The sequence below is a fragment of the Camelus ferus genome, chromosome 1 (genome assembly GCF_009834535.1).
Source record: "Camelus ferus isolate YT-003-E chromosome 1, BCGSAC_Cfer_1.0, whole genome shotgun sequence".
NCBI classification, from domain to species: domain Eukaryota; kingdom Metazoa; phylum Chordata; class Mammalia; order Artiodactyla; family Camelidae; genus Camelus; species Camelus ferus.
Genome location: NC_045696.1, coordinates 94,630,638 through 94,702,726, shown reverse-complemented (window position 1 = coordinate 94,702,726; position 72,089 = coordinate 94,630,638). Strand labels below are relative to the sequence as shown.

The following is a 72,089-nucleotide window of genomic DNA, read 5'->3' as shown; positions in this document are numbered from 1 at the left end:
AAAAATAAAAATAAAAAACAAAAAACTCACACCAGGTGCTGAGAGAGGGATATTTTAATCAAGCCTGCCACGGAGCCCCGCGTGGAGATGTGCCTCAGGACTCAATGTCCCAGAGTTACTTCTGTGTCTTACAGGTACTCCTCTTCCTCTACTCCTGGACTGCTGAGGCCTTCGAAAGAGTAGGCTGACTGCTTATTCATTATTAAGTTCTATTTGAAACAACTAATGTTTATCAAGCCCTCACTTTGTACAAAGCACTGTGATGAAGATTTTATTTGTAGGTAAATAAGCTCTCAGGGAACTTATGGTTTAATAAGAGCTGCACTTTTACCTAATTCTTTCCTTATAGGAAACAAAATTCTACACCTGTCCTAGGTAACTCTGACTGTCTAACAGACTTAGATCAAAAAAAGAGCCAGCTGTGAGCTTAGGAAAGTCACCATCTTTGGGGAATTTATTTTCAAGCCTATAGAAGTTTCCAACCCAGGCATTAAAATTATAATAATATCATTCTTGTGTGACCCGTCTGTGTCTCTTCCTCATCCCTGCTGGTCTTTATATTACTTCTGCTCTCATAGACCTGATCAACAGTGTTACTCATCCCTGCCCCCCACCATTAGATGTGTTACTTCCTAACAAAATATGCCCTAACGTTGTAGTCCTGTCTCTGTCCTGTGTCAGTATCTGTGAGATCAAGCTCCTTTGAAATTTCAAGTTCAAATTTACTCTGGGTCAAAAATTGATAACTTAAGGTGGTCTCTTTTGTATTTGACCAGTACAGTATTAACTTAGGAAGAATAAGAATGAGGATAAAAACGAGAATGAGGAAGAGGAGGAGGACGAGAAGGGAAAGTAGACTGGATTTAGTAATTGTTGAGTTTACCCCACACAGAGGCCACGCTGCTGCACCTGATACCTGCTGGCTAGGCTGCCTGCAGGTGTTTGCATTTCCCATTCTCTGCACTAACCATACTCTGTACTAAAAGGGGGACTAGACCGTAAATTAATTTGTTTACCCACTTCTCTGGTAGTTGTTAGAAGAATTTCTGACAGTGTCTCACTCTGGTACCATTAAATAAATATATATCATGTCTGTCATCTTCCAGAATTTGATTTTGAAGTTTATTATAAATAAGTGTGTTAGGATTTTCCAAAGAAGCAGACTGAGATACAACAGGACGTGAACATATATGTAGAACTAAATTTTATTTCAAGGAATTGGCTTACACAGGTATGGAGGCTGCCAAGTCCAAGATCTGCAGGGTGGGCCATGAGGCTGGAGAACCAGGGAAGAGCCAATGCTGTAGTTCAGGTTTGGAGGCCATCTGCTGACCAAAAGAATCCCCTTTTGGTCAAGGGAGGTCGGTCTTTTGTTCTATACAGGCCTTCAGTTAATTGAATGAGGTCCATCCACAATGTGGAATGCAATCTACTTTACTCAAAATTCACCAGTTTAAATGTTCATCCCATCCAAAACACCCTCACAGAAACATCCAGGATCATATTTGACCACAGATCTGGGTACCATGGCTCAACAAAGCTGCCACAGAAAATTGACCATCACAGTAGGAACAGGTTTAAAAAATAATTATGTCCTATTTCAAAATACTATAGCAAGGTGCATGCATAAGAATTATCCTAACATTTCTTAGGACTGATCTGACCACAATATTTTGTCCAATTTGACTTCTACCTAGATTCCACTACCTGTGCCCCTGTAACCAGGAATTATTCAGCCTTAAGAGTCTGAGAGTGGGGAGGTGGGGAGTGGGAACAGAGGGAGAGCAGTAATATAGTTGCTTTTGGAGAAACTAATAGATATTTCTTCCTTCTATTATAACGAACGGATTTTACCCCAGTTCCTTTTTTAGAAGTCTTCACTCTAGAATTACTAGAAACATCTAAAATTCTGTATGCTCACCTTTCATGTGATGAAAACTATAAAACATAATCCTTTAACAAAAGCATTCATTTTCATTTTGCATATATTTATGTATTGAACTAATAACTTCTAAGCTCTTTCATGGGAAGAAATTTGTGAGCCATTTGTGCTGACTCTGGGTGGTCCCTTTGTTGTTCTGTATTCATTTTATTGGTGATTTTGCCAATTAAAAATTATTTCATCTTTAAACTTGCACAAAGTAGGAGAAATGACCAAGGTTCCATCAAAATGCAGATCAAAACTTCAGACTGCTTTACTTCTGTTTAAACTAAGAATGGGTATTGACATTAAGCTCAAAATAAAGTGATCACAGATTGTTTTTTTTGACATACTCTGCTGGGACTTTTCAGAATAAGATAATTTGCGTATAAAATGTCATTGCTTTTTCATGTATCAGTTTATATGAAATAGTTTATCACAAAGCTAACATTCAATTTTTATTAAGTATAAAAAAGATTATTAGACTGTGGACAATTAAAGTCTATGTTTATCATATTTTTCAGTCAGATAAAACTTTGATCCATGAAGTAATTAGAAAGTCTGTGTCTTATATTCGAGCTTAAGGAGAGATTATTACCCTATTAAAAATAGCCCCTCTTTTGTTGTGGTGATTTTATACCCTCTTTCTGAGTTTACCAAAAAAAAAAAAAAAGCCCTACCTGGGAATAACCTTGTCTTTCTATTCCCTCCCCTGACTCCAAGACACTCTTACTCTGTTTAATCCTTGTGTTAAACCTTGATTATTTGCCTGAACATTACGTTATAGAAATCAACGTCAGTATGTGTAAAAATGTCTGCGTTTTACAGAAGTTTTATAACAAATGGTGTCATGAAAACCTTTCAAATATTTATGAACAGGAAGACAAGGCTTGGCTCCTTTTACATTCTTCTCTATTAATCACATATCGAACAGTAATGGGACATTCGTATGTCTGCTTTCCTACTAGGCTGCAGACTTCTTGAGGGCAGGACCTAGACCGTGTTCATCCTGGTTGATGGAGGAGCGGGCACTAGCCCAGTACCTGGCACACAGAGCAGGTCTCAATGAGAGTAGAGGAATGAAGCATCGTTTAAGACTCCACCACTGCCATTAATGATAAATGGATGAATAATAAAAGAAGCAGTGCATCAACCTCAGGCCTGGCTTTTCTGGTTAGTTTCATTAGCAACACATAAACAAGAAACTGTCCTGTGTTTGTTTATTGGCAAAATAGCTTTGACTTTAAAGTCAAACCACTTATTATATATGGTTAATATCTCATCTCTCATTGCCTTCTACCTCCAAATTCTGTTTATTCTCATTAGGATAAAATTTGAAAACTTCAAATGACAATTTGAACAAAAGTAACTGACTGTGTTCACAGACATCATACATAGTATAAACTGCCTATCAGAGAGCATAGTGAGTAATTAAACCCGGTAAGTAGAGACATAGAAATTAGACCCATTTTAAAAATGATAATTATGTTATATCTTCAAAGCATCCTTTCTTCCCCATATCTTATAACTCTAATTTATATCAAGTCCATTAAGTAAAATTTTTCTTCCCATGATATAGATGGATAGGAAAAAACTTTCCTATTTTCTGATAGGCCAAGTGTGTGCTAACTGCTGTGTAAACACAGAAGTGGACGTATTAATATACTAATGTATCTGCAACAATATGTTTAACAGTAATGCTCTAACACGTTCCTTATAAAAGTTTTGATTATATTAAAGTTCTCTTTTCTCAGTATAACTACTACATCTTAAATTCCATAGTCTTTTACAGATTTTACAGAGAAAATGCAGTTTTTCCTGCTCAGCCATCTCCTTAAAAAAATAAAAAAGATTTCAAAATGCAATTAATAATTATAATAATACTAATTTACACTTACAAAGGGCTAACCAGATGCTAGCACTAATACAAGTGCTTTGCAGGTATCTACTCACTGATTTCTCAAGACATCCTATGGAGTAACTATTATTATTGGCCCTCTACTACTTATGAGGTCTCTGAGGTGTGGAGAGGTTAAATAACTTATCCAAAGTCACATGTAGTAAGTGGCAAAGCTGAGATTTGAACACAGGCAATTTATCTCCAAAGTCTATGCTCTTAATCACTAGGAAATATAAATTTTAAAGTAAACTATGTATTATAAATATCAGCCCTGTATTGACAGGGATTGTGTCTCTTTGGTTTACCTTTGAATACTGTCTTACACAGTTTCATAAATTGTTACAAAATGAATAACAAAATGATACAGATACATTGCAGAACATTCAGAAAATGCAAATAAGCAAAAAAATTAATCTGTAATCCCAACATGCTGTATTTTGATATGTGCCATTTCAGTCTTTAATAAACCTTTTCTTGCATACACGCACAAGATAATTCTTGATTATTTTGTAGAGCTTTTCCACTTAGAATTTTCCCATGTCAAAGAGTACTTGTCTGCAACAATAATTCTTCCCTTTTATAACATCATATACTCTTTCATGATCAATTTTAGTGTACATTTTATAAATAAAATCTATGCTGATGGCAAAGTCATGCTCTGTATAGATGTTTGAAACTGTATCATGTTAAAATGTGAAATGGTCTCATATTTCTATATCTGTAATCCAAAATTTATCATCTGAAATTCTAACATTTGCAGTATTTGAAAAACAATCTTGCTCTTAGCAGATATAAGAATGAGTAAATTAAGTAAATATTTATGTAAGAGTAAGTTTGTTAAGCAATGAGGATGTGATGTCTCCTCTCCTGTCTTTGTTTAGATGTTACTCAGAGGACTTGCCTTCTGTTTTGTTTTGATTCGTTGAATCAGTTTGTATTAATTATGTTGTTTTCAGTTTACAAATTGCACTGCTCCAGGTCTTTTGAGATCTGAATTTAAAAATGCATGTTTAAAATATCATAGCAAATTTATCCTCATCCTAACACCACATAATTTGAAAGCTTGGCATTTCTATTCTAGAGCCAGTGGACTATTTCTGTTAACAAGAGGGATAAGAGGAAGCCAAAATAGATACGCCTTTTTTTTTTTTATTAAATGTTCAAACTTTCAAGCTTCAATACACTGTGTTATACAGGGAAGATGGCTTTTCAGGTCTCCCTTTAATTAGTTGAAAATGGAAAAGTTAATTACATATAATTATAACTTTGCTTGAGTACAGGACTTCCATAACACTGACAGTAGATACAGAACCGTTCTTTTACTCATAGGTATGCTGATTTAGCCTGCGATATCCCTGGAGGGGTTTTGTGGTGATATTTTAGATGACATTAACCGAGTTCTATAGACCTGTCAACCAAACCATACAAACAGTAAAAAAATATTTTAAACTTAAAAAACAATTTTTTTCTTTATGATTCAGATCTGATTCTGTGAATGACTCCTGATAACCCCCAATGCCTTACATATCAGAGCTTCTACTTTTTATAAGCAGCAATTTCATAGAAACCTTCAAGGGGCAATGGTATTGTAGATAGACTTTCTCACTATGATGCAGATAATTAAGAACAAATAAGAATCATCAAAATGGAACTAGCAGTGGGCACATGGAATATTTGCTCCATAAATATACAGGATAATTACAAAAGTTGTCCCAAAAATTCATTAATTACAGGAGATGTTAGAAGTACAAAAGACATTTTCTACCCTGAAACAATGCGATGAATCAGCAGGGCCAACGGCTTTTCCCTTGATCTTCACATTTCCTAAACTATTACATTTCACTTGATTATTCATCTACTTTTTTTTTTTTAATTTCCACATCACAGATACTCAGTGACATTGCACTGCTGGATTCTCTTCCTCCTCCCCTCTTTCCTTCAGTGGCTCCTCCTCCAGGTCACGTAATTGTGGGCCACTTCCCAGGCGGGCCCCTTGTCTTCTCTCACATGTTTCCTCTTAGACAGTCGCCCACTCTCTGTCTGTGTGTATCTCTGTTACTGGTTTCCAATTTTTTCTTTCTTTGCTCAGATTCCTGTCACACAATTCAGTCTTGACTGCCTGGCTACTCAGGTATTATCTAAAACGTTAACCAGCCTGAAGTGACGTAGGAGCCCAGATCTCAGCATATCTGGAGGGAGACTTCCAGAGAGGGGCGCAAACGTGCTGTTCTGGAAGCCCAGTCTATAACTCGGTTTATCTGCAGTGGTTGGGGGGGCGGGCGCGGGTGGAGGATGGAAGACTGGAGCCACATGATTTAGGATCTGGTGGGCTATAGATTTTAGGAAGCCTTTGGATTTTATCCTAAATATGGTACCTTTGGAGGGTCAAGCCCTGCAAGTGACAAGTTCTGGTTATGCTTTTAAAGAATCACTCCGATTGCTGAGTGGAAAATAACAGGAAAGGCAAAGATAGAAGCAGAGAGAACAACCAGGTTGGATGCTCTTGAGCACTTCCAGGCAGAAGACTGGGAGAGAATGAACAGTCAGAGCAAAGGCGAGCCCACAAGTGTCTGCCTGACCCATAATATGACCGAGGTTAAGTTACAACGAAAAATAAAGAAGTAGGACTTCTGTAATAATAATGAAATAAACCAGAAAAGCAATATCACTTAATGTGATTTCTTATTGATCCTCTGTCTTGATGCTGGTATTTGAAGGAAAGCTGGTTTTATTAAAAGGAGTTTTGATGTTAGAGATTTGTGAAATGTCTGTTGGGAACTTCTGGCTACTTTCAGGAGCTTTAGAAGTCAAAGGAAGTTGGTCTATGTTATAGTTAAACTTCCCCTAATCTCATAACTTTCCTTTTTACTGTAAAAGTGTGGGACTTCTTACCCATGATTAACATTACCTTTATCTTTCAGACTGACGAAAGGGGAAAACAGGAGAGCAAAAAGTGTGAGAGGTCTTTCCTGAAGTAAAAGAGAAAGAGTTAGAATAAAACCGGGGGAGGGATGAAATTAAAGGGGATATTGTGTACCTGACAGAACACCAGCTAAAGTGGAATTAACTGAGCTGTGAAAGGTGGAAGATAAGGAAATGGAGGACCACAACCTGGGCATGGCCCGCCTCAGTGAGAAGAAAGAATCAATGTGAAAAAGAAAAAAAAATTTCAGAATATGAAAAAGAATATGTGTATATATGTATAACTGAACCCCTGTATTGTATACCCAGGAACTAATAGAACATTTTAAATCAAAAGAAAAAAATTTAAATTAAAAAAAAAGAAAAAAATTTTTCAATGATTGGATGTTAAATGCTTCACAGATTTGGAGATTGGAGACAGAAAACCATGCAATAGAATTGGAAAATGGCAATTTTAAAAGTCAGAATTTATTGATTTAGACAAACCTTATGCTGTGAATTGATTGTCAAGAGATTGCCCTTACTATCTTACAGCTAAATAAAGAGTAGAAAAATCCTATTTAGGGAACAAAAATTATAGATGCATTCATTTAAACATATTTCAGTAGGGTTAAGGAATTTTCCACTCCAGAATATACTGAGATATTACCACATACGCTCTAGCAAAGGATAGTTTTCTGAGATCTATTGGCAAAACACTGTCGTGCTTTAATTTGTGAAGTGTTTACCCTTTTGAAATTAAAGGACATATAATTCTTGGTTTTTTTTTTATAGTAGTCCCCTTTATTATTTGGTAATATATTCCAAAGTTTACACCTGCTTATATGTGTGTGTGGGTGTGTGTTTTGGGACAGGCCATGTTCTTTTTGGATAGTTTTTAAGTAAGTCTCTATTTAACAACTTCCGTGGAATTGTACTTCAGGACTTTAAATGTAAGACTGATAATGAAAATTGAGCTCAAACACATTGAAATAAGGTTATCCTCTATGAAAATATCACCTATACTTTAAATGTCACTACTTCATACTTTATTCAGCATAATTCATTATAAAACAGACAGAAGGCTAAATACATGTTAAAGGTTAAATGCTTGCATCTGCATTTATAACAGTAAGAAAATTAGTAAGTTTTGAAATAATAAACCAAAAAAATCTATATTTTTATCTTTCCTGGCCAGAGAAATTGTGTTAATGTAACCCAGCAGGACCCTGTCAGGCCTTCCAGATACAGACCTTCCTCATAACCTCTGCTGCAGTTCCTCTCTGAGGTACCCAGATAATAGTATCTCATACACATTTCCTGAGTTTTTCAGATGCTAAAAACCACCACCCAATGGAAAAAACTCAACTACCTGATGATCATGAGCAAGTAGTTCCCAAGCCTTTTGGCACCTAAGTACTGATCATCATCGACCAACCAGAGAATTGTGCACAGCTGATCACATGCCTGGGGCCGCCCCTCCATCAACTGGCCTCTACAGAAGCTCAGCTGAAGCCCTTCTGGGAGCTTAGGGCTTCTTTGGGCGTGAGGTATTTGTTCTCCTAGCCTGGCCCTGCAATTAACCTTTCTCTGCCCCCAACTCTGATGTTTCAGTATTGTTTGGCCTCACTGTGTGTGGGGCACACGAACTTGCATTCAGTAACAATTCTGGCAAAGCTAGCCTAGCAGTCTGTCTGTACTCATGGCACTTCAACCCCGGCTGGGGCAGCCCCTCCCCTGGGTCTCCAGCAGCTGCCAGAGCCCACCTGGCTCCACGAAACTGGGAGGGTCTCTCCCTGACAGGCGCACAATGCTGTTTTGAGCCAAGAAGAGTCTGGAGACGCGGTTCCCATTTGGTGTTGCCTGGGGTGAGTGGCTTCTGCTTGCACAGGCCAGGAATTCTCTCCTCTTTATCTGGGCTCATTTTCTTGCTGGAACTGAGCCACTTGGGGCTCACTGCGAGCCACTCTGGGTCCGCTCTCTTTCCAGAGCTGGGCCAGTCTGTTTGGAGGCCTCTGTCTGGGAGTTGAAATGGTATTTTGAGACTACTCCTCTGATTGTGAGACTGTAGCTTATTTGTTGTTTGTGCTTTTGTGTATGTCGTTTTGGGGTGAGCCACTCTGGTTTGCACAGGTTGGGAAATTCTACCTGCTCAACTTGGGTTCTTTCCCCTCCAGGAAGTGAGCTCGTCTGGGCTCATTGGGAGCCACTCTGACTCCATTCTCTTTCAGAAGATCTTTTGTTTGTGGAACCATGTTTGTTGTTTGTACGTGTGGGTGTTAGTACCTACACTGGCCAGTTGAGACATCTTTGGTGAGAAACGTGGCTCGCAGGAGACAACACCAGGGTATCCTTCCCTATTGCACTGACATCACTGCGGGGAGCCTTGCTAGGGATTTTCCCTTTCTAGCCTTTTGGATTGATGGGGGACTGGTTGGGAATCTTCCCTTTTGAAGCTAGGGAACTGTGACTCAGAGATCATATTAAATTGTTGTTTGCTTGATATTTGATAACGTTGGCTATGAATAATTAAATATGGATGATCAGAGCTCTGTTCCATCTTATAGTCCCCTGGAGTATATTTTGCAGAACTGAGAGGTCTTCAGCTATGCTCCTATAAATAAAGGAAAATGGTATTTTTTATTGTCACACTGTGTGGGCTCAGTACTCCCGAGACCTGGAGAACAATGGCCCATGATGGCTCTGCTGTTATATCAAAGTGGGCCTTTTGCAATTTGGCTTTTATCTTGGATGTGTTTTTACCTGAGTCCAAATCCTGTTCTCTCTTCCTGGTTTTGCTGAAAGTGAGGCATGTGAATGTGAGCAGATGATAGGTATACTATTGTCTGGTGGGTATTTGGGAACTGGAAAAAAAAATCTATGAAAACAGCCAAGATGATTGGGTTTTATAAAAGCAGTCACAGGAGGAAGTTGCGTTTCTCTTCCTGTGCCTTTGAGATGTAGATGATATAACCTGGGCTCTCAATAAAAAAAAAAAGGAGGGGGGGGTGTAAACTCAAGTGGAAAAACAGACCTCTGGTTCTGTCTTTTATGTAAAAATTAACTTGTAATTGAGCCCTATTTAACTGACTTAAAAGTAAGTGCTTACAAATTAAGTACTTCTAAGTGTAAAAGAAGCTAGAAAATAAATTTCAGTTTCACAGGAGCTAGGAAATATTCAGTAATAAATTAATATCTGATATTAAAGCTAGCTTAAGTTTGTAGTAATCAATACAGACATGTCTTTTATTGCACCTAGGTTTACTGAAGGTCAGTAAGTTTCTGTTATTTCTGTTGCAGAGTTTGTCAGCAGAAAGAAGAAAATTGATGTGAAATTCTTACAAGTGAATTAAATTCAAATGAGATAAAAGCTTTTGGGTGAACTTTTTAGAAATAATTGTTTCAGCAATATCTACTTAAAAATGATCTCTCCAGATATTTGGTAATTTGAAATTTTAGAGTTGTGCTAAATTAAGTTAAATGATGGAAGTTTATTGAATAGTTGAATAGCTAGGTCATTTCATATAGAGTGGAAAGTTAAGATAAATGTTTTGAGTTAAACAAAAAGGTATGAGGAATAGAATTGCATTTTGTTAAAGGAAAAGTAACTTTTCTGGATGGGGAAAAAAGTAAGGGACAACTAATATAGATGCAGAAAGTTGTGGAAAGTTTGTAGAAAAAGAGCCCTAAAAAAAGGAGTTTTGTGCATGGTTGGGCTGAGATTAAACTTACTTAGGTAAATGGATTTTGTTATTAAAAGTAGGTTGGTACAGGACTAGATGCAGTTCCTCCCTACTAAGAGAACAAGTTTACTTAGAATGTTCTGAAAACAGATTGTTTGAAACTTACTGATATTTTTGACAAACCTATCAAATTCTAATTAAAGTTCTTTTGGCTTCCCTAACTTTGGGATGCTTCAGAGGGCCCCGGAGGCATCGCAGAGAAACACATCTAACTAGGATTGGTTGGTGTGTTGAATTGCACGGGAAGCTTTGTTGAACGAGTGCTAAGCCTCCTCAGATTGTGTGACATGAATAAATGCTGTTGATGTGGACATTCTAGAAGCTCTGCGGAGTGTCTGAGATTTGGCTGTGTCCTGGTGTATGGTGCTATCAGTTATGATTCTGGTTATTATCGTGGAATGCTGTATGTCACAGCAATTTGATTAAGCTTCTTTGTCAAAAACGTTGTAATCAGATCTTTTATCTTGCTTTTTAAAGTCTTTTGTTATAGACAGTTGAGCTGATGCTTTGTGGGACTGCTTCATCTTCAAGAGGATTCATAAAACAGGGGCTTTGTGACAAGTGAAAGTTTTAGATTATACTACTGAACTGGGTAAGATATTTAAGGGATCTGGTGGAGACTGATTTCATGAAACTCATGAAACTGTTGGTAAGGGCAATTGGTTGCATGGAATTGGGTGAACTGATTAATGGGATTGTAGGTTTTTTGGATTTTGTCTGAGATATTGCTGGCTTTTGACCTACGCTTTTTAAAAAAAAATTTTTTTTTAATTGAAGTATAGTCAGTTTACAATGTTGTGTTAATTTCTGGTATATAGAATAGTGATTCAGTTTTATATATATATATATATATATATATATTCCTCTTCATATTCTTTTTCACTATAGGGTATTACAAGGTATTGAATATAATTCCCTGTGCTATACAGTGGGATCTTGCTGTTTATCTATTTTGTATAGTAGTTAGTATCTGCAAATCCTGAATTCCCGATTTATCCCTCCAATCCCCCTTTTTGACCTATATTTTTTAATTAAACTGTTTACCAAATGTTTGTCTCCCTATCAGTGTTGCCCCCAAAGTTTAGGATAGAAAGAGAATTCTCTAATGGAGTTGTCAGAGTGTAACTACTCATGATGTATAAAAATGCTTGCTTTAAGTCTACAGCAGAAGCACATGTGCTTGCATAACAATTGGGTATCAGTGATCAAGTGTATGGTCTGTGAAGTGTTTCCCCATTAACGTTCCTCTGCACCCGGCCAGGATACCTGACTTCCCCCCAACATGGATAACTAGACAAATATAAAGGAGGCCTAACATTGAGGGACAGATATTTTGATTATCAATGCTGTCTATTGAAAGATTTGTAATCAAAAAAGGAAATGATGAAAAAATCTGCACATATTGAGGTATGGGGAGGTCATTCTGGCTTCTGCATGGTTTGACTTAAACTTTACTGACCAAAGCAGCCTCTTTTATGGCCTTTTGGACATACATTGTACATCTGCCTTTGGCCTTGAGGGAGGGGAATACATTTGAAAGTCAAAATGGAGTAGTTCTGGCTCATACACCCAAGGTAAAACTAGGTGGCCTTTGTGGACATGGTTTCAGACACGTTCCTGGATTGTTGAGAAGTCTAGTTTCCTGAGCTGTGTCATACTCAGAAGGCCACCAGCCACTCAAAGCAGTGTCTGCTGGCAGATGGTAGCTGTAACCATGTGACCTCAAGGTCTCCTCTTGTAATTATTAAATTTTTAGAGAATAAAATTGCTTTAAATCAGATGTTAGCAAGAAAATAAAAAGGAGATGTGTAGTGGTCAGTAGCTCTTGTTATGTATTGTTAATACCACATCAAAAGTTAAAACCTACTCAGATCAAAGTAGACAACTGGCTACCTGGCTACAAATCTCCCCAAAGTGCCAGGCCCAGACTGGTTTTCAGGCTTATTTTCCTGAATTCCTCAGGGAATGAGATCTTAATCATACAAGACTCGGATCCAGGACCTGGACCTTGGGAGTGTTTACAACTCGGTGCCCATTCCCCAAATCAAGGCAGGACTATGCCCCGTTTCAGCAGGAAGTAGCCAGAGCGGTCATCACCCCAACCCCTGAGAGATCTAGGGAAGGATGAAACAGGACTGGAGATTGAAACTGAGTTCCCCTGCTGAGTTTATGATTAACCTCTGTATCCAAAATATCATTCCCCTTCTTGTCCAACACCTGTTCTCCTCAAGACTGAGGAGGATCAAAGAAAACGGGGAAATTGTAACTGAGCAGGACCCGGTGAGGCCTTCCCGGGACAGACCCCTCCCCCATAATCTCTGCTGTAGCTCCTCTCTGAAGTACCCAGATAATAGTTGCTCATGCTTATTTCCTGAGTTTTCTTGATGCTAAAAACCACCACCGAATGGAAGGACTCAACTACTTAATGACCATGAGGACGTAGCAGACCTTCTGGCACCTAAGGATTGATCGCCATCAACCAGAGAATTGTGCACAGCTGATCACACACCCGGGACGCCCCTCCCTCAGCTGACCTTTATAACTGCTGGGCTGAAGCCATTTGGGGTGTTGAGGACTTTTAGGGCATGAGGCACACATTCTCCTTGCTCAGCCCAGCAATAAACCTTCGGCCTCACTGTGTGTGGGGCACGTGAACTTGCTTTCCATAGTATTCACAGCATGCTAGAAACAATCATCCTAATTTTTCCGAACACAATTTTTACTGCAGGGTAGGCAGGGCCTTAAATGCATTTCTCACTACTGCATCTATTTTTAATTTCTAATTCAGCATGGAATTCTTAATTCCCTGTCTCTAAGTTGCAGGCTGTTTACAAAGGCTGAGGTGAAACACCAAGCTTTTACTGAGTGTTTTATTTTTAACTTTTCTCTTCCCTCTTTTGAAAATGTGGCTATATATCTGGTGCACTTTTTCTTCTGTAGTTTTCAAAACAGATTTCCTATGAGAGCAATGACAGTGTTCTCTCAACCAAGCAAATATCAGCTAAAGTACATTCTGGACATAAAGTGCACAGGATTAATCAACCTTAATGTATGAAGGTTAAGCTAAGTAAAGTCATTTCAAAACAAGAACAAGAAATTCTTAACAGTGTTCAGATTAAAAAATAACACTTTGATCTGTCTCTGCCTCTCTCTCTCTGGAAAGTTTGCATGTCTGGGTTTTGGATTTGTAGTTTTTGTTAAGAAATATATGACTAGTTGGCACTGTGCTATGCAATTATGTCTTGTCTTTAATTCACCCTGATTTTGAACAACGCGATCACACCTATTTACAAGGTTCCAATATCACCTGTGGGAAAAGGGTCAACTTTCTTTTAAAGCACACAAGATGTGCATTTTCATTTCTCCCTATAGACAGGTGTAGACTTTGATAATCTCCTTTGCTCTCTCCTTGTATCCTCAGAATGACCAGGAAGCAGCATCTTGCAAGGAGATTTTGTATAAATGTTTTCTCACATGCTTCATGGTAATCACAGTTTTGATTCATTTAAGCCATGAAACAACAGATTCTTATTTATGAGGTTTTGAGGTTTATTTTAAAACGTGGTTATGGGAAACTAATCTTTGGTGACAGTAGCAAGAATAGTTATAACCTTGGGGTGGAGGTGGCTAGTTACCTACTGGGAAGGAGCCAAAGGAGTTTCTTAGTATCTCGTTCTGGGTGGAAGGTGCATGGGCAGAATTGTACATACAATTCATCTAGCTGTGCACTTAGGATTAGTGCCCTTTATATATCTACATGTATATATATGTATATAGTATACTTCAAAAATGTGTGTGTGTGTGTATATATAAATACATATATAAATATATACACACACATATATGCTGTGATGCTTGATGGTCAAAATTTAACCAAAAGAGCTTTAGGCTTTGATGAGAATCAGACACAATTGGATTACAAGGACATATTATTTCTGATTCAATAGTTAATTCTTACTTAATACGAGTAAACAATATTTGACAGAAAGTCTATGTTATGTTTGGATAGAAATTTATTAACTAATAGTAGAGTAATGTCTGCTAAAATGAAATCAGTTTTCTTCGTGGTTCAGCTCTCATTTGGGGAAAAATTAGACTTTCGTTCTGTACAGTATCACATCATACACTTATTCTTTTCTACCCACCTTTTATGCTCCACACTCATTCCTCAGCACCAGAAAAGCCACTCTCTTTTCTCGGTGGGGATAGCCATTTATCCATTCCTCTGAAAGGATGAATCTGGGGTTGAACCACAGCACAAATCCTCCAGGACTCTAATTCTGTTCTTTTGTGAGCTAGGAGTATTCGGACAATCCAGGTTGTATGTGCTTTTCAGCGTGGTAAATCAAAGGGTTTAGGGCTTGGAAAGAACCCAGCAGAGGTTTGTTTGTTTGTTTTGTTTTTTCAATGCAGGAAACAGACAAGGCATCAACTAGGGGGAAAAAAAAAAGATCACCTGTGGGAAATTTTTGGAAATGTCTGGGAAAAGAATCATCATAAATTCTCTTTATGTTTTTCTGGCTGTTTAAAAAATTCTCAAAAGCCTCTGTCTTGCTTCATAGACCTTGTTCTTTTCTCGGCATGTATTTGGGAACCTTACACTCTCTGAAATGGTTTGATTATGTTTTACAAATTTAATGATCTCTTACCCCAAAACAAAATGAATCCCGCCATACCAGTGTCATTGATCTTCCCTGAAGATGTTAGAGTCTTGGTCTTGGGGACATTTAAGCCTTTTTAAAAGGAAAAACCAGAAACCAAAAATGAGATCTTAAAAAGTCATAATGCTAGGGGGTGGATAAGGCTCTAAATTTTTACCAGTTGGAGAGAGGGGGGGAAGAGGCAAGCATGAGAAGCCCATGTGAGCTTTTAATTGTTGGCTCTACCTTATCACATTTCATTTTGCCTCTAAAAATTCTGCAGTGAAGGATGAGATTTCTCTACTCACCTCCCGCAAGAACAAATAGTAAAAAGAGGTAATTTTTGCTCAGAAGCCCCTGAGGAATTTGAACACAGAAGTTACTTTCAGTCTCTTCACAGATACATTTTCATTCCTTCCAAGTCCCCTTGTTTGAAGAGTTTTTAGCAGTTAAGTAACTGGTCATCCTCAAGTCCACCTCAGGAGAAATTGGTAGGAAAAAAGCACATCTTGACATCTAGATACATAATGATTTATAATAGTTCAAGGCCACAAACACAGACACACACATGCACACACATATACTTCATTTGAAATGAATATTCCAACCTCCCATTTTAGCTTCCTCAATCCTAAAATTATGATTGACAAATAATTTCTGAGGTTGGTTAAGTGGTTGAGATAAGCATGTTTCATATTCTGCTGCATCTATTTCTCTACAACAAATTATTCCCAAATCTTGACAACTTAAAATAGTACAAGTATATTATGTCATACAGGGTCAGGGATTTAAGAATGGGTCAGCTGGCTGGTTCTGGCTCAGAGTCTCCCGGAAGGTTGCAGTAAGGTATTGGCTGAGGCTGTAGGCATCTGAAGGTTTGGCTGGGCTTGGAGTATGTTTTATGTTTTTCAAAGATGGTTCACCTACATGGCTGGCAAATTAATGCTGGTTGTTGGGAGAAAGCCTTAGCTCCTCCCCACGAGGACCTTGACATAGGTTTGCTTGAGTGTCCTCAGTACATGGCCCCTGGCTTCCCCCAGAGCAAGTGATACAATAGAAAGCAAAGAGGAAACTGCAGTGACTCATGATCCGTTCTCAAAAGTTAGAGCCTACCATTTGCATAACAAGCTGTTGATTTGGGAGGTCAGTGCAGGAGTGGACCTCAGAAGGGCATGAATAATAAGAAGTGAGAATCATTGGGATCAACATGGAGACTGGCTACCACAGTCCTCTCTGGTCCGCAATGATTTACATCCCTACCACAAACAAAATCCATTCACTCCTTCCCAAGGCCCCCAGAAGTCTCATCCCAGTACAAAGTTCAGAACCTCATCTTCTCAGTCAGATCAGGGTGCTGATGTGGCTTCATTGGTGTGGTCCGTTAGGTACAGCTCCTTGAGTGCAGTTCTCTGATTTGAAGGCCTAGAGACAAGCTATCTGCCCCCCACCCCTCCCCCAATCTGTCATACATAGGATAACTGCTACAGACTCCCATTTGAAAAGAGGGGGGACTGGAGGCCCCAAAAATGTCACTGGTCCGTATCATCCAGGCTAATACTGGAACTAGAAATTTGAATTGAATTTAAAAAGAAATCACGCCCCATTATTTTTGCACTATCCTGTTGGTTACGGAGGTTAGATTGATTTGGTGTGGGATGCTGGCTACCACCTCTGCAAATGGCAAAGCATAGGAAACTCTTACAATATGAAAGCTTTTCATTTGCCATTTCTTACGGTTCGTGTTAAAGGGCTTATAAACTGTAAATAAGTACACTAGTGTGGCTGTGTACTGTTACTGATACCCAGGTAGCAGTTTTAGCACACCAAAGGGAAGGCTATCCAGGATGGAGGTTAACTCTTAAGAAATAGGATATATCCTTTGTCCTGTATTTCTGGATATATCCCTTTTGTGTGGTCCCTTATATGTGGACTCATGGTTCTGCTTGCTATCTACCTATTGGCTGAGTAGCTTCTCTCAGAGAGAAGAAAGAAATTGCTTTTTCAGGTTCATTAGACACATTGGAAAAAAGGTTCACAACTCTTGATGGCATAGCAAGGTGGTTTAAGAGCATTGGCATCAAAAACTCTTCACATGGAATCATAGCCCTTCCAGTTACTAGTTATGTGACCTCGGGGAGGTAACTTACCTTAGTCTCACACCTACCTAATAGGGAAATTGAGAAGATTAAATGAGATAATGTATGTAAAGCACTTAGCACACTGTCTGGCCTAGAATAAACCCTCTAATTACTATTATTATCTAAAATTATGGGAATTATCTGTGCATTTTACTACTCTTGGGGGTCAAAGTTTTCCCATCTGCAAAATTAGGGGGTTGGACTCAATTTCTCAGGTTCCTTGCAGCTCTCCCAGCCTGTAGTTTTTCCAGCTGAGTTGGCCACAGCAGCCTCCCTGCCCCCAACCCCTAATAATCACTTGCATTTACACAGCACTTTTAACTTCAAAATCTTTTCATATCAACGATCTCTCTTGATTCTCATCATCACTCTGTGAGGCAAGTAGGCAGGGTAGGCAATATTATCCTCATTTGACTGGTGAAGAAAATGAGATACTGAGAGGTTGTAACTTGCCCAAGTTAGTTGGTTACAAAGTCAAAAGCCAGAGGAACCTGGCTATTATGGTTTTCACCCCAGAGTTTCTTCCTCTAGGCAATAGGGCCTATCTATAGTGTTAAATCTACTTTATTTTAGCCCAAGAAACATGGTAAGTGGTTCAAAGAGTACCCAGGAAAGACCATAGAAATTAAAGAATGTGGGCAATCCTGAGCAAAACCAATGGGACATGGGATGTATATTACAGCTCGTGGGTTCGCATCAGTCTGCAAAGGTCAGTTTACCGTGCACCTTGACTCCCTCCTGACACTCTGGGATGTCGTAATATGTATTGGTAGGGTGCTTCCTTTCCACGAGCTGTGTGTAACTTTTTAACAACAGGATGTGAGTAATTACTCAGTTCATCAGTTTTCTTCCTTGGCTGTTGATTGTTTCCAGTTTCAGCCAGGGTTTTTCCATTAAAGGGATTAGCTTCTCTACTATTTCAATCAGTAGCTCTGTTTGGAAATCAATGACTAGAAAACATGTCCAGAGGAAATAAAGGGCATGTCGCTGGTAAACCCAGAGGGATAATTAAGGAGTGGAACAGACTGAAGCCTGAAGTCGATAACGGGAACGTTCTCAGCAGTGTCTCTTCTCTCCTGCTTCTTCCCCGACGTGGCACTCATGCTGACACGTTGGGGCCAGGAGCCAAAACATTGGTCAAATATTGACTTTTCATTGGCAAGACTATCTGGCCACACCCTGGTTCAGAGTACCAAAGATCTGCTGAAACCACTGGCACGGTAGATTAAGCCTCATTACTCTGTGTTTAGTCAAGGGATTTAGTAGTGTTATTTCTAGTTCTTGAACTGGAATGTCATACCTGTTTTCATGGTACTTACTTGGCCTGGTCTTCAATTGTTGAATTCCTGTGGGTAATGAGACAGCTTTCTCTCTAATCTTAGAAGTATGGTAACGAAGATTCCAGCTGAAATATCCTACTAGCAGGGAGAGTGTGTGTTCGGTTCCCCATGAGAATCTAAAAGTTTTCATCAAAAAACTCTGCCAAGTCCCTTGAACCTTCTGAGTTTGCAGTTTCCCTCTCTGTGGAACTCTGGAGGCAGTCTTTTTAAAAATTAGATATCTTACATATGCTATATGTGCTTATATAATATACAAATTATATAGAAACATAAACATACATGTGTACCTGAAAACAAGACCTCCCAGCTACATTGTATTCTTTCAAGGATCCTGTGTCAAGAAACGAAATGTTAAGGAATGGGATTTTTTTTTTTAAACAAGTTGTTATTAAAGTGTCTTGACTAAAAATTTGTTTTAGGTAGGAAACTTCTTCTAAAACCTTTTATACAGAGTTAATAGTTGAGTGTTTATACAGAGCTGTTGACTGGTTTTATTATCTATCCCACTGGGAGGTTTGGGTGGAAACAATTCTAATACACTTGTCCATCCTTAAAGTCTTAAAAATCAGCATTTCCTTAAGCCCAACTGAAACATAGTAAATTCGTTTTGAAAACCTCTAGATTTTTTTTTCCCCTGAGGGAAGGTTTGGACTATCTGGACACGTGGAAACATGTTATTGTTGAAAAGGCATTGCAAATGGCAGGGTTTGCTCCCACCTTGAGTGTTAGTCCATGACTTCCCAGCCACCTTACAACAGGGTTCCCTATTAGTAATTTTGCTGAAAGTACTCTGTAAATAAGTGCTACCCTGTACTCTGCCACTTTGATAAGGAACAGCTAAGCCCTTCAAAATGAGTACCCATCAAATATTTTGGAGTCTTTCACCAAATGTCAACTACCAGGAAGTTATAAAAAAACAAGCTTCCAGTCCCCTTCCTAGGGCTCTCTGCCTCTTCTGTAAGCTTCTTGGGGTTATGGTTCACATTGTTTTGGCTTTTTTTTTTTTTTTTTTTTTTTTTTTTTTTACTATTTTTCATTGCAAGGGACCACAAAATTGCAGTTTGATAAATGCTTGCAAAATTAAATTGCTTCCCTAAACTGATGAGAGAGATCTCTACACCCAAATCACAGTCCAGAAACAGAGAAAGCCTCAGCACAGGACTAGCCTCTCTCTGCCCTGTGATATCACTGGTGAATTTTAGGAAACATAAAGCTGTAATGTACTTTAAAAATGATCGGACACTTTTATTTCAGTTTTACTAGAGCTCTGGCTTTTGTGTGATTGAGGGCAGCCCTGAAGAATTCTCTTCACTGTTTTTCTGTCTTATATGCAATTTCCTGCTATTGCATGATATCAAAGATGTCTGCATTATTACAATTTAGCCATGTTATTGAAGGCACTAGAAAGAATATTTTATGAAAACTTTTGTTTCTATTTTATATTTGAGATGCAAGATTACAAAATATAAATTGTTTTCTTTTTTCCTCAATTTTTATTAGCTTCTCATCTATTTCTCAGAGTGAGTTCTCTCAAAAGAGATTGTTTCAATGACAGATATCTATTTTTCACCCTTATGACATATGGGCTTCTCTAGACACTATGAAATTTGGGAGATTTATTCTTTCAAATCTCCATCACCTCCTTACACATAAATGCCTGCCTGGGCCACGTATGGATGAGTGTTTTCCATTTCCTGGGCAGGTCAGAAGTGAATTTCCCTTTTAGCCAGTCAGCATATATGTAAGGAGCCTCTGTATGTCTACTGTTTCCTAGGAAGCAAATGATTGGAACAGTTTTCTCTTGACATTTTCTAAAAAATATTACAGGTTCCTACCTGTCAACAAAATACATGAAATTGGAGCAATTTTGTGAGGCACAAACAGAAGAGGGCTAAAATACTGTCATTGCTAATAAAAAGTATGTATGGTGACAAACAAAATGTGTCAGCAGGAGAGAATGCAATTTTGCATTCCTCTTACCACATTCGATAGATTATCATACAGTTATGTTTAAGCCAAAGAATCTTGGGTACTTTCAACTTTCTGTTTAACTCTGGGTTGTACTGGGATTTGGAGCAAATTTAAATATGTACTTTATTCCCTGAGACTGCCTATCAGTGGCTCCTTATTTTATTTTGGTTTATTTTGTTTTATTCTAGGATGTCTAGTATTATTTTTGGCATTATACACACACACACTTAAAATGTATTTCTTCATTAATTCCATAATTAAATAGTGATAGAAAATTTGTCCTAGGAAATTCTAAAGTGTATAGTGAATGAACTCACAGTCCTTCAGAGATACTATTTTCAAAAATCCCTTAAAACTGACATCTGGTAACCATTACATCTTAAACATATTGAAATGAAGTCCATCTTCACATATTTCCAGATGCTTTTCTTTATATTCCTTTTAATGGGCAACGCCACCCTACCAAATGTTTTACAGCAAGTGTTTTGAAACATATTTAGTGTCTGTAGCAATATTACTTCACGAAGGAAAAATGTGAATTTAGAGAGTTGCATTTTTAACACCGATTTAATTAGTTTTATCTTTTCTCCCCCTTGTAAGATAGAAAGACCTGACATTCCACATCATCTGCCCCCTCTTTCCCTTCCCACATCCTTCCCAAGTCCTCGGCATTGACCTTAGGAAGGCTGATCACACTGGAACTTGCAGGTTGGTGAGGCCATTATGGGTCCAGGAGTTAGAAGTAGCCCAGTTCCTCCAGATCTTTGAAGACTGCCTCATGGAGTAGGAAGCAGACTCCGAAAACCTGCTCGTGAAGCCATTCAGACTCAAACGAGTTGTACCTACCAGAAAACAAACTTACTAATTAAGAATGGGGAGGTGAAATGCTGAGGGTACAACTGAAGAATCAGATCTCTGGACAGAGGTTGGTAGACTGCCTCTCTCCCCTCTACCGCTGGCTATCAGGTTCCCTCAGTTACCATCACTCCATCTTAGAAATTGCTTAGAAAATGGTACCAAATTATGGGTCACTACAGGCCGTTTTTCCTAGATTCTAAGGTGTGTACTTCTGCTCTTTTATTGGTGTCATCACTACACCTGTCATTGCTTCTCAGAGGACTGGCGTAATTGGTCGGGATTCTGTTTCATCATTCATGTTACATTGCTTATATTCTTGTTTAAAGATGCTCTATCACAATAAAAACTAAAGTTACCTGATCTTAAATGTAAACGTAGGTGGAATTAACGTATGTATTGTGGAAGGATTTCAGTCAAAAATGGAACCAGAGGCTACAGAATGGGAGAAAATATTTGCAAATGAGACCGACAAAAATGGAACCAAAGGATATGAAATGGAGAATCTCAGGCATCCACCCCCAGAACGGGGCTTGAGAACTGACTGGCTGATTTCCCTTAAGTGCTGGATTTACGAAAGACCGAGACTTACCGCCTGAACCATGAACATCTGCCAAGAATCTCTTCCCCATCCTCGAGCCAATGAACTTACTGCTTAAACTCTAGCCAGATTTTCCTCTCTTCGCACTGCTTGTCCATAAATACAGCCCCTGTTCCCACCCCAAACTCTCAAGGGGCTCACCTGTAACTTGGAACAGCAAGCATTTCCTAAATTGCAATTCCTTGCCTCAGTTTACCTCTTCATTTAGGTCATTAGTATATACCCATATAATGGTCACCCCGCCCCAGATAGTGAACATGTCGAGCACTCCGAAGGTCTCCTCATGACTCTCTGGGCCATCCCTTTCTTCAACTAGAACCTCTATTTAGACTATTTCCCTGGTTGAGCTGATCGTGTTTTAGTTGACTCATCTTGATCTTATTCAGGAAAGTGCTTTAACCTCATTTGAGTCCCAATTCTCTTACGGAATAGATTAATTCCTGGAAATTTTCCTGTCAAAGATAAGCCTAACTGCACTATGTGGAGTCTCCCTAAAGTAGAAAAATGAGTATGTTTTTAAATTGTCTTCCTAACTTCTCCTTGCTGTACATCTAGCCCTGATTTCCATGTGCAGTTACCTGCCTTCCCACCCCCTTATCTTATAGCTGTCATCTATCTCTCAGGTGCTGCAATAACAACTCAGGAGAGAGGAACTGAGCCTGGCCGTGGAGAGGAAGGTGAGGGAGGAGCCTGCTGAGGACAGTAACAGCTGATAGCATGGATTAGGGAGGCAGAGGAGCTGAAGGTCCACTAAAGGGGTAATGACTCAGAGCTCTGCAGCACTCACCAGTCTCAATGAGCCCATTCACTCAATGGTCAACACTTGCTTAATGAACAAGTTTTTATTGATCATAGGATCAGTGTTAAGTGTTGCCGTATTGTATTTGTGTGGCAAACCATTCAGCATCTTCCCTTCTTGGAATTATCTTCTTATGTCTGTTGTCAAAGCTTGCCTTTCACTTTGAAACCTACTACTTGAAAGCACTACTAGAAACCATTTTCCGGCTAACCTGCTAGCCGAAGCTGGATTGACTGATGCCAGAAACCATTTGGAAGTCCCTCAGACAGAGCTACCCAAATGAGGAGAACCTGGGGCCCCTTTCTTCTAGGCCAATGAATAAATAAATACTTTGATCAACAGTTTGTAGTAATGGTTTAAACGATGTCCATACTGAATATCTATGAGTCAGAGTATTCTAATAGACTATTAACATCTTTGTATAAGCAGTTAAGGAGAAATATTTTGTAAATGAAATATTTTCTAAGTAGTTTTACCTTTGTACTGCTTTCCTTTCTAAAGTGTTAACACTTCTCATAAGTTCTTCTTTTTCAGGAGAAAATTTACCCCTAAGTTAAAAAATTAAAGCAGACAATTCTAATTGTTTCATACAGCAGAACTCTCTAACTTCAGAGTTTGTTCTTGGAGTGTTCGAGAAATACTGCACATCAAATTGATGCCATAGAGGGATGTAATATATACGTAGATTTTTTAATGTCATCAGTGTCCCAACCCAATTTTAAGGAAGTCAGAGTTTGCAGGTAAATCAATCTAATAATTTCCTCTTTTTAAACTAAAATTAGGTTCACTGAACAACTTGTTAAACTTGGTTGAACAGCTAGGTTAAGTAAATATTCTCAGGAACAATCTTTAAGGGGAGAAAACTTCAGAAAGGGTTAATGTGACCACCCAGAGCCTGTGCATATATAGAAGAGGAAGAAATTATTCTATTTCTCTGATGTGGTGATTAATGTTTACAGCTCCATTGGACTACTTCTCGTCCGGTAGTCACCTCTGTAATTACTACCTGGCTTCCAAATGTCTATGAAAAGCCCTCACTACTCTGTTGGCATGGGGTGAATCTGACTGTAATATCCACACCGATATTGTAAAGGGGTGCTCTTGTGTGATCATGGGACTAAAGGAAGAGTGGTGAGATTTAATCATGGGTGGCAAAAAAAAAAAAAAATTGGAGGTAAAAGTAATCTGCAAAAAGGAATTCACAGAAGGTGCTGAAGGGAAGAAAGGAACTAGAGATAAAGCTAAGAAACTCTTCTTAAGAGGAAAATCCTTTAAGGACAGATCCTAAAGCACATTTAGAAAGAACGTCAGAGACCCTGACATCTCACCAAATGCCAGAGGGTGTGGAGATGTGAGTGGACCAGGTAATAACCAATAGGAGCAACTGGTACAGGCCTTCCCTTCTAAAGCCTGAGCCAGTACCTACTGCGTGCCTTTGGGCTCTCTTGAGAACCCTGAGTCAATAGCTTTCCCTTTGTAAGTCTTAAGACTCCATCTGGAGCCCAAATATCTGCCCCACCCCCCACCCCCTTCTGGTGGTGATGGGACAAGAATGCACGGAGCTACAAGAGAGTGAAGTAGGCACACAGTTTGGCGTAACCTTTTGATACTGTGTCGTAACTTAGAGAATGTTGCCCCAAGGGTACAGTGTATGAGGTTCAGCAAAGGAAACTCTTGCAGAGAAGTCCGGTGAAACTGCCCCGCCCGGCCCCTATGACACACACGACAAGGTGTGTTACAGAAACCGACAGGCAGTTAGGGAAAGCATGACCAAGCGTCACCGAGGCGGAAGCTGGCGGGGAGGAAATCCCCAACGTGTTCTGTCAGGTCAGCAGTCTGCGTGGCCGCAAACAAGTAAGACTGCAATGCTGTGAGGTAATCCTAGTCTGACTCAGCCCTTTATCAGTAGCTTTCAGGTCATTTTCATGAAACTTCTGTTGAGCAAATAAAACAGTTTCACAGTGATTCCAGAGTTAAATGTTATGTCTCTGCTTATCCAGTCCTCTACTTATCCTTTCTTTATTTGCTTTTCTTGAAATAAATCCGGTCACAATGTAAAGCAGTGGGAAAGAAAACAGGGAGGAAACTGTGTCAGCCTCCTCTCTTTCTGTCCCTGTGATCCCTCTGCCTGAGGCCACATTCTACAGGAGCAGATGCTTGGGAAATCAGGTGAGAGGGAGAGAGGAGATAAAGCATTTTAAGAGCAGAAGCAACCTGCCAAATCACTGCATTCAATTCCCTTAAATTTACAGATGAGAAACACAAACGTCCAGCACGGAAGAGTGACCTGCTTAAATTACACAGCAGGTTAGTGGAAGAACCTGAATGAGAATGCCCATCTTTTGATCCCTAATCTTAGTCTAAAAGTTTTTAAAGCTGAGAGAGGCTTCAGAAATGACGAGGGCACAAGAGCTTTCAAGTTCTACCAACGTTTTCCAAGGAAGTCTTTTTCTAGGGTGTAAACCAGCAGAAATGGCATCATCTTTGCTTTGGGACTGGAGCCAGCCGACCCTCAGTCCCAGAGCTTTGCCCTCCAGAGGTGGCCATGGGAACACGGCTCACTCCTAAATGCTTTGAAACCACTTTTGTCTTACTTTTGAGAGCTCTGAGGCCCAGCGAGGCAGTGTGGTATGCCTAATCTCCAGGACACTGAACAGGAAAGGTTAGAACCCAGACAGGCGGCCTTCAAGCTGTACACGATGGAAACGCTGAGAATTAAAGTTGAGTTCTGAATGTAACTCCTGGAGGCCAAAGAAAAAGGGGAAACACAGTTCACACTGTCCGCAAGGAGAAAATGTCCCAACTCCTCAAGAGAAAGTTACTGTGCTCAGTGCTGCCAACCCTCCTCCCCTCCCTAAAATCAAGCCCAGAGTTCTTATTACTGTACATCTCACAAGTCATATACTTAGTTCAAGTGTGAACATCTGGAGTGAGGTTCTAGAAGTTTCTCTACCCCTCAGTACACATATGTATCTTTTTTTAATGGGATTTAGGTTATAAAACTCTTAAGGCTACGGGAATATGTAGAAGCAAATCAAAGGTTCTCTCAGTTACCCATCATTTAATAAGGGCCAGATTTCTTTTATAAAACAGAGAATCTATCTGAGATGATCTGGCTTCTATTATATGCATGCATGAAATTCATTTTAGGGCTCTTAAAGATTATTCAGATTTATAGCCAGTCACCTTCTTGGAGAGGCCACTGGTGAACCATCCCTCACCCGTTCCCCACTGAACACTGAAGATAGACATGCACTTTGCACTAAAATGCTGCCATACATGGAGAAAACAAGTCATGGTTTTACAAACAGGCAGCAAATCTCCATAGAAGCCACAGAGATACATTTATGAAACCGTGGCCAGTGAATCACCTGACAGCACCAGGAAGACTAGCTAGTACGCTGTATGTTTAAGTGAATTTAAATAAGTCACCTAAGTTTATTAGCCTTTCTTTATCATGACCTGCTCCCCAGCACAGCTCCTGACCAAAGAACACAACGCATTAGCCGGATTTCACCAGGGCAGGGTCAACTTCATAGTCGTGTCATCCTTTGAGTGAGAGTACAGTTTTTTCTTTTCATGGAACTTCCTCCTAAAAGAGTGAATCCACAGTGTCCTGTGATTCTTGAACAGCAAGTTTCCTTGGCATCAAGGTCACCCTTCTCTCCGGACTCTGCGGTTGAAATCAGTGTGGGCCTGCCTGCAAGGGCACTTGGGCATGCTCTCATTAGCACATGTGGAAGCTCAAACCCCATTTAAGTTGGGAGAAACTGGGCTCTGGAGACTCAGATCTATGTAGGACGTCTCTTGAATCTTAGGGTTAAAAGACACATTTGTGTCCTATTGACTATAGCTGAATTTTAGAGTTAAATTCCAAGACCTCTGGCATTTCTAGGAAACAGTTCAGCTCCAAATAATAGGGTGTGGTGTAAGGCCTTCAAGTGAGCAGAAAGGGTATCAGTCAATGAAATGCATTGCTGGAGGAGAAGGCCCTGTCCTGGGCGTGGAATCTGGGGAGGTTGCCACTCTTCCTGGGTGCTTGCCTTGATGCAGGAGTGAAACCACATGGTGGAGTCACCCAGCTTCTATGTGGGCCGAGCATCTGCCATGCTCTGGAAGCCAACCAGAGATTAGAGAACTCACGGGAAAATTAATGTCCATAAGTAGTGCTATTTCTGTTCTGTGTGCCTTTCTGTGCATGGTCTGAAACCTTGTAAATGGCTTTTTTCACTTGTAGTAAGAAATGGGTTTCCTCCATTCTGCCTCATCTGTATAAAGGGATGTGGAAATAAGGTAAGGGGCTTTATCCCAAAGCTGTAGTCCCAGTTTTAAATTTTTATAATCACTCAACAAATACTTATTAGGTTCCTCATAGTACAACCATGTACTTTCTGATCTGAACATATGCAAGAAAGATAACATCTCCATCCTCATGAGGCTTATAAATAAACAGGTGAATTAATTTTTTTAAATGGTTATGAAATGTAAAAAAAAGAAAAGATATTGTGCTTCATTCATAATAAAATAAAAAATAATTTTAACAAAAAATAATAAATAAATAAATCTTAAAAATGGTTATGATTTTGATAAGTGCAGTGAAACAAGGTGTTTGCTGAAATAGCCTACATCAGGAGGTGACAAACTTCCTGTGAAAAGCTAAAGAGACAGTGTGTGGGTAAATCATCTCTGTGACAACCACTTCATTCTGTCCTTCTATCTGTCCTAGATACATGAAAAGCTTGGCTGCGTTCCAATAAAACTTCATATAGAGACACTAAAATTTGAATTTCCTAGGATTTTCATGTCATGAAAGATTTATTTATTTTAACCATTAAAAAGTTAAAACCATTCTTAGCTCATGGGCTGTTCAAAAGAAAAAAAAGGGTCAGATTTGGCTTATACACATGCCCTGCTGTGGTCTGAATTTCCCCAAATTCATATGTTGAAATCCTAATGCCCAGTGTGAAAGTATCAGGAAGTGGGACCTTTGGGAGGTGCTTTGGTCCTGAGGGTGGAGCCCCTGTGAATGGGATTAGTGCCCTTATTAGAGACCCCACAGAGCTCCCTAGCTCATTCAACCGTATGAGGATACAATGAGAAATCAGCAGTCTGACCTGGATGAGGGTCTTCTCCAGAATCTGACCATGCTGGCACCCTGATCCTGGACTCAGCCTCCAAATCTGTGATAAAATGACTTTTTGCTTTTTATAAGGCACCCAGCCCGTGGCATTTTGTTAGAGCAGCCTAAATGGAGGAAGCCATGTCCTTTGCATTAATACCTGGCTACATGCTTCAGGGAGAAGGGAGTACAGTTAACTTAGAGCTTGGTATGGCTTCTCTGAAGAGGTGACATCTTAGTGGATGAGAGAAAACCAGCTATGGAAAGAGCTGGAATAAGGATACCCCAGGCAGGGGGAAGGTATAGCTCAGGTGGTAGAGTGCATGCTTAGCATACACAAGGTCCTGGGTTCAATCCTCAGTACCTCCTCTAAAAATAAATAAATAAGTAAACCTAACTAACTCCCCTCCAAAATTAAAATAAATTTTTAAAAATTAAAATAAAAAAAAGAATACCTCAAGAAAGGCAACAACAAATGAAAAGCACCGAAGCAGTAAGAGCCCCCCAAGCCCCGTATCATACATTGAGATTTATTAAGGAATCAAATACTGAAGCAAAAATCCTTTAAAAATAGGTTTCATTGCATTTGTGGCATTGATCTCCAGTAATTAGGTGATAAATATTATAAAAGGGATGGCATAAACATGGCATAAATAACCCTTTAATGAAATTTCACATTTTCTTAGGGCCATCATCTCTGGCAAAGAATGATGGGTTGATTTATTTTTTCCCTCTTGTGTATGATTGCTTGGCAGAGGAAGAGAAGAATCATTTCAAATCTCTGTGTTGATTTAAATGAATTACCCTGTAGAAATGGTAGATATTTTTCTACTGGATGTTTTTACTGGATATCTGTGTCATTGAATGCATACCCATATGTTTGCCAGCCAAATGTTCTAATTCATTTGGGTAGGCATTGTAGAGTGAAACTACATGTAAAGGTAAATAAAATATACTTACTTGTATATACATTTAGAAGTCTATTCATCAATGTTTTACTTCTATATAAAAGGCTTTTATGTTACCACAGACTTGTAACCTGGCCATCTGGGTAGTATGACAGGATAACGTCCATAAAAATAAATGATGAAAAGAAATGTCCAAATACAGTGTTTTTTTCTGAACCCATACTTCATTTGTGATTTCAAAGCTTGGCATAGGAGAAAAAATACAAAAAAAAAAAATTACTTGCAGAGTCATCTTACATGGAAGGGAGATGATTACTTCTGTCTATATTTTAAATCTGCAACAGAACTCCAAATCTTACCCAGATGCTAGTAAAGAGGAACATTTTCTTCGTTTTAGAAATAATACTCAGAGAACACACCCATCTGTCTGTTGTAAGAAAATGTCCAAGTCACATTAACATGTTTATCGGAAGAACCTAAAGTATTAGAGCAAAAATATGCCAGGAACAAAAAAAAGAAAGAAAGAAAAGAAAAAATCAAAGAAAATAGTGGGCAATACTGTTTTAAAATGTGTTTCTGGTGAAAAAAAAAAATGGTATCCAAGTGTCTGTTACATAAAGCATACCCCATAGCATATTAAACTTATGATCTCAAAGCAGTCTTAAGAAAGATAGCTATGAGATTCATCTCAGATGTGAAACAGAAAAATGTCGAACGATATCATGACACACTTGGTACCTAATTCAAATTTTCACCAGGTGAATGAACATATCTTAGTTTACAGAAGAACATTTACCTTTAGTGTGAGGACTTGCATTGTGTAGGTATTTTGAGTGTTTGAGTTTTATAATGGGTTACGATCATCTTTGGACATAACTTTAATTAAATTGAGCAATCACTTATCTAATGCCTGTGGAGTCCCAAAGATAAGGATGAATAAGATTGAAGTATTTCCTCAAGATTTCATGTTCATCAGGAAAAAAAAAAAAAAAAAAAACAAACAACCACCTCAAAGAACGCTGGTTTGAGGCAAGAAGTTAAGTGCTATATAATACAGGGAGAAGGTGTGAAGGGAACAGAGGGAGGGAAACGGTGAATTTCTGTGGAAGAAATCTAGGATGTTTCCTAGGTGAGCTGGCACTTGAGCTGGCCCTGCAACAAATGAGGGTACAGGAGACAGCACACAGCAGAGACATTTTCGTCTGTGGGAAGCCATCTTCTAGGTTTTTAGCAGGAAGTGCTCTGGTCAGTCCTGATTTTTTTTTCTGCATTTTTTAAAAAGTTGTAAAATAGAATAAACTTACAGAAAATCACATATATCATAAATGCTTGATTTCAGGGTTTTTCTGGAGCAAATACCTGTATGACTCTTCTCCTCCCAAATATAAATCAGTCAATCAAGTAAGCAGGCATTATCAGAATCACAGAAATTCTCAAATCAGGGCTGGCTTCATGGAGGTGCAACATGGGCAGTGGCACAAACCCTGCACTAAGCAGGATCCTTGCTCGGTTCCATGCTCTGTTGTTGCATCTTGAAATTCTTAGTAAGTTTGAGCAAGGGACCTTTCCTTTGCCTTTGGCATTGGGCCCCACAAATTATGGAGCCTCTCCTGTCTGAACCATCATTCTGAAACACATCCAAATGTACTGTTCTCCCCGCTAGTGCAAACCATTATTTTTTATTTTCTTTATAATTTATTCCCTAATTACACATGCATGAACAAAATAGCTTAATTTTGTCTTTTATGAACATTATATAAATAGATTTCTACAGTCTGGCTTCTGTTGTGTCTGGCTTTTTTCCCTCAACATGATGCGTTTCAGAGTCGTCATGTTGTGATTCACTCATTTTCTCAGTAATATTTTTAACGAGCTCTATCTGCTAGATCACGCAGGATGCGTTGGTACCAATGGGGGAAGAGCAAGACTGGAAGCAGAGAGACAAGTTGGGAGGCTGAGCTTGAGGACAATTACAGTGTGAGAGCCTGGGACCCATAAATAACACTACAGGAAAATCCCTGCCCTCTAGAAACCAGTATTTCAGAGCCCTCAGACTTTTGCAACTACTGCAGATACAGAACAAACTTAAAAATCCAAAACAACAGCCTCGATGGCAGAAAAACCCCGCTTCGGGGCAAAGAAGCCAGCCCTGAGCATCCAGCAATAAATGACAGTGAAGGCGGTGCCACGAACCAGAAATGATTCCTGGCATGCTGTGTTGACCAAGAAAAACAAAAGTGTTCTAATTGTATATGATACACACATATTTATATGTATGTATACACACATAAATGTGTGATAGGTACACTTATACACATGCACACTTTTTGGGGCACAGATGAATTAAGGTATTGAAGTAGCAGGAGATGAGAAATAAAATAATTTTTAAAAAGGAAAAGGAAAAACAGAAGAGACTATTTGAGCCCGTGTAGCAAAGTTTGCAGCAGCTGGGCTGTGGTCATGGAGGCTGTGATGAAAAATGGATGGGGCGGTGGGAAGGGGCAAGGGTTAGAGACAAAGTGAATAAAACTGGCCAACTCTGCCGAAGGCGGCAAGCAGTCGTCTTCACCACGAGCTCCTGACACAGTGATTCAGCAATGAGGGTGTGTTCCCTGAGGGCGGCGTGTTAAAGTCACCACCAGCCTCCTAGTGCAAGACAGGACCTATTTATGGCAATAGAGTGATATTTTATTTAGTTGGTAACCCACTAAAGACCCATCAGGCCCCACAGTTCAGCATTCTGGGAAAGGCATTCATTATTAAACACAAGTGACCTTAACTAACGAAACCATCCCTGGTGCTAAGGTCATGCGACAGAGCCCACTATGTTCAATGACATGCATTCCAGGACGAGTGAAAAGCAAAGGGCAAGGACTTTTTTAAAAAACTATGCTCATCTAAAACAAACAAAAAAAGAGTTCTGAAGAGGGTAAACATGTAGAAATGATCACAAACAAATAGTATTCATTAAATTAACATTTTCTTTGACCTCATTATGTTACAAGAACTGTTTCCTGAACATTATCATTAGCCTCACAATCACCACTTATACCCCCAGTTTATAAATGATAACATTGACGTTTAAAGAAGTTGCATTAGTTATCTTTTGCTGTATAACAGATTACTCAAAATGTTAGCAGCTTAAAATAAGAAACTTTTTTTATCTCACAGTATCTGGGGATTAGACTCTGGGAGGAGCTTAGCTGGACAGGTCTGGCTCAGGGCCTCTCATGAGGTTGCAGTCAAGCTGGGAAGGCAGTCATCTCAACGCTGGGGAGTTAACCCCCAGGTTTGCCTTCTTGGTTACCTGTAGGCCTCAGTTCTCACAGCAGCTGGAGTAAGGACCTCAGTCCCCAGTCAGTGGGCCTCTCCCAAAGGTCCCCTGGTTGTCCTAAAGATACAGCAGCTGGCTTCTCTCAGAGTGATAAATTCAAGAGAGACAGCCCAAGACCCAAGCTGCAGTCTTTTATAACTTAACCTTGGAAGCGATATACCATCACTTCTGGTCTGTTGGTCATACAGACCAACCCTGATCGCTGTGGGAGGGAACTGTTCAAGGCTGTGAGTGCCAGGACATGGGAACGGTGGGAGCCATCTTGGAGACGGGCTACCTCAGAAATTAAATAAGTTGTCCAGTTGTACAGCTAGAAGGAGACTGACCCAAAGCCTGAAAGTAAGTCTGTCGGACTAAAATGCCAGCACTCTTTCTACTTCTTATGAGCTGTTGGACATCAGTAATCATCAATGCAAAAAAATTTTTTTTGCAGATTTTTGTGTAAAAAAGGTTGGGTTAACCATAACTTTACATCATATACACTGCCAAACATGAAAACAAATAAAGCTTTTTTAATGTGATTTTCAATGAAAAGAGGTTATACTTATCTCTCACCCAATATTTATTGAACAGGCATTAAAAAATTATGTGAAAATTCAATTGCCTGAAAAATTCTGAGTTTCTAAAGGGTATTTTGGTGTTTGGGGTAAACACTATGGGCTGGCTCACCTAATACAATTCTCCATTTATTTCTCCCTTGTTTCCTCCACTATAAAAGGTAGATTAGTTGATTACAAATTTTCTCAGCCTCCCTTGTACCTAGAAGAATATTCTATGCAGCTCTGGCCAAGGAAATTTAACTGGAAGTCTCCTGAGGTTTTGTTTCTTGATAGAACAAAAACTCCTGGCGCATCCTTGGCCCACTCTCCCATCCTCACCTTCTTCCTGCCTCAGAAACAGACTTGATTTCTGGGACTGCATGTCTCTTTCCTGAGCTATTGAACCTAGGCCAGAAGAACTCCAATCCAGACTTCTTGTTTAGTAAGGAATAAACCTTTGTTTGTTTAGCCCCACCACCCTTAGTTGGGTTTCCAGTTAAATGCAGCCTTAAGGACTCCTAATTCTGGTAGGATAAGGCAACATTAGATGACACTACAAAGAAAGACAGAAAATCCTGAGGGAAAGAGTGGGTGTTCTAAGTTTTGTGGCTCATTCAGAAAAACCTATTTCTAAACAATTTCCATGTAACCTGAATTCCTACATACTCAGCTGAGAAGTAAGACAATCACGGTCATTTATCTTATTAGTAGTATTTTGCTTTAGTCTCTAACAACAGTGCAGGAAGTCCAGACCTCCTCAATTCCTGGCAAATAGCCCTGAGACCCCTGAGGGGTGTCTCCCCTGCCCTTTCCCTGAGCAGCCTCTCTGACCGCCCTGTGGGTTGGACCATTCCTTTCGCTCCTGTGTCAGCTGATTGCATCGAGCTGCAGCTTCCAGCGCCCAAAGTGACTGTTACTCTGCTGCTGTCTGCTGAGGAGGATGCATGCTGCTGTGGGCGGAGGTCTACCCCAGGCTCTCAGGCTGCTGCAGCCACCAAAGCTGTATAGGCCCTGGCATCGGATGTTGCAGGAGCAGGAGGCCCGAAAGGAATGCTGCTGGCATATCGCCATTGCAGTGGCCCAGAGACGGCTCCTCTAGGTGCCCTTCTTGGGATAGTCCCAAGGGTAGACACTACATTGGACAGGCAGCTCCCTTTCTCTCTGGTGATTTCTGCTGTCCTTAAATCACATTTATGACCCTCAATGATCTCTTCTCTTACCTCTCCAGTGGCAACTTGGTCCCTTACAGAACAGTGCCTTTACTGGCCCGATTTATGGGTCCTGGACCTTCCCTTCCCTGGCTTGCCTGTACCTTAGAATGCAGCACCTTAGCTGTATTGCAGCACTCAAGCTGTAATTCTTGAGACCTTAAAGTCATATAAAGTTGGCCTAATTTAACATGCACTCTGATAAAAGTTCATCTGAATTAAACAGAATAAGAAGAGGCGGATAGTTGAATACGTGGGAGATTACATGGCATGATTCTAAAGCATCCCAGAATGTAACCTGTTGCTTACACTGTACAAATAGTGCTCGGAAAATCAAAGATCGTCTGTCTTATAACACCCAACCTCCTCCCACCATTTTTATTTACATTTAATGAAGGATCTTTTCGGAAGCAGAGGCTTTACTTCAGGATAACAAAACTACTCTGTTTTCCACACAATTATTCAGCTCACCCAGAGGAAATACAGTGGTATCTGTGAACATTATTTCTATCTCCTGGCCACTGAATATTAACTCCCTGGGTCAGCCTATAGAAAACGTGTTATTCAAGACAGGAAATTTTACTACGTATGAGATGTAATGAGAAAGATTTATCAGGCATGTAATATTCAGGAATTTCCATTTCATTCTTACAATGAAAATACAATTTGAAATATTGCTTATGCCTGGTATTCTATTCAAATCAAATGCTGGGAACCATTTAGAGAACATTTCAGCCTGAAACCAAGTCAGCAAAATTATCTTTTTTTTTTTTTTTTTTCTGATAAAGAATTTGCAGCCTTGAGAACAAGTCAATTCCCAAACATGCTGCAAGGACACATTTTGGAAAGAGTGAGGGGCAGATTTCTTTTAAGTCTCAGGAAGAACTTTGGGTAAGTGAGATGTGAGCCTGGGTGCAAAGTGACAAAGAAAACACAAACCTGTTAATGATGCAGAAGTCACCGCCCTGGCTGTGAGTGGTGCTGACACATCAAACCGCACTGCTTGCCACAAAGAGGAAGATCCTCTCTGGAGTGGGACAAAAACATTTGGGAGAATGCAGCTGAAGCCCTTGATTCACTAGTTAATGATGCAGACCGGCCTCTCGGTGCCGCTGCCCCAGAGGTCATGAATTTGAACATGCCACGTCCCACCTTCAGAACAAACAGGCAGACAACCCCAAGCCAGGCTGTCCTGGGGGACTTGATCAAGAAAGAACTTCCTGGACAACATGAGCATACAAGACACAAATATTCCCATTAAAACCCATTAAATAAGAGAGGAAAATTCTTCGATAAATAAGTACTTAAGATAGCTGTCTTATTCGATCAGTCTACAGAATACCAGAGGCCTGCCTTAAGCTGTAGGTTAAAACAGCCATGAGAAAACTAGAAGTAGTTTCCTATTTTTTAAAAATAACTTTATGATAAAACACAAGAAGAATATTAACGAAAGTGTTAAGGTTTTGTTTGGGGGTAATTTGTTATTTTTATTTTATTCTTTCTGCTTTTTTATACATTCCAAATTTTTATAGTAAACATAGACTACTTACCTAATGAAAAGAATATAAATTATCTTTCTTATTGTGACAGAACATCCTATACAACAGCAACCTTTCCTAGACAAATACTCAGCGACTCAAAACGACTCATTCTCTGAGGTTAGGTAGCCAAGGTTTTATTGTAATTTAGCATAAAATAGAAAGAGAAACTCAAGAGACTACATAAGTAAGAGGGTTTTATTGAGTTCATTTAATTTCCCGTTAGTAATGGAATTTTTAATCACATAAGTCACAGATCTGTGTGTGTATATTCACTAAGGGTATGGGCAGGTGGGAGATGTGGAGTTAATTTTTTAATTATTTATGTGCATGCATTGAGAAAAATCCTTCAGAAATTTTAGCACAATCTGGTTGGACAGATTTAAGAGGAGTTATCAATATCCTTCTTAATTAAAAAAAAAAAGCAGAACTGGCATCTTCATAAATTTATGTATCCCAAATTTAGCAGCTTAGCAACTTCATGCTGTGTGCTGCACAGTCACTGCTAGAAACAGTTTCATTTCTACTCCTATTCCCAGACCCACACCTGGCCTCCCTTTCCACAGGTGCCTTGCCATTTTTATTTACAGATAGAAGGTTATTTGCAGCCTGAGCTCTCTCAAAGTTTCACCTTCTCAGCTCCAGTTTTCAGGTCTCTTGGCTTTTTTTCTGTCCTGTTTAGGAAGAAAGATACTTCCCCAGCCTTCCCACCAGAGTTTTCAGACACCTCCCCTGCCTTCTCCTCAATGACTTCTATTTAGTGGACATCCTATTGCTTGGATTTCTCCACCTTTACTGACCTTGAATCATTACTGCATAATTTACAGAATTATATTTCAGCTGGAAAACAAGCCACATGCAACCATAAAAAATACAACCTTAAAAATGCTAGAAGAAAACAGTAGTTGTATAAAATGTCTTGGACTGTGAGACATCTATTTGTGACATGAAATCCGCAAAGAAAATCCAAAAAGGAAAACAGATCAGTAAGTTCAAAATAGAAATATTTTTTTAAATGTTAATAAAAAAAGAAAGCATAAACAAAGACTAATAACAAACTAATAGTTATTTGCAAACCATATGATTAACAGAGGATAATATCCTTATCATTATATAACATCACCATAATATATAATCAACAATTACAAATCAATAATAAAGAGTTGAGAAGTCTAATAAAAATGGGTGATACTAACTACTGAGAACACATTTTATATTACATGTGTAAATAGAAATCTGAATATTTCATAAATTACATAGAATTATATCATATCTGTTGAAATATTTACTATTAGAGTAATAATTTACTATAGATTAAGGTCAAAAGTTATGGTGATATCCAATGACAGATTAGTAGTTCATTTTGCTTATAAGAACTTCTGGCCTCCAGCAACAAAAGAAGATCTTTTCTTAATACATGGTTTAGAGATTGGCAAACCATGAGCCTGCGGGCCAGAGGCAGCCCACCACCTGTTTCTGTAAAGAATCTTCTGTAAAGATTACTGGAACACAGCCATGCCCATTTATTTCCATATTGTCTATGGCTGCTTTCAGGCTACAGGGGCAGAACTGAATAGTTGCAATGGAGGTGTAAGGGCTGCCAAATCTGAAATATTCACTATCTGGACCTTTCCTAAAAAAAGTTTGCCAACTGCTTGATTAGAATATTAAGCTTATATGAAACACAGAAAGATTTGTTTCCCAGAAGCACTCCTTTTTAATTCCATACAGCTATATTCTACAAGGTAATAAGGTTTTTTTAAGGAGATAAATTCCTTACCAGAAAGGCTTTGGTTTTTTTACTTTGGGGATAATATGTTCACATTACAATAGTTGAATAATAGGACAGTGATCTTTCTTTTACATGCAAGTTTTAAAACAGGTAAAAAATTTCAGAAGAGTTACAAACTTCCATGACAGAATTGAATATAAGAATCATAAAATTATTTAAATAGACTGAATTCTGTAGTTTTGAGGGTTATCTTCCTAAGCCACCACCACAGATCCTTTCTGTAACTCCCCATCACAAGACAGTATAACTGCCAGTAAAACAGAACCCCCCGTGGCAGATTCCTTAACCAAAGCCCACAGCTGACAATAATTTACAAAGGAAACGTCCTTTCCCTCAGCATAGACTCTCATTGTCTCCATCAAAACCACAAAGTCTGAAGGACTCATTGGAGCCACTGATGCAAAAGGAGTGACAGGCTTCCCCCGGCATCAGGGGAAGTGCTGGATTATTGTCCCTGCAGGAGAAAGGGGGGAATCCTTTAATCTGGTGGTTGGTGACCAAAAAAGCAAGTAAGAGAAAAATTCTTTTCAGTGGAGCTAAGACATTTCTCCCATTCTGGCTGTATTTGTTTCTCTGGAACACAGGTCCTGAAGACACAAATCTTGAACAGGCTAAGATGTGAAATTGCGCTTTCAACTAAGAAGAGCAGGATCAATGAAATCTCTTGGAAATTTCCCTTGCGTGAGATTACATTCATCACATGAAAGTGGCGCTCTGAGCCACCCGTGTTCTCTTCTCTGCAGAACAGGGTCTCGGGCAAATCTAAGTCCTAATAGAGAAGGTCAGGTCACCTAGAAGAGACTTTTAATTTTTCTTCTTTTTTAAAAATAAGGTAAAAGAACAAAAATAGGCCAAACCATTAGTGAAAGTTTCTGATAGAACTGAAATCCACTGAGGAGCTGTGTGGTATTAGCCTAGATGTGTGTGACACTTCAGCCCATGGTACCATCTGTATGGAGACATGAGTGGTTTTTATTACCAAAAATAACACAGTGTATTAATATGTATGTTGAGATCACTATTCAATTCTAATCTGATAAACAGCCTTGAGATTAATAGCTATTTTGATTCTTCTATTTCTTTGTTTGGGCCTATCAAAAAGTTTGTAAAAAGCTGGAATGATTTTAAGAAGTTATTTAATATAAAATTTAAGACTCTCTTATACTTTCCTTTGAAAAATCATTTAAAAAGGAGAAAGGAATCAATCAGAGTACAAGTGATAGAGGCAGACAGTGAAATTATAGAACTAGTCTCTCTTTAGTTACCATGGTAGGATTTTAGGACATTTTTAAGGTATAAAGATACAAAATCTCTTTACAAGTTGTACAAGCCATTGTTCCTACAAGTTGGCTGCACAAAGTACAATAAGAAGAGTATGAAATGATGGTGTTTTGGTTGACTTCTGAAATCTTTTAAGGGGTATTACTGGGGACTATTTTAAAATAAAATACCCTAAGCCTACTGATCCCTGATTATGTTATAACATGTTCAGTTATGTAAATATTTACTGAGAACGCTGCAAGGCACAGTTACTCTTATGCCAATACTTCCCTTCAAAATAATGATACATGGTCACCCTCAATTTACCCTTGATATTTTCAAAATTAGGAGAATTTTTTAGAATTATTTGTTTACCTGTAGGTGACACCAGCTAAAAGTATGAACATGATTAAATAAACCTCTTCTTTGTATAAATGAAGAGGACAGGTGGGCACTTACTTTCTGGAGGACTTAAAAGACTCATGTTGTAGCAAACCCTCTAATTCTTTGAAGGCCCAGCACCAGTGTCACAGTGGCTCTCGGTGTGAGCAAAGGCCAGCAAGTGAACATTGTTTATGTAGTGGTCAATACCGAAGATTAAGTACTCCTTAACCTGGTAACTTTTACTTCAGATTGTTTTCTAGACATGCCTTTTCATGTCATCTGCAAATGTGAAGTATTCTTCAAAGAAAGGGTTTATCCACTGGGTGCTTTGGTATTTCCCCCTGCCCCAGAGATCACTGACTTAGTGTTTTCACCCATATAAGGGTAGACTTTATCACCCCAGCATCTTTATGACCCAGAGAGACTGAAACATTAGTATGATTTTTCTAAGGATCCAGAAAATGTTATGTCTCACCAAGAATTAATATATCTTTTATCACAAAGAGAGTTTGGAAAAGGGATAAAATGCCATTCATATACTCATAAGTAATTAATTGAGGGCCTCCTACATAGGCACTCCACCAGGTGTTATGAGGGACAGAGGTGGCTCCAAAGACAAACCAGATACGGTCCCTGAACTCAAGGAGTTCACAGGGTGCTTAGGGTGACAAAATGTAGACATGTACATAATTACGGGACAGGATACTTGGATATGGTACAGGATTATGAGTCATACTGTAAGTGAGGTACATGAAAGACTCCTAACAAATTTCACAGGAGGAAGTGACTAACTTTAAACATTTATGCATCAGGAATTTCATTCATTACTTCATTTTGAATCCCAAAGCCCCAGCGGAAATCTTTCTGTGGGAGACCATCTGAGTGTAATAAAAAAATTGCTATCAAGGAATCCATAATAGAAAGTATTCAAAGTGTGGCAGCTCTTTGGTACCCAAGAGGCCACCAAGATTCAAAAATTCCCAGGGCTACCCAGAATCCTGAAGATGATATCTTCCAGATAGGGCTGTCAGGCCACCTGGGTTGTAATCATCATGGATTTATGGGGCACTGCCACCTTAAAAACATGCTTCCATCCATGATCTGATAATTAGGATCCCTGAAGACAGGCTGGCACCATGCAAAAGGTAACCGGGACACCAGGGTTCTAATTCTGCTCAGCTCGCTCTGATGTAAAACGAGGGATTTGGTCATTAGATTCTCTCCAGGGTTCCTCAGGTGGCTAGGTGGGTGGGGCAGATTTTATTATCACCACTTTACAGATAGGGAAACTAAGGTCAGGAACACCTAAGGGGCTTGCCGAAGGTCACAGAAAATACCTGATATCCAATACCTGAGATTGGAACCTGGCCTGTAAGGGCAAAACATCTTCTACTGTATTACACTCAGAACCACACCTGTTTGTGGGCAAGAGGACAAACAGGCCTACACAGCATTCACCTAAGTATTTCAGTTATAGATCAAGATAGCAAGCTGTTAAAATATGGTCTATCCTCCCACCTTGACAAATAATTCTTTGCAAGGACCTGGATGGTCAAGTGTGAATCACGAATTCTCGGACTCTTCCAAGGTCCAGGCTGGAAGCCGATAGGGAAGGGAAAGTGGACTCCAAGGGACCCCTCTTCCTGCGCGTAGGATGAGCCCAAAGTGCCTAGGAGGACACCTTTCAGCCCTGAGGTCCAAGCACCATCCACACTCCAAGAAAAACCCATACCTGCACTCAGGAGTGAGTTTAGAGGTCCAAGCAGATCTTGAAAGAGGGTTCGGTACACTAGGCAGGGGATTCCAGAATGCTGACTGGGGCATGGTCTCGAGGTTCAAGCTCCCTGATCCTGTGGGAAGGGGCACTGTCAGATGAGAGCCCTAGGGTGGCCGTGGGCAGAGGTCCCTCTCGCTTAGGTTTAAGAGCCAGTGTGATCACACTACCTCAGGATTCAACCTAAAACAGAGTAAAATCTGGGAACCTGCTGGTGAGAAGGTAGTATTGCCTGATGGTTACAAGACCAGATTCTGCAGCGAAACGCTTGGGTTGGGATCCTAGCGTGGACACTCACTAGCTGTGTAACCTCAGGCCAGTTACCCAACATCTTAAGGGCTCCGTTCCCTCATCCTCAAAATAGGTATAATTATTTTTATGAGGAGTAAATAAGATAGCTTATATAAAACGCCTGGCAGACATTAAACGCTGGGTAAAGGTGAGGTTCTCTCCAGCTGTATTAGGTGAATCTGCCTTGAAAGGTTTCTGGAGAATTATATTAGCATAACTAAAGCCAAGCACTCTGATAGCCCCTCTCTACACTAAATAGGGGGGCCAGGCGCAGAGATGGGCTCCACCCACCCTACCCAAAGCGTTGGCTGCTGCCCGAGACCTGCCGGGTCCCTTGGCCAGGACTTCACGCTGCAGCCTTGCACTCTGCGAGCTACGGCTGGGGGGTCGTAAAAGGTTAACTCGCAAACGTCACCGTGAGTCACCGCGGGACTAGGGAACTGAAACCAAGAGTTAGCACACGGCCTGGTTTATCCCTCCGATGCGGACGGTTAAACCAGTGGGAAGTGGCATCGAATAAAAAAGGCAGGATACGGAGCCAGGGTTGACGCAGCTTGGTCCCCTCCCACCCTTTCGCCCTGGGGCTCATGCTAACGTCGCTCAGTCTTTTGACAGGTCTTGACATCTCTCCTCCGCGAGGAGGGAGAGACTCGAGCAAGTCGAGGCATCTCTCTGGTACCTCCCTTGAGTGTGAGCCGAGCCCAGTCTAACGAATGCCCGCCCCAAAGCAAAGACGTTTTTCTAAAGGCAAGCCTGGGCATTCCCCCACCCCCACCCCCGGGTGAGATGAATTCAGAGTGGCCCACTTCCACATCCTAGCCCCTCCCCTTCCCTGCAAAAAAGAAAAGAAAAAATTTGGAAACTTTGCTGTTTCTTGAGGACCAAGAACTGTAACCAGCTCCCTTTAACGGACAGTCGTGACTAGGCACTGAGAAGTCAGACTCTCTCGAAAATACCAACAAAGGACTATATTTAGCTCCGAGCTCTCCGCCTAAATTCCTCTTGTTTTTTCACTCTTAGCTTCAAAACGACTAGGTTGGGGAAGTGGGAGGAAGGGGGCGGGGGAGTAGCAGAGAAAGAACAGCTGTGCCTCCGCCTCTCAACTCAATCTCTATAAATAACCAATCACCAGCGGAGGCTACTTTTTAGCCAATGAAGCAGCCCAAACTGAAAAATCCTTGGCAGTAACCAATGGGAGGACATTCGAGGGTGTGCGATTTGGGCCCCGGGACCAATGGGTCCTGAGCTTGGGAGAGGTAATTTGAGCTGGAGTGTGGGTGTGCGGTGCACAGGCTTCCTACTTTCAAGCCCCAAAACCTGCTCAGCCCACTGAGCATGCCCCGACTAGTTGCAGGCGCCGCCGCCACTTCTGGGTCAGGACGCGATCTGCTCTCCGGGTTTTGGCCCTAGCCAAGTGGGGAGGTGGGTGGGGTCCGCCGAGCCCTAGCCGGGAGAGGGCTCCGGTCGCTGGAGACTACCCCTTCCCTCGTGGGGACAGGGTTTCAGGCCCAGTGTTCCTGTTTTCTTTGTCTGGGGATGAAGTGTGGAAAGAGTCAGACAGAGAAGGCTGGGTAGAAAGAGCTGTGCCTTGGGTGGGGGAAGGTGCTCCGCCCTCCAGTCATTCACCCAAAATTCCTTTGGAGACGGCCCGAGGACGCACAACCACCAGAAGCTCAGGGAGTGGAGTTCACGGGCTTTGGATAATGGGGGGAGCAAGAGCCCAGGCCACTTCACTCCCGGGGTGGCCCGCTGCGCCCACCCTTTTCTTGCGGAGCCGGAGCCCCTATGCACGAACCCCAGAGCCTCGAAAGAAGGCGGCCTCCATCCTCCCACTGGAGCTCTCCCAGCCGATCTCAAACGCCTACTGACCCCAACACTTTTCTCATCCAGCTCCTAGACTCGCGCCTCTCCGGAATCCGCTAGTCCGGACTCAAATCGCGAGCTCCACCCCTAGTCCCGCCCCCTCCCGGCCCCCCGGAAAACCAGGAGTAGGGGATCCGGCTGGCGCGGCCGGCGGCGGCGGCGGCGGCGGCGGCGGCGGCGCACTGGGCATGCTCGCCGAGGCGGGGCGGGCCGGGCTGCGCGCGGCGAGTAGGAAGCCCTCGCCCCGCGGAGGCTGCGGGAGAGAGCTCGATGGGCCGTGGCGGTGGGCGCACGCTCTGCAGGGACTCATGCCACGCGCGTCCTGGTCCGGCGCGCAATTAGCAGCCGCCTCCGCAGCCCGCCGCCGCCGCCTCCTCGTCCTCTCGGGCTGCTGCGGCGAGAAGCTGCAGCCGTCGCCTTGCACCGGCTGCCGGCATTGTCCTCCCGATCCGCCGCCCAAGCTGCCGCTGCCGCCGTGGGCTGCTGCGGGGCCCCGGTCCCGCGCCTTAGGGACGCGCCGCCGCCACTGGCCAGCCCGGCGCCCGCTCGGTGATTTCCGCGCCCAGCGCTGCTCCACCATCCTCTCCTGAGTTTTTCCTGCGGATCTGAGGAAGGAGAGAAGTCCAGCCACCAAGCCCAGCCTTCCTCCGGCGCGCAGCCCCGACGGGGCCGCGGCAGGCGCGGCGAGAGCGCCGACGGAGCCATGAGAGAGTACAAAGTGGTGGTGCTGGGCTCGGGCGGCGTGGGTAAGTCCGCGCTCACGGTGCAGTTCGTGACCGGCTCCTTCATCGAGAAGTACGACCCCACCATCGAGGACTTCTACCGCAAAGAGATCGAGGTGGACTCGTCGCCGTCGGTGCTGGAGATTCTGGACACGGCAGGCACGGAGCAGTTCGCGTCCATGCGGGACCTGTATATCAAGAACGGCCAGGGCTTCATCCTCGTCTACAGCCTCGTTAACCAGCAGAGCTTCCAGGATATTAAGCCCATGCGGGACCAGATCATCCGCGTGAAGCGGTACGAGCGCGTGCCCATGATCCTGGTAGGCAACAAGGTGGACCTGGAGGGCGAACGCGAGGTCTCCTACGGCGAGGGCAAGGCCCTGGCCGAGGAGTGGAGCTGCCCCTTCATGGAGACGTCTGCCAAAAACAAAGCCTCGGTGGACGAGCTGTTCGCCGAGATCGTGCGGCAGATGAACTACGCGGCGCAGCCCAACGGCGACGAGGGCTGCTGCTCGGCCTGCGTGATCCTCTGAGGCGCCCGCGGCCGCCGCGCGCCGGCCGCGCTCTGCGCACAAAAGCCAAACGCACCCGACTCTCTAAATGTGATTTCTCTTCTTGCTTTGAGATTGGAGACGACTTTGCATTGGCCAGAGTGTTCTGGGAGCCCGGCTGGCCTCCATGGCCGAGTCCCTTGCCTCTGCCCCGTGTCCGAGGGGGTGTCCCGTCCTGACCATCGGAGACCCGGTGGAAATGTGGCTCTTTGCGGCTTGTACGTTTCTCATTGATTTTGGTTGACGCATTATTTCCCCGTTGAAGCAGCCGTTAGGGCGCTGTACTGGCAGTTTGACACCGGCCAGCGAAAGTTTCAGCCTGGAAAGAAAAAAATGGGGTGGGGGAGGAAGAGGACGGGGAGAAGGTGGAAAGGGGGGGGATTTTTTTTTTTCTGTCAACAACCGTTTTTCTAGTTCCAAGTTTTAAATACACGGAAGGAAGTCCGGAGAACCAAATGAAGGAGCAGGAGGAGAGGAAGAAACTTTTGTTTTTTCCTTGTTTTCCAGGAGTAACTGGAAATTAAGATCGGGTTCCTTTTCTGCCAGCTTGGAAGGGCAACCCCGTGACTGATTGCGATTCTGAGGATGTCTATGCAAAGTTGGATTCTTGTTACAGTGTATCCAATCTGAAGTATTGCACATCTGAACTGGGACTGTTAACACTGATGCCAATACAGTGTGGGGTGCCAGAAAGTGTCTGCTGATATTTGTGGAAAAAAAAAATCTATTTTGTTTACCTACTGTATCAAAGGGGAGTCTGGGGGAGAACGGTAGTATTTTTTTTTATCAGCTGTGAAAAAAAATGTTACAGATCTGCACATTCTTGTGTGTACTGTTGTGTGTGCGTGCGTGTGTGTGTGTGTGTGTTTATAGTTAGCTTTTTGTTCTCACTGGTTGGCAGTAACAGGTTTTGATGACTAGCTCTTTAAAATACAGTACAAAGACTTCACAAATGTGATTCAGGGCCCCCAGCACCCCTGTGTCTGCAGAGTGCCTTCAAAACTCAGCTGTTCCAGCCGGTGCCAACCTGTGAACTTCCCACCAGATTCCAGAATTTGCTGTTCCCCCAAACCACTTCCCAGTTTCCTTTCAGTAATCTTCCTGAAGGAGCCAGGACAATAGGGCCTGTTGTTTGGTGAATTTCTTTATTATTTCCAGCCTTTTACTTGTCTTGCAATGGGTTGGGTTGTTTTTTTTTTTTTCCTTTCTTTTTTGTTTTTATTTTTGTTTTGCTTCATTTTGTTCCAATGTCCAGGTATTTAGCGCCCCTTTTATATTATTTTTTTAAGTTTTGATATTCTGTTATAGGGTGTTCCTCCAGAAGCCAAGAGCAAAATTTTACTGTTGTGATGTGCCATGAGAATTCTAACAACTTGTAATTTTTGATTCCAGACACTCATTTAATCATTGTCTCTTCATTTTAAGATTTTTGAATACAGTTGTCATTTTTAAAGAAACAAATCCAAAACTATTGTTTGTGTTTTTGTTTCCATATTCAGTGATTTAATACAGTATCATGGCTGAGGAGGACAGGGGCAGGTAGGTGCACGGTGCCCCCAGGAGTGGTTTGTCAAATTTTAAAGAAAGAAGTGTCTCAGTGACAAGTTGGGTGACATTACTCCCAACTCCTTAAACATGGAAAAAAGTCAAGGTGAGGATGCCCTGGGGTAAGACCATACCCTGTGATTACAAGATGAATAGGATATTGAATCTGTTCTGCTGCCTTGGAGCAGTTTGTCTCAGGTAGGGACGGGGAGAAACTAACTGCTAAGATGTGGGAAAGTAACCATCCACCTGGCCAGGCAAAGAAGTGCTTTTAATTTTCCTTTTTCTTTTCTTTATTTCTTCTTCTCCTTCTGGTTTGTTTGTTTTGTTTTGTTTAGATTACATCACATACAGTCAAAAGCATGCTTGGGGAAGATAATTTGCAATTCCGATGTCTTACCTAGAAGTGTTGCCTGCAGTACATTTGTATGGGTTGTGGACAGTATCCACCCTAAAGGCTTTGATTTGGAAATAGATCATTAGGTTACAAAAGAAGAGAAAAAGAAAAAACTAAGACAAGCCTCTTGCTCTCATTACACTGTGCAGTTTGTGGACCATTTTGACCTCTGAAGTTTTCCTACTAACAGCAGGAGGCAGTGTGAGCTTTTTATTTTGTATTTTATTTTTCTTAAGGGCCGCTTTACTAATATAACCTCCATCAAATAAAAAAAGTTGTGCAACTGGCTGTCGAGAGCACTTGATATACCTTAGGCCCAACAGGTATAGATGAAATCTTCTGAAGCGTCTTTTGACAGATTTATTCTGTAGAGGAAACCAAAAGAAATTACAGGCCACAGGTTTCTTTAAAGCTGTGTTAACATATCTTGCCTTAAAATGTTGTGTCCTTTGCCCAGGCGACATCTCAGAATTCCAGCATGGACAAGGAATGGAGAGTTCTGCCTGGGTTTGGTCCTCGGGCCATTTTGTTCACTCATGATCCCACTTAAGTTTAGTATGAAACTCATTTGGAAGGCAGTGTATGTACGCTAAATATAGAAATTAGGAGAAATTATTCCAATTTATGCCTTTGCAAAGGTTCATTCCTTCATTTCTGTAAATTTAGTTGCTCCTGTAGATCTAAAGTGTTGAAAATTCTGAAAACATATATCAAATACTACGTCAAGGATTTTTTTAAGAGGCATTTAGTGACTTCCTTCTGATTTTGTTTTGGTTTTTTGGAAGCCTTTTGACATAAAATGCTGCCAAGTATCTAACTTAAGAAGTGTGTATACTCCTGACAGGGAATTTTTGAAAATGGGAAATTGGTTGCTGGTTGCATTAATCATCTTCACACAGGATTTAGTCACTTACATGACTAAATTCTTTATAGGTCTGGGATGGCAAGGCAGAAGATTTTAATATGCTTTTACTGAGTACTGTAAAATAAATGCTTTCTGGATTCTCAATGAAAACAATTTTGTGTGTGTGCCTGGAGCAGGAAAAGAGTACTGAGTTTTGTAGACTTCTCCGATATTTGACAAAGTTGAGAGAAATTAGGGACATTTGTTTTTAAGAATATGTCAGTTTACTTGGTGAGTAAGAACCCCTTCTGGTATTTCGGTGTGAAGAGATAAGAGCCTTTGTTTCCGCAGAAAAGTTGGGCTGTCTTAAGAGTGTTAAAGGAAGGCGGGGCGGGGGAGGGAGGAGTTTGCTGGAAGGCAGTCACCTGTCAAAACAAAAACTGGGTGGGAAAGGAACCTTTATCTTGGGGAGCAAAAGTTAACTTTTAAACTTGACCCCTGCTGTTTTTTAACAGCTTTTCCTTTTGGTCCCTGACTGTCATGAAGCTTGATGTCATTTCAAAGGATTGTTTTTCTTCTCCCTTTTGTAACGGCCTCAGAGAAGTTGAAGGTATCATGGGAAGTCTAACGTTTTCATGTTTGGGAGTTACGGTTCTTCAGTACAACAATGTCCCCCTTGTTAACTGCTGAAGTAGACTCCAGTGAATCACATTTTAGGACCAGGTCTGTTGGGGGTTAGAATTCTTTCAGTGTGTGAGGTTTCATGCTGCCTGGTTTGTTAACCTTTCCTGTCGGTAGGAATCCTAAAATGCCTCATTGACTTGAACTGTTCAGGTAGTTTTATAAGTGCGTTCACCAGCATGTGATTGCACCCCCCTTTGAGATAAGTTCCCGTATTTCTCACAGATGGGCTGGGAAAGTGAGAGAACACTATATGTCACAGTTGGTCTAAAGAAATAGGTAAAAAAAAATGCCTGGACCTTAACTGTCATAAAAGGATCTCTTTACTTTTCACAACTAGAATAAGCCCCCTACTTACAAATATGAGGGTTTAATTTGGAGATCACCGCGGTTAGTTAAAATGAGTTCAAACACTGGTCACAGTGTCTACTTAATTGGGAAAAGCCTGCCAGTATGAATTTCGTCCTGGTGAAAATGTAGCAAAGTTTAAGTATTACAAATAGAATGTGACATTTTTGGTTATGATGTTTTACTCAGACTACTGGGAGTAATCAAAGGTATTTAATTGAACATGGTGCTAGTTCTAGAAGATACACTTGATCTGCCGACAGTAGGATTTTGCTAGTTGGAGAAGGCTTGAGGGAGCGTCTGGGCCAGAGTATCTCAAACTTGACCGTGTATCAAAACCACGTGGAGTGAAAACGAGTCTTGGCCCTTCCTTTAGTTTCTTACCCAGTATGTCTGGGTGTGGTCTCATAATTTTCATTTCTAACAAGTTTCCAGGTGATGCTGATACAGCTGTTCCAGGGACTACATTCTGAGACCCAATGATCTAGCCCAAGCTCCGAATGAGTACTTCACTAAGAGCTACGTAAATATTTAGAGATACAGACTTAAGACCCATGTCACACATTTTATAGTGCTGCCTACCACAAAGTCATGGCACAATCTTGGCTGAAATCTATAGCCACTGAGGACATATACCAGTGACGCTGAGACTGTAAACTGTGGAGTATGAATGGGATAGACACATTGCTGGCTGAGTGACCATTGTCACATTAGTCTGTGAACAGTTTGGTTGTGGGTTTTGGTGTTAATTCAGAAGGTAACAGACATGAATAAATGATCAGAATAGGAGAATGGCCTAAATAATCAGAATCAACATTTTCTCAAAAAAAAAAAAAACAATTTTGAGAAGAATGTCTTTGATAAAGGGTTCAAGGGTTTGTCTTCTCTTACTTCAAAATTAAAAGGCAAGAAGTTTAACTTTGCTCCCTAGCAAGGATTTTAAAAAAAGAATTTGTATTTAAGAATTTAAATCTTCAGGTCATAGTAAGCACATGTGTGTGTCTATATGTATAGGGGGGTGTGTGTGTAAATACATACATTCAGTTTCGTATCAGACTTTCCAGGAATCATTCAATTCAGTGTCATGTAGTTCTGTGGTTATCCATTCTGGAACAATGCACAGCATAAAACAATGCCACACATCTTGTCTTATTACACATCTTACTCTGCTGGAACTGTGAGTGTTAATCTGTTTTGCAAATTGGAGGGAGCAGCTATTTATATTTTTCCTTTGGTCTTAAATCTCTGAGGAAATATTTTTCTTAAAATAGGGAAGTAGAAAGCACATGCTTTTTTGTCCAATTGACTAAACTTGCTATTTTTTACACTTTAAATGAATTACCTGGCAAAATTATGTATACCTAAGTTTATCACAGGTTTCAGAATGTGTGGTTGGTTGATTTGTGGTAATTGTGTGAATATAGCAAAAACATTTTTTAAAAGTAGACGAGAATATTGATGCACTGAGAATACAGGTGCCCAAAAAAGCTGGAGATTGTTCCTTGGTTGTCTTAAGAATATGGTTACAGTGGAAATTGGTAAACATTGCTGTAGTTGATTCATTCATTGTTCAATTATTCAAGCATTTATTAAGCACATACTGTTAGCTGTGGTGTAAGGACTAATCCTTAAATAGGCGGGAGCCGGGCAAGAGAGCAACAACTTTGTGCTTTTATCACCATAAGCTGTGAGAATATATTGTATATTAAACAGTAGGAGTATATGGAAAAGCACAGTTACCTGTGCCACCAATTATAACAGAATCCTTTGGGGCCATCTGGCAGGCAATAGCGTAGGTAAATTTGTTAAAAATTGGAACTTTACTTTGAAAGGTGTGTGGATATGCAAACAAAACTAGATCCCATAAGGCTGAAGTAACTAACAGGTTTGTTGCATGTGGAACTCTGTAATCTACTGCACTGTTTCCAACTCACTTTTGGAGATTAGCTAAAATTGAGTATTTAGAAATTAAGAAGTCCGTTTACTTTTATATTTTCATGTCAAAAGGAAGAAGGGAAAATGGAAAAAAAGACTTAACGAAATTTGTTCCCTGCCTTCTTTCTTTGTTTAATGAGAAAACAAAGCGAAATTTGTTCCCTGCCTTTTTTCTTTTTTTAATGAGAAAACAAAAAAGAAAAGGACAATTTAGGTTATATTTGTAAAGAAGCGATTGTTGGCGTAAGGTCTTTGGGGGTTCCTCGTGTAAAGAAGATTCAGGGTAGAGTATTTTCTTTTAAAAAAGATAATCTCCTAAAAATGAGTGTGCCAAAGAATTAAGCTTATGTTTTAAGTTTGCTAAGCTTATAGTTATCTTATACAGAAGCTCTTGCTCTCACGCCTTTAGTGCTTATTGGAAGAAGGCAACCAGAAAGAAAGGCTGGGCAGCAAGCTACGAGAGGGACTAATAATAACAATTATTGCAAAACCTTACGAAGTGAAGGGGCTGTCGTTACTAACCTCCTGCAGTCTGCAAAATGATTTCTAGTGACTATTTGGGGTAGACTATCTCATGAATTTAATAACATACTTCTTAAATGTGGAAAATTATAGAATTACAGACAGCAGAATCATTCATCTGAAATAAGTAATTTTTTAAAAAATCTGATTATTATACAACCATTTATGAGATGCAAACTTAGTATGTTTTATAGCTAAAGTAAAGGCCTTCACATTTTACATCTGAGAATTTATAAAATCTGGGTTGAGTCATGAACTCAGAATATTTTAATGTTACTTAATATTATACACGTTAATATTTCAAAATATTCTCTCTAAAGGCTAACATTATGTTGAATTACATCTCTTTCAAGAAAAGACCCTCTAGAGATCTGTACTAGTACCAGCGTAATTCTGTAAGAACATACATGTCAATAAGATATATTTTAAAAACATATTTTAGATAGTTTTCCACTCTACATTGTAATTAGTTAAGAGAATTGCAAATATATCTCTAAGTTGGATTTCAACATCATTCAGCCTCTAGTAGAAAAAAAGGCTTGAGGTGGAAGCTCTTTACTCTGAGTTTGGTTATCTTAGCTTTACCTTATCATGTTACATGTTATTTGTCTTTTTGTATATTGTTTCATTCATCCACATTGGCTTTATGCAAACTGTTTTCTCTGTCACAAGTGTAATCAATGTTAATTGATAAAAAAAATCTAAGAACTGCTTAACTAATGGCTATATAAATGTGTTTTCCATGTAATAATGTAAAGGAAAAAGCATTTTTCACGCAGTTTGAGGTCCAGACTGAAACAGATCCTACTAGTTAGGGGAGATTACCCACTAAACAGATATTACCCTTTGGTATGAGTATAGCCTTTGCATTTCATTTTTTAAAATGATAAAGGAAATTTTTTAAAAATGAATTCAATCATAGGAACATTCATTTTCATATACTTAAAACAGCAGGAAAATATTTCCAGACCATCTCTTCTTCCTCATTAATCTTTTGCTGAGGCCAAAAAAAAATGAGAAATAACCCAAAGACCCTTTCTTTGAGAGAATTTTATACCTTGAAAGGTGGGGCCAGTAATAAAAAAAGAAAAAAACTAATCTGGAGGGCAAAACAGTTTTCCTGCATTTTTGTACAAACCAGCTTTTATTTCATCACTGAGGAGGCATAAATAGTGGTAGGGGCAATGGAATATTTTCCTCCATCATTTTGGCAGTGTTCCGCAGGCGGGCTCAGTACTCTGGGTGCCAAGGCAGGAGAGTGGGACAGAGCTGAGAAGGGAGTCACTGCAGGCTGAGGTGGAATCATTCCTCTGCCCACACCCTCATTCCTGCATTCTTCCAACCCTAGAGGATTTCCTCGTGTCCAAGTCTGATTCACCATGACGCAGGATTTACTGAGGCTTAGGGCTTCTGCTGGCCAGAGGTGGAGAAGCCTATGGGATAGGAGGTAACGCTACTGTAATGAAGTCCACTCTTAACTCTGAGTTGTCCAACCTCTGTGCTATTAATATTGGGGGGGTGGATAATTCTTGTTTGTGAAGCTGTCCTGTGTGTTTCAGGATGCTCAGCAGCATCCCTGGCCTCTACCCACTAGATGCCAGTGGCACCCCTTCCCACCCGAGTTGTGACAACCAGAAAAGTCTGCAGACATTGCCAACGAATTCCCGGGGAGGAGGGGGAGTGGGTGCTGCTTAACAGTTGAGAACCACTACTCTGAAACTGACTGGGTGCAGTTGGAGAAAGCACAAACCAGGACAGAGACGGGTTGAACCTGGGAGCAGTTAAGACTTTTCCTTCCTCCGGAGCACTGCCATGAATGCTTCTCTTTTAAAATATCAGTGTTCTCTGTTGTGCTTGGGACAATAGCACTTTCCTCAACTCATTAAAGTCACACCTAAGAGAAAAACACAGTTTTGAGGGACTGAGGTTTCCTGGTGATTTTAGTTACCTGAAAGAAGAAGGAATGTGATTCAAAAGGAAGGTATGCTCTGGCTGGGGTCGGAGGGTACCCGGGGGCATGCTGATTCTAAGTAGAGGAACCTAGAAGTACAGGAGGAATCCCGAAAGGGATGTTGACGGCAGCAGTGTTGCAGCTTTGTTTGGGGTCCCTAAACCTCCACTGGGAGACGTCTGGAAGGTTTTCAGCCTCACCCAGCTTCCTCCACTTCACCTCTCAATCTCTTTCCCATTAATCCAGGCCCTTATTTCACACCTGAACTCCTCACTTTGGGGTAGAAAGGATGTGTTCTATGCCTCCCATCCCTCTTTATTTTCACTTTTACAGTTCCTCCTTCCTTCCCTTGTCTTCCTTTTTCTTAGCCACCTCTAGAGCAGATGACTTGAGTATGTCCAGAGCAGACCCCTGTTGTTTAATTGCACACACCTACCTGTGCCCAAACCCCCCGCCAGGCTGTCAAGAAGCGGGCAGCAGAGGCAGTGGTGGTTGCCTTGTAACGAGGTTCCTCTGGAATCCAGCGGTCTTTAGTGAGCGCCTACGCTGTGCTTGCCAACCCCTGAAGTACAGCATTAAGTATTTCCTGTCAGCAAGTTCATTAATGTGAAATTAACTCAATGACCATGCTCCTTAATTCACTCGGAACCAGTCACGATCGTTTTTGATCTTAAGTTTTATTTGAAACAGATATCTTAAAACCTCTGCAGTATACCTCTAAAAACTTCAAGCAACAAGAGACCCTATCTGATGGGACAATTATGATTCTACACTTCACAGGGGCACATTTGGAAATCTCACATTCCTAGTAAGTAGGAGGCGTGACAGCTCTGTACCTGAACGAGAACAGTCTCCAAGCCCATCCAAAGGTTCTAACCAGCTAGAAGAGTCTCTAAGAAAGGTAGGCAGTAAATAAAATAATTCTTTACAATAAAAAGTACTGTTTGGTGAAAGTGTATTTGGGTAGCTGAATGATTTGGGTAGCTGAAACTTGCTTCTTGAAGTTGCGAGCAATCTTGTATTAGCATGGATGGTGTTAACAGAGATATTTCACTCTCTGTTCTATCTTTGTATTAAGTTGAAAATGGAAACGTCCAATTTAATTGGTAATGTGATCACAGTTAAGATGGAGAAAACAGATTTGGTATATCTAAATTTCTTATTTTTCTTATTCTCTGTTTCCCCCTTTTATAATCTGTGCTGTTCGGCAACTATTTTTAACTCTAGGTTTCATTGGCTTTGGGGAGTATTACATTTTCTTTCTAATTAAAAAGTCTATAATGAGAGAAGTATTCAGTTATGAATCACTATAGCTCATAGCCAAGAAATATATGTGTCATAAATGTAAACAAATAAATTAATCGTGTAGGATGTTTTGCAATGTCATTATTTGCATTTACCTTTTATACCTTAGAAATGATTTTCAATGCAACGTTTTTAGTGGAAATGAAATTCACCCTTTTCCTTGATTAATTATCATTTGACTATTTGGTCAAAGTATTATCATGAACTCTCTCTAGTTTACGTTTTGTAGCAAAATTACTAATAATTTTCCTTTTTAACTCTTTCCTTGGAAGAGTGGCATTTCATGAATAGAAAAAAAAAAAAGCTTGTATGTGAATTATCCAAAAGTCATACAGTGGTTGTTTGGATTTATCATGGTGGTGGTGATTTTGGCAAAATATTTACCTGCTTGATTACAAGTACTATAATTGATTTGTACCAGCCTATAGTAAAGCATCAAAAATACACGCACAATGGGCCTATAGTGCTTTTTTTGGTGTTAACAGTTTGGGATAATGTGTAAAGTAGATAACATACCAGAAATAAATACACAAAAAGTTGGCCTCCTAGAAGCATTTTATGCAGTTTAAAAAAATTATGTGATAAAAATTATCAGAATGATAACACAGTGCCATTCAGTGAGAACTGCCAATTTTCATGAGAAAAAAATTTCAGATCGCCTAAATTATCTTCTTTTCCTACTTCCCAAGCCTGGCCCTCTTTGACTATTGAGAGCACAATCTTTCATTTGCCAGAGAAAATGAACAGATTTTGTTGTCTGCAATGAATTCCAAATGGAGTTTAAAGTATTACAGATCAGAACTTAAATAGATTACAGGAACCTAATTTTCACATTTTTAGTATCAGAATTCAAACTTTGTATAGAGCCTGGTTTCATTAAGCAGTGAAATATTTTATCATAAATAATCAAATAATGACTGCTGTAAAGAAAGAGTGATTTTATGATCGCTGTCAGTATCAGTGCCACTGAAATTTCATTCCCTTATTCGAGTTTGTGAAACAGGTATTTTCTTGGCGATTCTTTATGTGCATTTTGGAGCAAAAATGAAATCTCTATAAATGTATTTTAAAAATTGATCTTTCAGAGTATTTTTCTCTTGGTATTATTCTTTAAAAAATTGTAGTTGACCTGAATAGAGTTAAAGATTTTGTCCCAAATACTAAATTATGATTCCCATAGCAACCATAATTTACCTCTCTTATATAACTCCCTGCTTCATGCCATGGATAATATATGCAATATAACTCTAATTAACTTTCATCTTTCCTTAGATTAAGTGTTTGGTTTCCAGGAATAGAAGGTAGAGGAAGGTGGGGAGTGATGCTGTGTTTGTAGACTCCACAGACTGAGAATCGGTGGATTGCCAAGTAATAGAAGAAGGATTTACTTAGGATTTCAGCCATAATATTTTACTATGTTTTGAATCAGAAAAAAAATATTAAATTGAGCATGTAAATTCATGATGTATAGTATGTATGAATGAAGTTTCTTAACTGACATTATAGATCTTGAGTTAGAGTCTCAAAAAATAAGTATCAGAACTTTTTTAAACTATTTGATTAGAATACTGTATTATAAGATGCTATGTCCTTGTTTTATTTTAAGGACATGGCCATCTGCAAACCATGAAGAATACATTTATGTAGTCAATTAAATATTGGGCACCAAATAAGTACTGTACCAAGAATAAGATACCATCTGTGCCTTCAATATATTTAATATGTTTATACATTGAGTTTTATTACTGATTTCCTCCACTGGAAGGTAAGTCTGTAAGCGCAAGGACTCACCCTTTTAACCCCAGTGCCTACTGGAGAGCTTGTTGTGAATCAACACTCAGCATTAGTTGAATCAATGAATGAACAATTAGTCACAAGGGGAATGGAAGTCAGTTTGACAGCAACGCTTAAAGTAGGTCACAATTACCACAGCAAAGTTGGAGTATTTCAAAGTTCTGCAGCAACTGCAGGCAAATGTTGTAGAATGGAAATTTGTGGCCTGCTTTTATTCATCAGTTCTTAAAATGTATAGCTTGGAATGGCAATGCTATTACAGTGTTAATGCGACTTAAATTTTCTGTAAAGTTACCGGAAGCAAAGTTAAAAGAGCTTTAGAACTTTTAGGAAACTAGTATATTGTGTTATAAACCTTTGCCCTACTCTGCACTGGATTTTTTCCTAATACAGGTATGCCTTAATTTATGCAGTGAGTATGATTTGGGGGAAAACTGTGTATAAAAATTAAATCATACTTAAGATGCATTTAAAAAACTTACTATTTAATGGACCCACCTTTGAATCATTCAGTAACAGCTAAATTATTTTATAATACAAATAACTACTAGGTAACGGTTTGAATTTGTATTATCATGGACTGGATGTTTCTTAAATAATTTTTTTTTTAATTTGGACACCTGGATCTACTCTATCAGAAACTCTAAGGGTGAGGCGGAACAATGTGTTTTAATGCATGTTCCAGATGTGTTTATCCATGCTTAAAGTGTGAGAGCCACTGTTCTATGTGACATATGAAGGAAAATCTGTTATGAATGGTGCCTGTTGTGTAGAAAAGATAAGGCATATACCCAAATGACAGTAATAACAGGGTGACAGTAATAAAAGGGTGGTATTTACCATAAAATAGTCATAGACAAGTCGTAATTGGAATTTGTGGGGGGATGAGATTACTTTACCATGGAGCTGATGTCCCCAATTGTTCATTCATTTATTGAAACATTTTAGGCATTGGGGCTCAGTAAGACGTAATCCTTAACTTATTAAACCTTTAAGTTCATGAATAGGTGGTTCTACTTGCTAATTGCCTCACAACTAGAAGAAACTTAAGAGATCATATAATCCAACTTGAGAGTGCATCAGAGTCATCTGGATGGCTTGTTAAAACATATATTGCTGAAGCCCAGAGTTTCTAATTCCGTAGGTACAGGATGGAGGCAGGGAAGCAACATTTCTAGCAAATTCCCAGGTGGTACTGATGCTGCTTGTCTTCAACTTGAGAATCACTGAGATAGTTAAAGCTGATAATGCTGGAGCCCAGAAGTGTGATTTGCCCAACAAAGTTAGCTAATGGCTAAGATGGACATAAAACCAGGTTGCCAACTCCCAGTTCAGCATAACCTCCGCTGCAGACTGCTTTTGGGACACGCCTTGAAAAGAGGATGTTGGCTTAACCTCACAGTGATTCTAAAAACAACTGCAGGAGTAAAGAATTGATAACTTGCTGATGTTTCATCTGGCTCTTGTTTATATTGTATTTTAATTTCTCATTCCAGAATCAGCCCATGTTCGTGACATCTACAATCCCAGTTCTGAACCACCAAGCCTTCTATTTTGTGCATGGAGATCCGATCTGTATATTCAAATAACATTTGAATTACAATACCATTTTAAAAAGGCAATTCTAAAACTTACTAATATTATCTTCCTGATAAAATGGGCTTCTCAGGACAAATTGCAAAAACACTTTTCTGTGTAGTAGCTGTTTGATGACTGCTTGTGGAGCTAACAAAAAACGTTATCGTCTTCATTGAGAGGAAGGAGTTAAAATATGTACTGGGAGACAATGAATGGAGATAATGCACTATGCGTTCTTTGCTGTTAATTCACTTTTTCAGAAGCGTGTGTGCTTTATCATAAAGCCATGATTAAGTTCTCTAATTCTGTAAATTAGAGAAAATATATTAATCTCCTTTTAACTGGTAATAAAGATAAATTCCCCCCCCCCCAATTTAATTAATCTACTTTGCATTCTTGAACGATTATAGGAAAAACTCAGACCCCTCAGCACAAATCATGTAATTGTGTTTTAAGTGACAATGTGGAAAAATCAGGCGTGGATGAAAATGATATACTCTGAACTGCGTTAGGACTTCCTCAGAAAATTTCAAAATCACTTTTTAATTGCCTCCATTTTAAATCGAGTCTTGTAAGAAAACTGTTTTGATGACCTCAAGGTTAGCACTGAGGAAGGACTAGAAATGAAGGTGGGGCATAGCAGCCACAAGGTGTCTTAGCATGAAGTGGGTGAATCTTGTGGCAATTGGAGGGATGATTTGCTCAATCCCATTGTGATGAATGGGCTACAAAAGGATGAGAGCATGCTTTAGACAGTTGTTTCTGTGTGTATGTGTGTGTGTGTGTGTGTATGTGTATACACTAATTTCCTACCACCGAATCAATGTTACTACATAAAGGATGGAGGGGGGGGGCTATCTCTGTCTCCACATCTCTCTTCCCTGTAGTTAATCTCTCCTCTCTTCCATTTCGTCAAATAGGGAATAAAAAATGTTCCGACTCCAACGCAGTTAAGTCTTAGGCATCACTTGTCACAGTCATCAGCCAGCCTCCCAAATTAAAGAACAGCTGTTCAGATTCTCTTGGGTAGGACATGATGAGCCTTATTTCCTACTTCCTGTGGAGCTCTGTTTGAACTATTTCTGATTCTCTAGAACTTCAAGTAATCATCTACTCTTTAAAAGGAGATAAAAACTCAGTATAACTTTCTTGAGGAATTTGGATGACCATCTATTGCTTTCATACTGAGAACAACTGGTTTATTTTGTCCCTAAACATAGTATTCTTAGAATTACATGACAAAGTTTACTTAGTATACCTGTATGGTGTGGTAAGAAATAGCACACAGTTGTTTCTTCCTCCGTGAAATAAAGCCAAATAATTGTGTGATCTCTTTCTTAATTAAGAGTTTAATGTCTTTAATAATCTCACTTTGGTAGAAAGCTTTTTTCTAATGTAATTGACTGTTTCCTGAAATTGGCTTTTTGGGCTCAAAAAAGAAAAAGTGAAGGCTGAGTGATAGCGAAGAGACAGCTTCAGGATAGAACATCTGGAATAGACTTTTCTCCCCCCAACTACTTCTCCTAGAAGTGGAGTTTCATGGGAAATTACAGTTCTAAAGTGACTTTCAGCTCTGATTTCCTAGTTTTTAGTATGTACATAGAGTAACTTCATCACTGAATCAACTTAACTTCATTATTGATAAGATCTAAGAATTGGATGTTTCTAAAAGCAGTGTATTAGATTGTTTTACCATCACAGATAAAAATTTAATATGTATGCAAATCACTCTCAGATATTACTAAAATGCAGGTTCTCACTGAGTAGGTCTGAGATTCTGAGATTCTGACAAGCTCTGTGATGACGCAGAAGCTGCTGGCCATGGACCTCACTTAGAGCATCTGAGGTGTGTACAGTGCAACACATAACTGAGTTTTATAGCTATGTGTCTTGTTCTCTTTCCTATCTTTTTTGATTCACATGCAGGCAACTTCTCAAGATAAAATAATGTCTCTAGAGTTCAAGGGTTTCATTGCAGAAAAAAAGATTATGAAAAAAGCATTAAAAAATAATTGTTTCTCAAGGTAAAGCATTTGGACTTAGGAGGAGGTATTATGTATTTTTTCAATAATGGAAACAAGATACTAAAATTGAAAAGTTGGCATCTCTTTTAAATTAAGAAGTTTGAAAATGTGTCTAATTCCTAATGATTCATTTTGACTACCCTGAATTCTTCAGTTCTCTTTTACAAGTGAATGTCAGCACTTAGAAATTTCGTGTCACTCAAAATCGGCTTCCATTTTATGAATATTATGAGAGTGATTTTCAAACTAAATTTATTTTATAATGATATGTTTTAAGAGTCTGGATATCAATTAAATATGACACAGTTCAATGTCAGTTGAACTGTTCAATGTACTTTTTTCCCTCTTAATAAAATATATATTTGAGGGAATAATAGGAACTAGGGAAACCTGGAGTGCCAGGGAAAGAATGGCATTTTTTTGCATTCGATTTATAATTAAATTGTAGGCCTTCCAGATAAGATTAAGTTATTTTAGGTTATACTATACATATCCATGTGGTGATATACATAAAGATAATAAGCATCAGGGAAAATTTACAGTTCTTTTTAAAAGCTGCAGGTAGGATTTTGATCATTACTCACAACACAATTTAAGCCAGTAGAGCTATAGTTGTTTTCATTAATAATTTACAAAAACTCTAAAAATTTAGATTCTAAATTTTTAATGTGTTTGTAATTAAGGAAGTTATATTTAAAAATAACTTTTCCATAATAGCTTAATTTTTATGGCCTGACCAATACAGCTTATTACATTCCCATGGAAAAATGTTTGCTTATTGAAAGAACACTAAAAAAATGAATTTTGCATTCTGTTTGAAGGCATATTTAAAAAGATTTTGATAGTTCCAATATTTAGAGTTTAGTGACTTGAATGTTTGTGATTGAATTAAGTCTCTCTTAGTAGTATAGATAAGTCTGTATTTTTAATGAGTTATGTAAATCTGTGTTCATTTCTCCTAACATATATAAATCTGTTTTTTATTGGTGGAAGTGTTATTTTATATGCCACTTAAATTCTGGATGGCCCCCTGTGCTTCTGTTGAATTTCTGGCTGATTCGCAAACACCTCTGTCTATCAGCTGCAACGATCAACCGCAATGGCTTGTTTAGCAACTCCTCTGTGCCAGGTACACAGTCTCATATAAGCTTCAGAACACTCCTACATGTAGGCTAACATTCCTTCTTTCACAAACCCAGAGAAGTTAAGTAATTTATGGGGCGGTCCAGGAAAAAATGTCACTGAGGTGATTTTCTAATATATCTGCTCTCTGTCTTCAAAGATCATGTTCTTACTCTCATGTGCGTGCCTCCTATACTGCTGCTGCTCCTGAAATGCCAACTAGTTTCAAATGTTTCTACAAGGAATACAACTGTGACTCAGGTTGTTACCGCTGAAGAAAAAAGGTAGGTTATATTACATTCTAATATTAAATAGTTGGTATGTTGTGATTATTGTACTTTTGGTTTTCCTATTCTGTATTTTCATTCTGTTAATGAAAGACATTTTAATCTTTTTCTTTTTTCATTTTTTGACCATCATAATCATTGTTTACAAAATTCGAATCCAAATGTCTGTAGTTCATTAGAGGCAACTGTCAATGCTGTTTCTGAGTCTCTGCTCTGGATATAGTTAATATATATTTCTAGTTATGAAGAAGTTGCATTTTTTTCATGATTTTATTGTGCAGTTTTTTAAATAATGAGACTAATAAATATTCAGCATAAAAACAATGCTAGCATTAATGTATAAATAGATTCATTTCAAGTCTAATTTCTCAAATGAAACTATTATGCTACAGCTAACCTTTGCATAATAGTTTGTTTCTACGGGTTTCCTCTTCAGTACTTTCTAAGGATAATCCACATGGATTTCTTTGAACAGCAAATACCGAAATATTAAACAATCCTTGGTTGAATCGGAGGAGCTGGGACCAAGGACACGGAGAAACTGCCTTTACAGAGGAACCTCATACATGGAGGGCCAACTATAAATTATATGCATATCCAAGGATTTCGGGAGGAGGGTATAGCTCAGAGGTAGAGCGTGTGCTTAGCATGAGCAAGGTCCTGGTTTCAATCCCCAGTACCTCCATGCAGAAAAACAAAAACAAGGATTTTGGTATCTGAGGAGGTCCTGGAACCAAGCCCCGCCCAGAATACTTAGAGACTACTGTTTGTACTATGTTTGGTGAAGAGACTTAATATTTTCCCATTGAATCCTCCATTCTGTTCATCTCCATTTAATATCTAACTACTCCAACTGAATAAAGCCTTTTGTAAAGCCCTGCCACCATGTTGGGGTTATAGCTAAAAAAAAAAAAAAATGATGACTCAATTAATTTACCTATAAATTAATTTATAAAAGAATTATTTAACTTGAACTTTAACATAGCATTTGAAGCATACAAATCACTTGTCCAAGAAGGCATTTCTCTAATTTCTTTTTTCCCAGAAACTTTCCCACACACTCATAGATAGAACTCTTATTCAAATAATCATGGTTCAAAGTGTGGCCAGAATATTTTCCCCGAAGTCAGGTCTATTGCAAATATAAAGCAATCACGCATCATCATGTGGCTGTGAAGGGGAGAAAGGAGAATGCAGCCTAGTAAACATTGGTCAGCAAGTTACAGGTGTTCACTCACCACCAGACATCTTAATCTGGAATGCTTTTCTTCTTCATTCCCTCATTAGTTTGTAGACTGTCCAGTGGTGTCACCATCCTCACTGAAGGAGCATTATGTTTGTCTCCTGTTCACTTAGGTAAGATGCCCCTATTCTGGCTTTTTGTTGAAAGTTAATTCACTGCTTAGGGATTAGTTTTATATTTCTTAGTACCTACTTTGCTGTAGGATTAAGTGGGGTCAATTAATTTGCAACAGTTATTTCAGAAGTTTCCGATTGTAAATGCTGCAAACACAAACTACTAAAAATGAAAATTTGGGTGCCTAGCTAACATTAACAAAAGGGCTTCCTTAGCGAGAGTTAAAAGATAAAAGTCTTAATTTTTTAATTACATACCTTGGGTATATGTTGGTAAATGTGATGGAGACATCTTATTGAAGGGAGCTTTTCATTTATTCTTCTGTTGAATCAAACTGTAATATGCAGCGTTTTAATCAGAGGATGGCTTCAGTGACTTATGCTTTAGGTTTGAAAGAGTAACAGGAAGGAGCTTATAAAGCATTCATCTTAACGCCACCCATTCAAGCATTTCAGATTTTTAAATAATTGGTGTCAAAGTCAGATAATTTTGAAAGATTGTTGTGGAAATGGTAGACAACCTGGAACAAAACAATGAGATGGCTATTGTAGTCTCAGATACTGGGATATAAAACTGACTGTATTTTCTCAGTTTTTTCTTTTTTAATGGGAAAATTGTTTTTAGTAGCTTTAAAATACAAGTAAAAAATTTTCGGTATATTTAACAGGAACAGTGGGGTCTGTTTTTTAAATTGAATATACCCAGGAAAATTTTATTTAAAAAAAAAAATCTAAACATAATTCCCCACCACAGGGTTGTAATACATCCATGTATCACACGTAACTATTTACCAATAGTAATTACATTATGAAAGTTTGAGCAATGGTTACTTTGTTTGCTTTACAAAACAGAGTCTATTCATGGTTAGCCCTTCTTATTCACTTGCATTCTGATGGGTTCTCTTGAGAAGAGAAAAAAGGAATGGGGTAAGAGCGTTCTAGGGATTGTGCTTGGGAGTCTGTCTCTAGCGAGAGCATCATCATTATAAGTGTTCCTGCAGTAAAACTGCAGAGAACTGCTCTTATAGGATATATGACCACAGTGAAAGTTGCTTTTTAGCTTGAAATGTCTTATTGTGCAGAAAACAATGAGAAGCGGGCTAAGTTTTATCTGGAGAAAATAAAACGCTTACCTTTTCTTTTTGATTTACTTTAGTTACCCAAAACAGGCTTGAACCATCCCCATTTGGCTTCAGACGAACATAGAACAAAACTGGAGTAAAAGAAAAGCCTCAAATTTATATGTACTTCTCAGGTGAAAATCAGCAAAATTCCAGAAGGATGAGGATGAGTTTTAAATGTGCTTTAAGCATAATGCTAAAAGGTAGTAGGGGCTGTTACTCTGAATTCCCTCCTTTCAAATATATATTATTTAATATCTATAGATAGAGATGGATGATAGATAGACAGATAGACAGATAGATTGACTGATTGATTTTTTTTTAAGGGAGGTGCTGGGGATTGAACCCAGGACCTCATGCATGCTAAGCATGTGCTCTACCTCCCTCCACAAATATATTTTAAAATTTGCAAATCTGAGGACAGTTATATTTCAGAAATAGAAAAAAATTATTTGGAGCAAAAGACACGTAAAAGGGGCTTTTTGTTGTGTGCCGATGGCAGTGCGTGTCCACGCACCCACAAGTTCCGCATCTGAATTAGATTTCTGGAAAAATGGAGCGTGTGGGAGGGCGTTAATAACAGTACAGCGACATTACCTGTTGCTTTCTTTTGTGAGAAATAAAATGTAATTTCAGGCTACTTTAAGGAATGGAGAGCATGATCTCGAGCTGTTTTACTGCTGGAGTCTTTATTAGCTTCTCCTTCTCCCTTTGTTTCTCGGCTACTCAGATTCAGGGAGCGCCGAGGGGTACAGCACTCCGCTCGGACTCCACGGGGAGAGGCCAGCAGATATATATCAAATCCGGAAAACACAAACCAACCCTAACAACTGATAGGAGGGTTTTCAGAGAGGCAGCACACATTATTTAATTACAGAAGATGATTTATTCATAAGCATTAGGAATATGAAATAAATTCAATTTATGAAGATTGGTTTCTTACTCTGTGCTGTTATATGCAGTAAGATAGAAGGTTAAGTGGCTTATCCTCAGTGACTTGACCTTTCTCTTTATTTTCATTATCTTAACGATTTGATTTCATTAAAGAAACATTAAACAAGGCGTTTTATGGTGAATAACTCAGGCTTGGCACTTCAGAATTCATCTCTTTGGCTATTGGTTGCAAACAGATTAAACTATACATCAATAATTTTTACAGCATTTAAAATTTTCATTCAAAAATTCTTAAAACTTTGATTCACATCAATGTCACTGTGCTTTAAACATTATGGAGTTTTATCAATTTTTTTTGTAGTGCCAGAAGGTAAAGCTGTAAGGAAAATTTGATTTATTACTTACATCTTGTACTAATCACTAAAATCAAGGAAATGCGTAACAGATGATCTCTGTCCTTTAATGCTATAGGAGAAATGATTTACTAGGAGAGCAGGTGGTGCTACAGTCTGTTTTTATTTTTAAATGATTTCCTACCCAATCACTTATTTAAGTATAGCTCTTAAACAAATTTAACTGTGGATAAACCTATTCTAAAGTTTATAGTATCTATTTTGAATTGTTTTTTTTCTCCAAACATTTCCATTAAAAAATTAAATATTAAAAGAACAAATCTTGGAATCCAGGAGTGAAATATATAACCCATAACTTTTATAAATTACTTGTGTTCTATTATTTCCCAGGTCTGCTCTGATACAGAAATAGATTCAGGGACCAGTCTGTCTGCAAATTGGCAGATGATAATAGCAAAATGAAAATGCTGATCTTGGGTTTAGAAAATAATGATGTTAATTTTTTTTTAAAGTGACACATTTATTAAACTAACCTAGATTTTTAATTTGAATTAGTGGCCTTAGTACTATCAAGTTTATGCATTGCATTTTCAAATTTTATTCAATTTAAGTTACTGCTGTTTAAATTAACTTAAAAAATTTTTTTTAATTGAAGTATAGTCAGTTTACAATGTTGTCTGGTGTACAGCATAATGTTTCAGTCATACATATACATACATATATTCATTTTCATATGCTTTTTCATTATAGGTTACTACAAGATGTTGAATATAGTTCCCAGTGCTGTACAGAAGAAATTTGTGTATCCATTTTATATATAGTAGTTAGTATCTGCTAATCTCAAACTCCCCATTTATCCCTTTGCACCCCCTGACCCCCCTGGTTTGTTTTCTATGTCTGTGAGTCTGTTTCTGCTTTATAAATAAGTTCATTTGTGTCTTTTTTTTTTTTTTTTTTTTGATTTAACATATGAGTGATATTATATGCTATTTTTCTTTCTCTTTCTGGATTACTTCATTTAGAATGACCATCTCCAGGTCCATCCATGTTGCTGCGAATGGCATTATTTTATTCCTTTTTATGGCTCTGAGTAGTATCCCATTGTATAAATATACCACATCTTCTTTATCCAGTCATCTGTCAATGGACATTTAGGTTGTTTCCATGTCTTGGCTATTGTAAGTAGTGTTGTTAGGAATGTTGGGGTGCATGTATCTTTTCAAATTAAAGTTCCTTCCATATATATGCCTAGGAGTGGGATGATTGGATCATAAGTTAACTTTTAAATACCATTTCACTCCAAAATTTTTTGTTTGTTTGGCACTTGGCCATACCTTCACTGAGAGATTGCAAATGAACTCTCTTTTTTAAAAATATCGTTTCATCTATGTGGAATAGAAAAGTCATTATAAAGGATTCATTTATCTATTCTATTTTTCATCCTCAAAGTTAAGTTGTGACTTGGGATTCTGTTATATTTAATTTGCGGAAAACTTCTTTTAACACACATTTGGGTATAAATAATTGTGTTATTTCCAAAAAGTCTAATTCATTAGGCTATGACTTATAATTATGATAGGGTTCATATATTTAGTTTTCAGTAATTTATGCCAGCTCTCTGGAAAAGTAGGCATTGTTATGGGCTGAATTGTGTTCCTCAAAATTCATACGTTGCAGTCTTAACTCCCAGTATTTGAGAATGTTACTTTATTTGAAGATAAGGTCTTTATAAAGGTAATTAAGTTAAAATGAGGTCATTAGGGTGGGCTTTAATGTAATTTGACTGATAAGAAAAGGAAATTAGGACACAAACCTGTGCAGACCAAAGACCATGTGAAGACACATCTACAAGCCAAGGAGAGAGGTCTCAGAAGAAACCAGTGCTTGATCTCAGAATTCTAGCCTCCAGAACTGTGAGAAAATAAACTTCTGTTAATCCACCTAGTCCAAGGTACTTTTTTATGGCAGCCCTAGTAAACTAATATGGGCTTGTTTAGGGCCAGAATACAAATAAGAGCCACAATTAGAATGGGAATTTCCAAGTTTAAATAACACAATTTCCTTGTTTGTTGTCTTTACCTACATAACCAGCCAACATAAGAGTAAAAGAATTTGAAACTCAGGTTTATGTAAGAAGCATTGAGGAGGGTGGGTTCAAGAAGGTCACCTAGAGGCACAGAGATGAATTAGAAAGTTAATAAAGTGGCCTGAACTAGTGATTGTCACCAAAATTACAAGCAATGGTAGTGAGAGTTGCCGGACATTGCTTTCAAGCTGGCCAGAGAATATCACCAATTTAATCCTTCCTAGTCCTGCCATAGAATATACACAACCAAGAGTGAACCCTGTATACTGTGGGCTTGGGATGATGAGGATAGGTCAGTGCAGAGTCATTGATTGTAACAAATGTACCAATTTGGTACCAGATGTTGGTACCAGGGAGGACTGTGCATATGTAGTGGTTAATGGGAAATCTCATTATCTTCTGCTCAATTTTGCTGTGAACCTGAAACTGCTCTAAAAAAAAAAGAATATGTATGTTCACTGACTTACTGTTTCCTCATTGATGGATTCATTCAGTAATTCCACAGACATTTATTCACTGCCTACTATGTGCCAGGGACGGTTTTAAAGCTTACAGCAGTGAATAAAACTCATCCAGTCCCTGACTTCATGGAGATTATGGGGAGTACAGACAAGAGCAGATACATTCATAACATCAGGTAGTGAGAAGTGCTATGGAGAAAAATTAAGCCTCTTAAAGGGATAGTGAGTGATGTGGGCGGTGAGAAGTGTTTTAGATAGGTTTTCAGGAAAGGCCTCTCTGAGGAGACACTGGAGAGAAGTGAGGGTGGGGAGTATTGAGCCATGCAGTGATCTGGGGTTAGAGAAATTCAGGCAGAAGGAGCAGCCAGAGAAAAGGCGCTCAGGCTAGGACAGGTTTTGGTACCTGTGAGGAAGCTTGTGAGCTTGGGGCTCAGTGAGACATGGGAGAGCATGAGAGAGGAAGTCAGAGAGTTAGTCAGACCCCAGATCACTCAGAGCCTGGTCAGCAGGGGTGAAGACAGCAGTTTTGTTTTGATTATGATAGAAAGCTATTGGAGGCTTGTGAGCTAGGGAAAGAAATGACCTAATTTAGACAATGAGGGTAAGAGTAAAAGCAGGATGGCTATTAGTTCCTGATGGCTTGGAATAAATTGAAGTTGATGGGAAGTGAGTTGAGCCCAAGATATATGGTAGAGCCAACGGGATGGGCTGATGAACTGGATGTGGGTTGAGACTGAGAGTCAAGGATGATACTGAGGTTTGCTTCAGATAGGTGAGTGGTGAGAAGTGGGGCATTGGAGGAGAAGCAAATTTGGGTGCAAAAATTAAGAGTTTGGTTTTGGTTCAGGTTAAGATGCTTATTAGACATTTAAGTGGAGATTTTTGAGGAGGCAACCGGATATATGCAGTTTAGGAAAGAGGTCAGGCTAGAGACAGATCGTTGCCAGTCATTTGCATGGGTCAGCTAGGCAGTGTGTGTGTGGAGAGCTGAGGTCTGAACCCTGCCTGGGTTTCTCCAACTTTGAGAGGAGGAGGGTCCAACAAAAGAGTGAGGCAGGAGTGAGGCAGAACGCATGTATGCCTCTGTGATTCACGCTGTAAGATGCCTATTGAAAACAATTCAATTTGCAAATGTAATAGCAGAACCATTAAAATTATTAAAACAGGAGACCGAGATACTCCAGATTTTGTTGTATTCATGAATTAATTCATACCTAAAAAGATGCCCCCCAATCCTTCCTTTCTGACCTGTTCTATTCCAGGACATAATTAACCTGCTATTTTGTTTTAGTCACCAGAAAAATGATCAAAACCTGAACTGCTTTGAGGTTTAACCATGGATGAGAAATGTCAACACAAAGAAGAACCCTCGATTATGTGAATATTTCAAGTTGTGAATAAGTGAATGTATAAAAATGAAATAATTCTTGACTTGTTGTGAGGGGCTTATTTTTCTCCCCCCCCCAATCCTAAAGCTTTTGCTAATGGTTGCCCACCAAAAGCACCTAGGGAGCTTTAGAAAACTCCCGAGAACCAGGCTCTATCCTAGCCCAATTAAATCAGAAATTCGAAGGTATCAACTTTTTTTACATTTCTAACACTTCCCAGGAGATTCTAACGTGCAATCAGGGTTGAGAATTGCTTGTCTCTATATATCACTTTATATAGCTGATATTATTACAATAAGTGCAATTTTTTGATCCCTTTCACTTAATATTGCAGCATGAATTTCTTTTTTGCATAATTTTTGTAATTTAAAGTTTGCATAATATATTGACATACTATCATGTACTTAGTCATTGCCCTACAGGTAAGACTTAGGTTGCATTTAATACTTTGAGGTCATATATAACTGCAATTAATAATTATTCACCTGTCATATGCTATTCTTAAACAAAATATTAAAATATTTTTTATATTCATACTGCTTTCCAAACCTTTAAAATTATTTACCATCCCCTGGTGTATGTGGAGCATCAGATTTCTCAGTCTCACCCATGTTGAGTATAAACATTTTTTTCTTTAATTTGCTAGAGTAATGGATTATATTAATGAGGGCATTCTTCCTTGCAAGCAGCAGAAACTAGCTCAAAGCCCCTTAAAACACAAAAGAGAATTATTTTCTTGTGCAACTAAAAAATTCAGAAGTTACTTGAATTTGGGCAGTGATGGATCCAGAGCCTCAGACGATACAGGACTGAATTTCCCTTTCTCCGGTGGTCAGCATCGCATGCTTCTTATGGGCTTTACTCTTGGGCAGGGTAGCATATCCTGCTACTTTAGATGTTCTGGATAACTCCAGCCCACAACTGGAACTCATTCTAATTGGCTCAGTCCCAATTACCCATTGTGGCTACTGCTACTTGGCTCTAGAATTCTCACAGGCTTCCCCTAGATTCAGGTTTGAGGTTATCAAACCAGAAGGACATGGATTGAGAATTGGAGAGGAGTGGTGCTCTAGAGAGATGCCAGGCAAGCAGAAAAAGTCCCCAACATAGATTCAAGGTTATGTTTAACTTTTCTTTTAACATAAGTTCATGTTAATGATCTAACATTGTTTTAGAAAGATGTTTAGGGCGTTAGCATAGCAATACATACCACATTATTTCAAAAAAGTGCAATTATGTAAATAGAGTCTATAGAATATTTATGAAAAGAAAAATAAGTGATTTTGTAACTGAGCAGGACCTATGGGGACTTCCTGGGACAGAGCCCTCCCCATAACCTCTGCTGTAGCTCTTCTCTGAAGTACTCAGATAATGTACCTCATGCATGTTTCCTGAGTTTTACAGGTGCTAAAAACCACCACCAAATGGAAAAAAATTAACTACTTGTTTATCATGAGCATGTAGCCCTCAGACCTTCTGGCACCTGTCTTGAGCACCATCAATCAATCAGAGAATTGTGCACAGCTGATCACATACCCTGGGATGCCCCTCCCTCCACTGGACTTTAAAAAGGCTCAGCTGAAACTCCTTGGGGAATTCAGAGGCTTTTTTTTTTTTTTCCTGGGCAGTAGCTGCTTGCCCTCCTTGCTCAGCCCTGCAAAGTCCTGCAATAAACCTTTCTCAGCTCTGAACTCTGATGTTTCACTTTGTTTGGCCTCGCTGTGCGTAGGGCCCAGCCACTGTGGGTCCATGAGCTAGCTCTCAGTAACAACTTTGATAAAGCCCGCCTAGGAGTCTGTGCGCCGGGGTAAGCTGACCCCCGCCGGGGGCAGCCCCTTTCCTCAGTCCCAGCAGCTGCCGGGGCTCACTCTGCTCCTGGGAACTGGAAGGGACTCTGACAGGCTCCGGCCGTCCCACAGCGCCAGGCTGTTCGGAGCCCAGGAACATCCAGAGCTGCTGTGCCATCAGGCTACTTGGAGCCCAGAAACGTCCGGAGCTGTGGTCCACATTCGGAGTCACCTGGGGTGAGTGGCTCCAGCTTGCTCAGGCTGGGAAATCTTTCCGCGTCATCTGGGCTCATTCCCTTGTGGGAAAAGAGCTGCTCTGGGCTCACTGTGAGCCACCATGCATCTGTTCACTTTCCAGAGCTGGGCCACTTTGTTTGGAGGCCTCCGTTTGGGAGTGGAAGTAGAACTGTGGTTCTACACCCCCTCTGATTGTGCAACCATACCTTATTTGTTGTTTGTACTTTTGTGTGTGTCATTTTGGGGTGAGCCACTCTGGTTTGCCCAGGATGGGAAAATTCTGCCCGCTCCGCCTGAGCTCATTCCCTTCTGGGAAGGGAGATGTTCTGGGCTCATTGGGAGCCACTTCGTTCTCTTTAGGGAGAACTTTTGTTTGTGGGACCATGTTTGTTGTTTGTACGTGTGGGTGTTAGTACCTACACTGGCCGGTTGAGGCATCTTTGGGGAGTAACAGGACTCACATGTGATGGCACCGGGGCATTGCATTGGTGTCACCTGCGGGGAGCCTTGGCAGGGATTTTCCCTTTCTAGCCTTGGCCCTTCATTCAGCTTCACTCTGATGGGCACTGGTTGGGGTTCTCCCCTTTTGGATTGATGGGGGACTGGTTGGGAATCTCCCTTTTGGGGCTAGGGAACTGTGACTCTGAGAGACCGTTTTAAATTATTGCTTGCTTGGTATTTGATTAACATTGGCTGAATAATTAAGTATAGATAGTCAGGGCTCTGTTCCATCTTATAGTATTTCTAGGGTTTATTTTGCAAAATTCGGAGGTCTTCAGCTATGCTCCCATAAATAAAAGAAAATGGTATTTTTTATTGTCACACTGTGTGGGCTCAGTACTCCCCTGAGATCTGGAGAACAATGGCCCATGATGGCTCTGCTGTTACATCAAAGGGGGCCTTTTGTAATTTGCCTTTTATCTTGGGTATGTTTGTGTTTGTGTGTTTGTATCTGAGTCCAAATCCTGTTCTGTTTTGCTGGCAGTGAGCATGTGAATGCGAGTGAATGATATGTATATTATTGTCTACTAGATATTTAGGAACTGGAAAAAAAATCCCTGAAAATAGCCAAGATGGTTGAGTTTTGTAAAAGCAGTTAGAGGTGGAATTTGCATTTCTCTTCCTGTGCCTTTGAGATTTAAATGATCTACCTGAGCTCTCAAGGAAAAAAAAATTTTTTTGGTAATTAAGTGGAAAATTTGAGATCTATGGTTTTGTCTGTCTTTATGTAAAAAATTAACTTGTGAATGAGCTTTATTTAACTGACTTAAAAGTAAGTGCTTACAAATCAATACTTCTAAGTATAAAAGAAGCTAGACAGAAAAAATTTCAGGTTCATGTGATCTAGGAAATATTCAATATTGAATTGATATCTGATATTAAAGCTAGCTTAAGCTTGTTGGTATAATCAATACAGACGTCTTTTATTGTAGGTTTACTGAAGGTTAATAAGTTCATGTTTCTGTTGCAGATTTGTTAGCAGAAAGAAAATTAGGAAATTCTTGTAAGTAAATTATATACAAATGAGAAGAGTTTTTGGGTGAACGCTTTAGAAATAATTTTGTTTCAGGAATGTTTACTTAAAAATGATCTCTAAATATTTGGTAACTTGAAATTTTAGAGTTGTGCTAAATTAAGTTAAATGATGGAAGTTTATTGAATAGTCAGGTTATTACCAAACAAATAAGATAACAAAACATTATTTACTGAACATTGGCTTCCCTTTACAGAGTAACTGTTTAAAGGTGTCTAGGACTATTATTACATATATTTGGTGCCACACTGAGATGTTTTCTACAAAAACTATGAGTTTAGAAATTATTATTGGTATTTATGTTTGCCAATCTACAGAATGCTGATGTATAAGTTCATAATTGTTTATTTCTTGGTTTTCACTAGAAATTAAGGTATTTAATAGTTGAAGTTTCTAATTTAAATGTCATTAAAGCAACTGAAAATAATAAAAGGAAACATTTCAGTG

The 72,089-nt window shown here is 39.6% G+C and overlaps 1 protein-coding gene and 1 long non-coding RNA gene across 2 annotated transcripts; one reads left to right on the top strand and one right to left on the bottom strand.

Moving 5' to 3' along the window:
• Positions 1–21,120: 21,120 nt before the first annotated feature.
• LOC116665697 lies at positions 21,121–42,325 on the bottom strand. Its single transcript, XR_004322334.1, has 3 exons — positions 40,624–42,325; positions 34,857–34,944; positions 21,121–21,396 (listed from the first exon to the last, which is right to left on the bottom strand). It is a non-coding gene; the product is annotated as an uncharacterized LOC116665697 (long non-coding RNA).
• A 759-nt stretch (positions 42,326–43,084) lies between these two features.
• On the top strand, positions 43,085–46,129 carry RAP2B (RAP2B, member of RAS oncogene family). Its single transcript, XM_032486004.1, has one exon. The coding sequence runs from the start codon at positions 43,523–43,525 to the stop codon at positions 44,072–44,074; it is 552 nt and encodes a 183-aa protein (XP_032341895.1). The 5' UTR covers positions 43,085–43,522; the 3' UTR covers positions 44,075–46,129.
• The last annotated feature ends 25,960 nt before the right edge of the window (positions 46,130–72,089 follow it).

Excerpts from the sequence above, each read along its gene's own strand:
- RAP2B (XM_032486004.1), top strand. The coding sequence starts at position 43,523 with ATGAGAGAGTACAAAGTGGTGGTGCTGGGCTCGGGCGGCGTGGGTAAG.